This window comes from Lissotriton vulgaris, chromosome 8 (assembly GCF_964263255.1).
Source record: "Lissotriton vulgaris chromosome 8, aLisVul1.2, whole genome shotgun sequence".
In the NCBI taxonomy this organism is placed as follows: Eukaryota; Metazoa; Chordata; class Amphibia; order Caudata; family Salamandridae; genus Lissotriton; species Lissotriton vulgaris.
In genome coordinates, this window is record NC_141696.1 from 1,529,120,242 (window position 1) to 1,529,179,997 (window position 59,756).

At 38.1% G+C, this 59,756-nt stretch overlaps 16 non-coding genes across 16 annotated transcripts; all 16 read right to left on the bottom strand.

Annotated features, from left to right (window-relative positions):
- Positions 1–2,930: 2,930 nt before the first annotated feature.
- On the bottom strand, positions 2,931–3,003 carry TRNAF-GAA (transfer RNA phenylalanine (anticodon GAA)). Its single transcript has one exon. It is a non-coding gene; the product is annotated as a tRNA-Phe (tRNA).
- A 510-nt stretch (positions 3,004–3,513) lies between these two features.
- On the bottom strand, positions 3,514–3,586 carry TRNAF-GAA (transfer RNA phenylalanine (anticodon GAA)). Its single transcript has one exon. It is a non-coding gene; the product is annotated as a tRNA-Phe (tRNA).
- Positions 3,587–8,115: 4,529 nt separating this feature from the next.
- TRNAF-AAA (transfer RNA phenylalanine (anticodon AAA)) lies at positions 8,116–8,188 on the bottom strand. The gene has a single exon. It is a non-coding gene; the product is annotated as a tRNA-Phe (tRNA).
- Positions 8,189–20,321: 12,133 nt separating this feature from the next.
- TRNAF-GAA (transfer RNA phenylalanine (anticodon GAA)) lies at positions 20,322–20,394 on the bottom strand. Its single transcript has one exon. It is a non-coding gene; the product is annotated as a tRNA-Phe (tRNA).
- Positions 20,395–24,307: 3,913 nt separating this feature from the next.
- TRNAF-GAA (transfer RNA phenylalanine (anticodon GAA)) lies at positions 24,308–24,380 on the bottom strand. The gene has a single exon. It is a non-coding gene; the product is annotated as a tRNA-Phe (tRNA).
- Positions 24,381–29,544: 5,164 nt separating this feature from the next.
- Positions 29,545–29,617, bottom strand: TRNAF-AAA (transfer RNA phenylalanine (anticodon AAA)). Its single transcript has one exon. It is a non-coding gene; the product is annotated as a tRNA-Phe (tRNA).
- A 511-nt stretch (positions 29,618–30,128) lies between these two features.
- On the bottom strand, positions 30,129–30,201 carry TRNAF-AAA (transfer RNA phenylalanine (anticodon AAA)). The gene has a single exon. It is a non-coding gene; the product is annotated as a tRNA-Phe (tRNA).
- A 1,091-nt stretch (positions 30,202–31,292) lies between these two features.
- On the bottom strand, positions 31,293–31,365 carry TRNAF-AAA (transfer RNA phenylalanine (anticodon AAA)). The gene has a single exon. It is a non-coding gene; the product is annotated as a tRNA-Phe (tRNA).
- A 2,254-nt stretch (positions 31,366–33,619) lies between these two features.
- On the bottom strand, positions 33,620–33,692 carry TRNAF-GAA (transfer RNA phenylalanine (anticodon GAA)). Its single transcript has one exon. It is a non-coding gene; the product is annotated as a tRNA-Phe (tRNA).
- A 2,838-nt stretch (positions 33,693–36,530) lies between these two features.
- On the bottom strand, positions 36,531–36,603 carry TRNAF-GAA (transfer RNA phenylalanine (anticodon GAA)). The gene has a single exon. It is a non-coding gene; the product is annotated as a tRNA-Phe (tRNA).
- A 1,027-nt stretch (positions 36,604–37,630) lies between these two features.
- TRNAF-GAA (transfer RNA phenylalanine (anticodon GAA)) lies at positions 37,631–37,703 on the bottom strand. The gene has a single exon. It is a non-coding gene; the product is annotated as a tRNA-Phe (tRNA).
- A 2,191-nt stretch (positions 37,704–39,894) lies between these two features.
- On the bottom strand, positions 39,895–39,967 carry TRNAF-GAA (transfer RNA phenylalanine (anticodon GAA)). Its single transcript has one exon. It is a non-coding gene; the product is annotated as a tRNA-Phe (tRNA).
- Positions 39,968–42,798: 2,831 nt separating this feature from the next.
- On the bottom strand, positions 42,799–42,871 carry TRNAF-GAA (transfer RNA phenylalanine (anticodon GAA)). Its single transcript has one exon. It is a non-coding gene; the product is annotated as a tRNA-Phe (tRNA).
- A 5,679-nt stretch (positions 42,872–48,550) lies between these two features.
- TRNAS-GGA (transfer RNA serine (anticodon GGA)) lies at positions 48,551–48,623 on the bottom strand. Its single transcript has one exon. It is a non-coding gene; the product is annotated as a tRNA-Ser (tRNA).
- Positions 48,624–55,303: 6,680 nt separating this feature from the next.
- TRNAF-GAA (transfer RNA phenylalanine (anticodon GAA)) lies at positions 55,304–55,376 on the bottom strand. The gene has a single exon. It is a non-coding gene; the product is annotated as a tRNA-Phe (tRNA).
- Positions 55,377–58,145: 2,769 nt separating this feature from the next.
- TRNAV-GAC (transfer RNA valine (anticodon GAC)) lies at positions 58,146–58,218 on the bottom strand. The gene has a single exon. It is a non-coding gene; the product is annotated as a tRNA-Val (tRNA).
- Between the last annotated feature and the right edge of the window lie 1,538 nt (positions 58,219–59,756).

Genomic DNA, 59,756 nt, shown 5'->3' on the forward strand with positions numbered 1-59,756 from the left:
GCAAGGAACCTCTCAACTGTGCCGAAACCCGGGATTGAACCAAGGACCTTTAGATCTTCAGTCTAACGCTCTCCCAACTGAGCTATTGCGGCCTGCTTATAGCTGTGGTCTTCATACTTTAATTTAAACCATTTAACAAAATAGATGCAGGACCTGGATTTTTAACCTCATATGGTAGAGATATGTTTTAAGGAGTCCTGTATCATTCCGCAATTAACTGGTGCAATGGGCAAATAGCAGTTTTGGGATCCAGGTTAGGTAGTTGTTTTTTTAACTCTGAATGGACTAGCACTATATTACCCAGATATATTTGGCATGAGTAGGTAAGCAATGTCATCTGACTACTGACATCTGTATTCAAGGGGAGGTGGAAGGTAATGCAGACAAGAGTTTACTTTACAAAAAAGCATGAAATGGGAAATATTCATTGTCAAACCTGAAGGTAAGAGAGGTGGAAGCAAGTTTAGAAGGAGGACATAAAGCAAAGTCTATGTTAAATTGATTGTGTTGTAGATCAGTTGGAAAAAATTTGATGAATAGAGAAAAAGTACTACAGCTGATTCCAAGACCTATTTTGTTAGAAGCAAGGAACCTCTCAACTGTGCCGAAACCCGGGATTGAACCAGGGACCTTTAGATCTTCAGTTTAACGCTCTCCCAACTGAGCTATTTTGGCATTCTGATAGCTGGGGTCTTCATACTTTAATTTAAACCATTTAACAAAATAGATGCAGGACCTGGATTTTTAACCTCATATGGTAGATATATGTTTTAAGGAGTCCTGTATCATTCCCCAGTTAACTGGTGCAATGGGTAAATAGCATTTTTGGGATCCAGGTTAGGTAGTTGTTTTTTTAACTCTGAATGGACTAGCATTATATTACCCAGATATATTTGGCATGAGTAGGTAAGCAATGTCATCTGACTACTGACATCTGTGTTCAAGGGGAAGTGGAATGTGATGCAGACAAGAGTTTACTTTACAAAAAAGGACGAAATGGGAAACATTCATAGTCAAACCTGAAGGAAAGATAGGTGGAAGAAAGTTTAAAAGGAGGACAGAAAGCAAAGTCTATGTTGAATTGATCATTTTGTGGATCAGTTGATAAAAATGTTGATAGAGAAAAAAGTACTACAGCTGATTCCAAGACTTATTTTGTGAGAAGCAAGGAACCTCTCAACAGTGCCGAAACCCGGGATTAAACCAGGGACCTTTAGATCTTCAGTCTAACGCTCTCCCAACTGAGCTATTTCTGCCTCCTGCTAGCTGTAGTCTTCATACTTTAATTTAAACCATTTAACAAAATAGATGCAGGACCTGGATTTTTAACCTCATATGGTAGAGATATGTTTTAAGGAGTCATGTATCATTCCGCAATTAACTGGTGCAATGGGCAAATAGCATTTTTGGGATCCAGGTTAGGTAGTTGTTTTTTTTAACTCTGAATGGACTAGCACTATATTACCCAGATATATTTGGCATGAGTAGGTAAGCAATGTCATCTGACTACTGACATCTGTGTTCAAGGGAAAGTGGAAGGTAATTCAGACAAGAGTTTACTTTACAAAAAAGCATGAAATGGGAAATATTCATTGTCAAACCTGAAGGTAAGAGAGGTGGAAGCAAGTTTAGAAGGAGGACATAAAGCAAAGTCTATGTTAAATTGATTGTATTGTAGATCAGTTGGAAAAAATTTGATGAATAGAGAAAAAGTATACAGCTGATTCCAAGACCTATTTTGTTAGAAGCAAGGAACCTCTCAACTGTGCCGAAACCCGGGATTGAACGAGGGACCTTCAGATCTTCAGTCTAACGCTCTCCCAACTGAGCTATTTCGGCCTGCTTATAGCTGTGGTCTTCATACATTAATTTAAACCATTTAACAAAATAGATGCAGGACCTGGATTTTTAACCTCACATGGTAGAGATATGTTTTAAGGAGTCCTGTATCATTCCGCAATTAACTGGTGCAATGGGTAAATAGCATTTTTTGGATCCAGGTTAGGTAGTTGTTTTTTTAACTCTGAATGGACTAGCACTATATTACCCAGATATATTTGGCATGAGTAGGTAAGCAATGTCATCTGACTACTGACATCTGTGTTCAAGGGGAAGTGGAAGGTAATGCAGACAAGAGTTTACTTTACAAAAAAGCATGAAATGGGAAATATTCATTGTCAAACCTGAAGGTAAGAGAGGTGGAAGCAAGTTTAGAAGGAGGACATAAAGCAAAGTCTATGTTAAATTGATTGTGTTGTAGATCAGTTGGAAAAAATTTGATGAATAGAGAAAAAGTACTACAGCTGATTCCAAGACCTATTTTGTTAGAAGCAAGGAACCTCTCAACTGTGCCGAAACCCGGGATTGAACCAGGGACCTTTAGATCTTCAGTCTAACGGTCTCCCAACTGAGCTATGTCTGCCTGCTTATAGCTGTGGTCTTCATACTTTAATTTAAACCATTTAACAAAATAGATGCAGGACCTGGATTTTTAACCTCATATGGTAGAGATATGTTTTAAGGAGTCCTGTATCATTCCGCAATTAACTGGTGCAATGGGTAAATAACATTTTTGGGATCCAGGTTAGGTAGTTGTTTTTTTAACTCTGAATGGACTAGCACTATATTACCCAGATATATTTGGCATGAGTAGGTAAGCAATGTCATCTGACTACTGACATCTGTGTTCAAGGGGAAGTGGAATGTGATGCAGACAAGAGTTTACTTTACAAAAAAGGACGAAATGGGAAACATTCATTGTCAAACCTGAAGGCAAGATAGGTGGAAGAAAGTTTAAAAGGAGGACAGAAAGCAAAGTCTATGTTGAATTGATCATTTTGTAGATCAGTTGATAAAAATGTTTATAGAGAAAAAAGTACTACAGCTGATTCCAAGACCTATTTTGTTAGAAGCAAGGAACCTCTCAACTGTGCCGAAACCCGGGATTGAACCAGGGACCTTTAGATCTTCAGTCTAACGCTCTCCCAACTGAGCTATTTCGGCCTGCTTATAGCTGTGGTCTTCATACTTTAATTTAAACCATTTAACAAAATAGATGCAGGACCTGGATTTTTAACCTCATATGGTAGAGATATGTTTTAAGGAGTCCTGTATCATTCCGCAATTAACTGGTACAATGGGTAAATAGCATTTTTTGGATCCAGGTTAGGTAGTTGTTTTTTTAACTCTGAATGGACTAGCACTATATTACCCAGATATATTTGGCATGAGTAGGTAAGCAATGTCATCTGACTACTGACATCTGTGTTCAAGGGGAAGTGGAAGGTAATGCAGACAAGAGTTTACTTTACAAAAAAGCATGAAATGGGAAATATTCATTGTCAAACCTGAAGGTAAGAGAGGTGGAAGCAAGTTCAGAAGGAGTACATAAAGCAAAGTCTATGTTAAATTGATTGTGTTGTAGATCAGTTGGAAAAAATTTGATGAATAGAGAAAAAGTACTACAGCTGATTCCAAGACCTATTTTGTTAGAAGCAAGGAACCTCTCAACTGTGCCGAAACCCGGGATTGAACCAGGGACCTTTAGATCTTCAGTCTAACGCTCTCCCAACTGAGCTATTTCGGCCTTCTGATAGCTGGGGTCTTCATACTTTAATTTGAACCATTTAACAAAATAGATGCAGGACCTGGATTTTTAACCTCATATGGTAGAGATATGTTTTAAGGAGTCCTGTATCATTCCCCAGTTAACTGGTGCAATGGGTAAATAGCATTTTTGGGATCCAGGTTAGGTAGTTGTTTTTTTAACTCTGAATGGACTAGCACTATATTACCTAGATATATTTGGCATGAGTAGGTAAGCAATGTCATCTGACTACTGACATCTGTGTTCAAGGGGAAGTGGAATGTGATGCAGACAAGAGTTTACTTTACAAAAAAGGACAAAATGGGAAACATTCATTGTCAAACCTGAAGGCAAGATAGGTGGAAGAAAGTTTAAAAGGAGGACAGAAAGCAAAGTCTATGTTGAATTGATCATTTTGTAGATCAGTTGATAAAAATGTTGATAGAGAAAAAAGTACTACAGCTGATTCCAAGACCTATTTTGTTAGAAGCAAGGAACCTCTGAACTGTGCCGAAACCCGGGATTGAACCAGGGACCTTTATATCTTCAGTCTAACGCTCTCCCAACTGAGCTATTGCGGCCTGCTTATAGCTGTGGTCTTCATACTTTAATTTAAACCATTTAACAAAATAGATGCAGGACCTGGATTTTTAACCTCATATGGTAGAGATATGTTTTAAGGAGTCCTGTATCATTCCGCAATTAACTGGTGCAATGGGCAAATAGCAGTTTTGGGATCCAGGTTAGGTAGTTGTTTTTTTAACTCTGAATGGACTAGCACTATATTACCCAGATATATTTGGCATGAGTAGGTAAGCAATGTCATCTGACTACTGACATCTGTATTCAAGGGGAGGTGGAAGGTAATGCAGACAAGAGTTTACTTTACAAAAAAGCATGAATGGGAAATATTCATTGTCAAACCTGAAGGTAAGAGAGGTAGAAGCAAGTTTAGAAGGAGGACATAAAGCAAAGTCTATGTTAAATTGATTGTGTTGTAGATCAGTTGGAAAAAATTTGATGAATAGAGAAAAAGTACTACAGCTGATTCCAAGAACTATTTTGTTAGAAGCAAGGAACCTCTCAACTGTGCCGAAACCGGGGATTGAACCAGGGACCTTTAGATCTTCAGTCTAACGCTCGGCCAACTGAGCTATTTCGGCCTTCTGATAGCTGGGGTCTTCATACTTTAATTTGAACCATTTAACAAAATAGATGCAGGACCTGGATTTTTAACCTCATATGGTAGAGATATGTTTTAAGGAGTCCTGTATCATTCCCCAGTTAACTGGTGCAATGGGTAAATAGCATTTTTGGGATCCAGGTTAGGTAGTTGTTTTTTTAACTCTGAATGGACTAGCACTATATTACCTAGATATATTTGGCATGAGTAGGTAAGCAATGTCATCTGACTACTGACATCTGTGTTCAAGGGGAAGTGGAATGTGATGCAGACAAGAGTTTACTTTACAAAAAAGGACGAAATGGGAAACATTCATTGTCAAACCTGAAGGCAAGATAGGTGGAAGAAAGTTTAAAAGGAGGACAGAAAGCAAAGTCTATGTTGAATTGCTCATTTTGTAGATCAGTTGATAAAAATGTTGATAGAGAAAAAAGTACTACAGCTGATTCCAAGACCTATTTTGTTAGAAGCAAGGAACCTCTCAACTGTGCCGAAACCCGGGATTGAACCAGGGACCTTTAGATCTTCAGTCTAACGCTCTCCCAGCTTAGCTATTTTGGCCTGCTTATAGCTGTGGTCTTCATACTTTAATTTAAACCATTTAACAAAATAGATGCAGGACCTGGATTTTTAACCTCATATGGTAGAGATATGTTTTAAGGAGTCCTGTATCATTCCGCAATTAACTGATGCAATGGGTAAATAGCATTTTTGGGATCCAGGTTAGGTAGTTGTTTTTTTAACTCTGAATGGACTAGCACTATATTACCCAGATATATTTGGCATGAGTAGGTAAGCAATGTCATCTGACTACTGACATCTGTGTTCAAGGGAAAGTGGAAGGTAATGCAGACAAGAGTTTACTTTACAAAAAAGGACGAAATGGGAAATATTCATTGTCAAACCTGAAGGCAAGATAGGTGGAAGAAAGTTTAAAAGGAGGACAGAAAGCAAAGTCTATGTTGAATTGATCATTTTGTAGATCAGTTGATAAAAATGTTGATAGAGAAAAAAGTACTACAGCTGATTCCAAGATCTATTTTGTTAGAAGCAAGGAACCTCTCAACTGTGCCGAAACCCGGGATTGAACCAGGGACCTTTAGATCTTCAGTCTAACGCTCTCCCAACTTAGCTATTTCGGCCTGCTTATAACTGTGATCTTCATACTTTAATTTAAACCATTTAACAAAATAGATGCAGGACCTGGATTTTTAACCTCATATGGTGAGATATGTTTTAAGGAGTCCTGTATCATTCCGCAATTAACTGGTGCAATGGGTAAATAGCATTTTTGGGATCCAGATATATTTGGCATGAGTAGGTAAGCAATGTCATCTGACTACTGACATCTGTATTCAAGGGGAGGTGGAAGGTAATGCAGACAAGAGTTTACTTTACAAAAAAGCATGAAATGGGAAATATTCATTGTCAAACCTGAAGGTAAGAGAGGTGGAAGCAAGTTTAGAAGGAGGACATAAAGCAAAGTCTATGTTAAATTGATTGTGTTGTAGATCAGTTGGAAAAAATTTGATGAATAGAGAAAAAGTACTACAGCTGATTCCAAGACCTATTTTGTTAGAAGCAAGGAACCTCTCAACTGTGCCGAAACCCAGGATTGAACCAGGGACCTTTAGATCTTCAGTCTAACGCACTCCCAACTGAGCTATTTTGGCCTGCTTATAGCTGTGGTCTTCATACTTTAATTTAAACCATTTAACAAAATAGATGCAGGACCTGGATTTTTAACCTCATATGGTAGAGATATGTTTTAAGGAGTCCTGTATCATTCCGCAATTAACTGGTGCAATGGGTAAATACCATTTTTTGGATCGAGGTTAGGTAGTTGTTTTTTTAACTCTGAATGGACTAGCACTATATTACCCAGATATATTTGGCATGAGTAGGTAAGCAATGTCATCTGACTACTGACATCTGTGTTCAAGGGGAAGTGGAAGGTAATGCAGACAAGAGTTTACTTTACAAAAAAGCATGAAATGGGAAATATTCATTGTCAAACCTGAAGGTAAGAGAGGTGGAAGCAAGTTTAGAAGGAGGACATAAAGCAAAGTCTATGTTAAATTGATTGTGTTGTAGATCAGTTGGAAAAAATTTGATGAATAGAGAAAAAGAACTACAGCTGATCCCAAGACCTATTTTGTTAGAAGCAAGGAACCTCTCAACTGTGCCGAAACCCGGGATTGAACCAGGGACCTTTAGATCTTCAGTCTAACGCTCGGCCAACTGAGCTATTTCGGCCTTCTGATAGCTGGGTTCTTCATACTTTAATTTGAACCATTTAACAAAATAGATGCAGGACCTGGATTTTTAACCTCATATGGTAGAGATATGTTTTAAGGAGTCCTGTATCATTCCCCAGTTAACTGGTGCAATGGGTAAATAGCATTTTTGGGATCCAGGTTAGGTAGTTGTTTTTTTAACTCTGAATGGACTAGCACTATATTACCCAGATATATTTGGCATGAGTAGGTAAGCAATGTCATCTGACTACTGACATCTGTGTTCAAGGGGAAGTGGAATGTGATGCAGACAAGAGTTTACTTTACAAAAAAGTACAAAATGGAAAACATTCATAGTCAAACCTGAAGGCAAGATAGGTGGAAGAAAGTTTAAAAGGAGGACAGAAAGCAAAGTCTATGTTGAATTGATCATTTTGTAGATCAGTTGATAAAAATGTTGATAGAGAAAAAAGTACTACAGCTGATTCCAAGACCTATTTTGTTAGAAGCAAGGAACCTCTCAACTGTGCCGAAACCCGGGATTGAACCAGGGACCTTTAGATCTTCAGTCTAATGCTCTCCCAGCTTAGCTATTTTGGCCTGCTTATAGCTGTGGTCTTCATACTTTAATTTAAACCATTTAACAAAATAGATGCAGGACCTGGATTTTTAACCTCATATGGTGAGATATGTTTTAAGGAGTCCTGTATCATTCCGCAATTAACTGGTGCAATGGGTAAATAGCATTTTTGGGATCCAGGTTAGGTAGTTGTTTTTTTAACTCTGAATGGACTAGCACTATATTACCCAGATATATTTGGCATGAGTAGGTAAGCAATGTCATCTGACTACTGACATCTGTGTTCAAGGGGAAGTGGAAGGTAATGCAGACAAGAGTTTACTTTACAAAAAAGCATGAAATGGGAAATATTCATTGTCAAACCTGAAGGTAAGAGAGGTGGAAGCAAGTTTAGAAGGAGGACATAAATCAAAGTCTATGTTAAATTGATTGTGTTGTAGATCAGTTGGAAAAAATTTGATGAATTGAGAAAAAGTACTACAGCTGATTCCAAGACCTATTTTGTTAGAAGCAAGAAACCTCTCAACTGTGCCGAAACCCGGGATTGAATCAGGGACCTTTAGAGCTTTAGTCTAACGCTCTCCCAACTGAGCTATTTCGGCCTGCTTATAGCTGTGGTCTTCATACTTTAATTTAAACCATTTAACAAAATAGATGCAGGACCTGGATTTTTAACCTCATATGGTAGAGATATGTTTTAAGGAGTCCTGTATCATTCCCCAGTTAACTGGTGCAATGGGTAAATAGCATTTTTGGGATCCAGGTTAGGTAGTTGTTTTTTTAACTCGAAATGGACTAGCACTATATTACCTAGATATATTTGGCATGAGTAGGTAAGCAATGTCATCTGACTACTGACATCTGTGTTCAAGGGGAAGTGGAATGTGATGCAGACAAGAGTTTACTTTACAAAAAAGGATGAAATGGGAAACATTCATTGTCAAACCTGAAGGCAAGATAGGTGGAAGAAAGTTTAAAAGGAGGACAGAAAGCAAAGTCTATGTTGAATTGATCATTTTGTAGATCAGTTGATAAAAATGTTGATAGAGAAAAAAGTACTACAGCTGATTCCAAGACCTATTTTGCTAGAAGCAAGGAACCTCTGAACTGTGCCGAAACCCGGGATTGAACCAGGGACCTTTAGATCTTCAGTCTAACGCTCTCCCAACTGAGCTATTGCGGCCTGCTTATAGCTGTGGTCTTCATACTTTAATTTAAACCATTTAACAAAATAGATGCAGGACCTGGATTTTTAACCTCATATGGTAGAGATATGTTTTAAGGAGTCCTGTATCATTCCGCAATTAACTGGTGCAAGGGGAAAATAGCAGTTTTGGGATCCAGGTTAGGTAGTTGTTTTTTTTAACTCTGAATGGACTAGCACTATATTACCCAGATATATTTGGCATGAGTAGGTAAGCAATGTCATCTGACTACTGACATCTGTATTCAAGGGGAGGTGGAAGGTAATGCAGACAAGAGTTTACTTTACAAAAAAGCATGAATGGGAAATATTCATTGTCAAACCTGAAGGTAAGAGAGGTGGAAGCAAGTTTAGAAGGAGGACATAAAGCAAAGTCTATGTTAAATTGATTGTGTTGTAGATCAGTTGGAAAAAATTTGATGAATAGAGAAAAAGTACTACAGCTGATTCCAAGACCTATTTTGTTAGAAGCAAGGAACCTCTCAACTGTGCCAAAACCCAGGATTGAACCAGGGACCTTTAGATCTTCAGTCTAACGCTCTCCCAACTGAGCTATTTCGGCCTTCTCATAGCTGGGGTCTTCATACTTTAATTTAAACCATTTAACAAAATAGATGCAGGACCTGGATTTTTAACCTCATATGGTAGAGATATGTTTTACGGAGGCCTGTATCATTCTCCAGTTAACTGGTGCAATGGGTAAATAGCATTTTTGGGATCCAGGTTAGGTCGTTGTTTTTTTAACTCTGAATGGACCAACACTATATTACCTAGATATATTTGGCATGAGTAGGTAAGCAATGTCATCTGACTACTGACATCTGTGTTCAAGGGGAAGTGGAATGTGATGCAGACAAGAGTTTACTTTACAAAAAAGGACGAAATGGGAAACATTCATTGTCAAACCTGAAGGCAAGATAGGTGGAAGAAAGTTTAAAAGGAGGACAGAAAGCAAAGTCTATGTTGAATTGATCATTTTGTAGATCAGTTGATAAAAATGTTGATAGAGAAAAAAGTACTACAGCTGATTCCAAGACCTATTTTGTTAGAAGCAAGGAACCTCTCAACTGTGCCGAAACCAGGGATGGAACCAGGGACCTTTAGATCTTCAGTCTAACGCTCTCCCAACTGAGCTATTGCGGCCTGCTTATAGCTGTGGTCTTCATACTTTAATTTAAACTATTTAACAAAATAGATGCAGGACCTGGATTTTTAACCTCATATGGTAGAGATATGTTTTAAGGAGTCCTGTATCATTCCGCAATTAACTGGTACAATGGGTAAATAGCATTTTTTGGATCCAGGTTAGGTAGTTGTTTTTTTAACTCTGAATGGACTAGCACTATATTACCCAGATATATTTGGCATGAGTAGGTAAGCAATGTCATCTGACTACTGACATCTGTGTTCAAGGGGAAGTGGAAGGTAATGCAGACAAGAGTTTACTTTACAAAAAAGCATGAAATGGGAAATATTCATTGTCAAACCTGAAGGTAAGAGAGGTGGAAGCAAGTTTAGAAGGAGTACATAAAGCAAAGTCTATGTTAAATTGATTGTGTTGTAGATCAGTTGGAATAAATTTGATGAATAGAGAAAAAGTACTACAGCTGATTCCAAGACCTATTTTGTTAGAAGCAAGGAACCTCTCAACTGTGCTGAAACCCGGGATTGAACCAGGGACCTTTAGATCTTCAGTCTAACGCTCTCCCAACTGAGCTATTTCGGCCTTCTGATAGCTGGGGTCTTCATACTTTAATTTGAACCATTTAACAAAATAGATGCAGGACCTGGATTTTTAACCTCATATGGTAGAGATATGATTTAAGGAGTCCTGTATCATTCCCCAGTTAACTGGTGCAATGGGTAAATAGCATTTTTGGGATCCAGGTTAGGTAGTTGTTTTTTTAACTCTGAATGGACTAGCACTATATTACCCAGATATATTTGGCATGAGTAGGTAAGCAATGTCATCTGACTACTGACATCTGTGTTCAAGGGGAAGTGGAATGTGATGCAGACAAGAGTTTACTTTACAAAAAAGGACGAAATGGAAAACATTCATAGTCAAACCTGAAGGCAAGATAGGTGGAAGAAAGTTTAAAAGGAGGACAGAAAGCAAAGTCTATGTTGAATTGATCATTTTGTAGATCAGTTGATAAAAATGTTAATAGAGAAAAAAGTACTACAGCTGATTCCAAGACCTATTTTGTTAGAAGCAAGGAACCTCTCAACTGTGACAAAACCCGGGATTGAACCAGGGACCTTTAGATCTTCAGTCTAACGCTCTCCCAACTGAGCTATTTCGGCCTTCTGATAGCTGGGGTCTTCATACTTTAATTTGAACCATTTAACAAAATAGATGCAGGACCTGGATTTTTAACCTCATATGGTAGAGATATGTTTTAAGGAGTCCTGTATCATTCCCCAGTTAACTGGTGCAATGGGTAAATAGCATTTTTGGGATCCAGGTTAGGTAGTTGTTTTTTTAACTCTGAATGGACTAGCACTATATTACCCAGATATATTTTGCATGAGTAGGTAAGCAATGTCATCTGACTACTGACATCTGTGTTCAAGGGGAAGTGGAATGTGATGCAGACAAGAGTTTACTTTACAAAAAAGGACGAAATGGAAAACATTCATAGTCAAACCTGAAGGCAAGATAGGTGGAAGAAAGTTTAAAAGGAGGACAGAAAGCAAAGTCTATGTTGAATTGATCATTTTGTAGATCAGTTGATAAAAATGTTGATAGAGAAAAAAGTACTACAGCTGATTCCAAGACCTATTTTGTTAGAAGCAAGGAACCTCTCAACTGTGCCGAAACCCGGGATTGAACCAGGGACCTTTAGATCTTCAGTCTAACGCTCTCCCAACTTAACTATTTCGGCCTGCTTACAGCTGTGGTCTTCATACTTTAATTTAAACCATTTAACAAAATAGATGCAGGACCTGGATTTTTAACCTCATATGGTAGAGATATGTTTTAAGGAGTCCTGTATCATTCCGCAATTAACTGGTGCAATGGGCAAATAGCAGTTTTGGGATCCAGGTTAGGTAGTTGTTTTTTTAACTCTGAATGGACTAGCACTATATTACCCAGATATATTTGGCATGAGTAGGTAAGCAATGTCATCTGACTACTGACATCTGTATTCAAGGGGAGGTGGAAGGTAATGCAGACAAGAGTTTACTTTACAAAAAAGCATGAAATGGGAAATATTAATTGTCAAACTTGAAGGTAAGAGAGGTGGAAGCAAGTTTAGAAGGAGGACATAAAGCAAAGTCTATGTTAAATTGATTGTGTTGTAGATCAGTTGGAAAAAATTTGATGAATAGAGAAAAAGTACTACAGCTGATTCCAAGACCTATTTTGTTAGAAGCAAGGAACCTCTCAACTGTGCCGAAACCCGGGATTGAACCAGGGACCTTTAGATCTTCAGTCTAACGCTCTCCCAACTGAGCTATTTCAGCCTGCTTATAGCTGTGGTCTTCATACTTTAATTTGAACCATTTAACAAAATAGATGCAGAACCTGGATTTTTAACCTCATATGGTAGAGATATGTTTTAAGGAGTCCTGTATCATTCCCCAGTTAACTGGTGCAATGGGTAAATAGCATTTTTGGGATCCAGGTTAGGTAGTTGTTTTTTTTAACTCTGAATGGACTAGCACTATATTACCTAGATATATTTGGCATGAGTAGGTAAGCAATGTCATCTGACTACTGACATCTGTGTTCAAGGGGAAGTGGAATGTGATGCAGACAAGAGTTTACTTTACAAAAAAGGACGAAATGGGAAACATTCATTGTCAAACCTGAAGGCAAGATAGGTGGAAGAAAGTTTAAAAGGAGGACAGAAAGCAAAGTCTATGTTGAATTGATCATTTTGTAGATCAGTTGATAAAAATGTTGATAGAGAAAAAAGTACTACAGCTGATTCCAAGACCTATTTTGTTAGAAGCAAGGACCCTCTCAACTGTGCCGAAACCCGGGATGGAACCAGGGACCTTTAGATCTAAAGTCTAACGCTCTCCCAACTGAGCTATTGCGGCCTGCTTATAGCTCTGGTCTTCATACTCTAATTTAAACCATTTAACAAAATAGATGCAGGACCTGGATTTTTAACCTCATATGGTAGAGATATGTTTTAAGGAGTCCTGTATCATTCCGCAATTAACTGGTGCAATGGGCAAATTGAAGTTTTGGGATCCAGGTTAGGTAGTTGTTTTTCTAACTCTGAATGGACTAGCACTATATTACCCAGATATATTTGGCATGAGTAGGTAAGCAATGTCATCTGACTACTGACATCTGTATTCAAGGGGAGGTGGAAGGTAATGCAGACAAGAGTTTACTTTACAAAAAAGCATGAAATGGGAAATATTCATTGTCAAACCTGAAGGTAAGAGAGGTGGAAGCAAGTTTAGAAGGAGGACATAAAGCAAAGTCTATGTTAAATTGATTGTGTTGTAGATCAGTTGGAAAAAATTTGATGAATAGAGAAAAAGTATACAGCTGATTCCAAGACCTATTTTGTTAGAAGCAAGGAACCTCTCAACTGTGCCGAATCCCGGGATTGAACCAGGGACCTTTAGATCTTCAGTCTAACGCTCTCCCAACTGAGCTATTTCGGCCTGCTTATAGCTGAGGTCTTCATACTTTAATTTAAACCATTTAACAAAATAGATGCAGGACCTGGATTTTTAACCTCATATGGTAGAGATATGTTTTAAGGAGTCCTGTATCATTCCGCAATTAACTGGTACAATGGGTAAATAGCATTTTTTGGATCCAGGTTAGGTAGTTGTTTTTTTAACTCTGAATGGACTAGCACTATATTACCCAGATATATTTGGCATGAGTAGGTAAGCAATGTCATCTGACTACTGACATCTGTGTTCAAGGGGAAGTGGAAGGTAATGCAGACAAGAGTTTACTTTACAAAAAAGCATGAAATGGGAAATATTCATTGTCAAACCTGAAGGTAAGAGAGGTGGAAGCAAGTTTAGAAGGAGGACATAAAGCAAAGTCTATGTTAAATTGATTGTGTTGTAGATCAGTTGGAAAAAATTTGATGAATAGAGAAAAAGTACTACAGCTGATTCCAAGACCTATTTTGTTAGAAGCAAGGAACCTCTCAACTGTGCCGAAACCCGGGATCGAACCAGGGACCTTTAGATCTTCAGTCTAACGCTCTCCCAACTGAGCTAATTTGGCCTTCTGATAGCGGGGGTCTTCATACTTTAATTTGAACCATTTAACAAAATAGATGCAGGACCTGGATTTTTAACCTCATATGGTAGAGATATGTTTTAAAGAGTCCTGTATCATTCCCCAGTTAACTGGTGCAATGGGTAAATAGCATTTTTGGGATCCAGGTTAGGTAGTTGTTTTTTTAACTCTGAATGGACTAGCATTATATTACCCAGATATATTTGGCATGAGTAGGTAAGCAATGTCATCTGACTACTGACATCTGTGTTCAAGGGGAAGTGGAATGTGATGCAGACAAGAGTTTACTTTACAAAAAAGGACGAAATGGGAAACATTCATAGTCAAACCTGAATGAAAGATAGGTGGAAGAAAGTTTAAAAGGAGGACAGAAAGCAAAGTCTATGTTGAATTGATCATTTTGTGGATCAGTTGATAAAAATGTTGATAGAGAAAAAAGTACTACAGCTGATTCCAAGACTTATTTTGTGAGAAGCAAGGAACCTCTCAACAGTGCCGAAACCCGGGATTAAACCAGGGACCTTTAGATCTTCAGTCTAACGCTCTCCCAACTGAGCTATTTCTGCCCCCTGCTAGCTGTAGTCTTCATACTTTAATTTAAACCATTTAACAAAATAGATGCAGGACCTGGATTTTTAACCTCATATGGTGAGATATGTTTTAAGGAGTCCTGTATCATTCCGCAATTAACTGGTGCAATGGGCAAATAGCATTTTTGGGATCCAGGTTAGGTAGTTGTTTTTTTAACTCTGAATGGACTAGCACTATATTACCCAGATATATTTGGCATGAGTAGGTAAGCAATGTCATCTGACTACTGACATCTGTGTTCAAGGGGAAGTGGAAGGTAATGCAGACAAGAGTTTACTTTACAAAAAAGCATGAAATGGGAAATATTCATTGTCAAACCTGAAGGTAAGAGAGGTGGAAGCAAGTTTAGAAGGAGGACATAAAGCAAAGTCTATGTTAAATTGATTGTGTTGTAGATCAGTTGAAAAAATTTGATGAATAGAGAAAAAGTACTACAGCAGATTCCAAGACCTATTTTGTTAGAAGCAAGGAACCTCTCAACTGTGCCGAAACCCGGGATTGAACCAGGGACCTTCAGTCTAACGCTCTCCCAACTGAGCTATTTCGGCCTGCTTATAGCTGTGGTCTTCATACTTTAATTTAAACCATTTAACAAAATAGATGCAGGACCTCGATTTTTAACCTCACATGGTAGATATATGTTTTAAGGAGTCCTGTATCATTCCGCAATTAACTGGTGCAATGGGTAAATAGCATTTTTTGGATCCAGGTTAGGTAGTTGTTTTTTTAACTCTGAATGGACTAGCACTATATTACCCAGATATATTTGGCATGAGTAGGTAAGCAATGTCATCTGACTACTGACATCTGTGTTCAAGGGGAAGTGGAAGGTAATGCAGACAAGAGTTTACTTTACAAAAAAGCATGAAATGGGAAATATTAATTGTCAAACCTGAAGGTAAGAGAGGTGGAAGCAAGTTTAGAAGGAGGACATAAAGCAAAGTCTATGTTAAATTGATTGTGTTGTAGATCAGTTGGAAAAAATTTGATGAATAGAGAAAAAGAACTACAGCTGATCCCAAGACCTATTTTGTTAGAAGCAAGGAACCTCTCAACTGTGCCGAAACCCAGGATTGAACCAGGGACCTTTAGATCTTCAGTCTAACGCTCTCCCAACTGAGCTATTTCAGCCTGCTTATAGCTGTGGTCTTCATACTTTAATTTAAACCATTTAACAAAATAGATGCAGGACCTGGATTTGTAACCTCATATGGTAGAGATATGTTTTAAGGAGTCCTGTATCATTCCCCAGTTAACTGGTGCAATGGGTAAATAGCATTTTTGGGATCCAGGTTAGGTAGTTGTTTTTTTAACTCTGAATGGACTAGCACTATATTACCCAGATATATTTGGCATGAGTAGGTAAGCAATGTCATCTGACTACTGACATCTGTGTTCAAGGGGAAGTGGAAGGTAATGCAGACAAGAGTTTACTTTACAAAAAAGCATGAAATGGGAAATATTCATTGTCAAACCTGAAGGTAAGAGAGGTGGAAGCAAGTTTAGAAGGAGGACATAAAGCAAAGTCTATGTTAAATTGATTGTGTTGTAGATCAGTTGAAAAAATTTGATGAATAGAGAAAAAGTACTACAGCAGATTCCAAGACCTATTTTGTTAGAAGCAAGGAACCTCTCAACTGTGCCGAAACCCGGGATTGAACCAGGAACCTTCAGATCTTCAGTCTAACGCTCTCCCAACTGAGCTATTTCAGCCTGCTTATAGCTGTGGTCTTCATACTTTAATTTAAACCATTTAACAAAATAGATGCAGGACCTCGATTTTTAACCTCACATGGTTGATATATGTTTTAAGGAGTCCTGTATCATTCCGCAATTAACTGGTGCAATGGGTAAATAGCATTTTTTGGATCCAGGTTAGGTAGTTGTTTTTTTAACTCTGAATGGACTAGCACTATATTACCCAGATATATTTGGCATGAGTAGGTAAGCAATGTCATCTGACTACTGACATCTGTGTTCAAGGGGAAGTGGAAGGTAATGCAGACAAGAGTTTACTTTACAAAAAAGCATGAAATGGGAAATATTCATTGTCAAACCTGAAGGTAAGAGAGGTGGAAGCAAGTTTAGAAGGAGGACATAAAGCAAAGTCTATGTTAAATTGATTGTGTTGTAGATCAGTTGGAAAAAATTTGATGAATAGAGAAAAAGTACTACAGCTGATTCCAAGACCTATTTTGTTAGAAGCAAGGAACCTCTCAACTGTGCCGAAACCCGGGATTTATCCAGGGACCTTTAGATCTTCAGTCTAACGCTCTCCCAACTGAGCTATTTTGGCCTTCTGATAGCGGGGGTCTTCATACTTTAATTTGAACCATTTAACAAAATAGATGCAGGACCTGGATTTTTAACCTCATATGGTAGAGATATGTTTTAAAGAGTCCTGTATCATTCCCCAGTTAACTGGTGCAATGGGTAAATAGCATTTTTGGGATCCAGGTTAGGTAGTTGTTTTTTTAACTCTGAATGGACTAGCATTATATTACCCAGATATATTTGGCATGAGTAGGTAAGCAATGTCATCTGACTACTGACATCTGTGTTCAAGGGGAAGTGGAATGTGATGCAGACAAGAGTTTACTTTACAAAAAAGGACGAAATGGGAAACATTCATAGTCAAACCTGAATGAAAGATAGGTGGAAGAAAGTTTAAAAGGAGGACAGAAAGCAAAGTCTATGTTGAATTGATCATTTTGTGGATCAGTTGATAAAAATGTTGATAGAGAAAAAAGTACTACAGCTGATTCCAAGACTTATTTTGTGAGAAGCAAGGAACCTCTCAACAGTGCCGAAACCCGGGATTAAACCAGGGACCTTTAGATCTTCAGTCTAACGCTCTCCCAACTGAGCTATTTCTGCCTCCTGCTAGCTGTAGTCTTCATACTTTAATTTAAACCATTTAACAAAATAGATGCAGGACCTGGATTTTTAACCTCATATGGTAGAGATATGTTTTAAGGAGTCATGTATCATTCCGCAATTAACTGGTGCAATGGGCAAATAGCATTTTTGGGATCCAGGTTAGGTAGTTGTTTTTTTAACTCTGAATGGACTAGCACTATATTACCCAGATATATTTGGCATGAGTAGGTAAGCAATGTCATCTGACTACTGACATCTGTGTTCAAGGGGAAGTGGAAGGTAATGCAGACAAGAGTTTACTTTACAAAAAAGCATGAAATGGGAAATATTCATTGTCAAACCTGAAGGTAAGAGAGGTGGAAGCAAGTTTAGAAGGAGGACATAAAGCAAAGTCTATGTTAAATTGATTGTGTTGTAGATCAGTTGAAAAAATTTGATGAATAGAGAAAAAGTACTACAGCAGATTCCAAGACCTATTTTGTTAGAAGCAAGGAACCTCTCAACTGTGCCGAAACCCGGGATTGAACCAGGGACCTTCAGTCTAACGCTCTCCCAACTGAGCTATTTCGGCCTGCTTATAGCTGTGGTCTTCATACTTTAATTTAAACCATTTAACAAAATAGATGCAGGACCTCGATTTTTAACCTCACATGGTAGATATATGTTTTAAGGAGTCCTGTATCATTCCGCAATTAACTGGTGCAATGGGTAAATAGCATTTTTTGGATCCAGGTTAGGTAGTTGTTTTTTTAACTCAGAATGGACTAGCACTATATTACCCAGATATATTTGGCATGAGTAGGTAAGCAATGTCATCTGACTACTGACATCTGTGTTCAAGGGGAAGTGGAAGGTAATGCAGACAAGAGTTTACTTTACAAAAAAGCATGAAATGGGAAATATTCATTGTCAAACCTGAAGGTAAGAGAGGTGGAAGCAAGTTTAGAAGGAGGACATAAAGCAAAGTCTATGTTAAATTGATTGTGTTGTAGATCAGTTGGAAAAAATTTGATGAATAGAGAAAAAGAACTACAGCTGATCCCAAGACCTATTTTGTTAGAAGCAAGGAACCTCTCAACTGTGCCGAAACCCAGGATTGAACCAGGGACCTTTAGATCTTCAGTCTAACGCTCTCCCAACTGAGCTATTTCGGCCTGCTTATAGCTGTGGTCTTCATACTTTAATTTAAACCATTTAACAAAATAGATGCAGGACCTGGATTTGTAACCTAATATGGTAGAGATATGTTTTAAGGAGTCCTGTATCATTCCCCAGTTAACTGGTGCAATGGGTAAATAGCATTTTTGGGATCCAGGTTAGGTAGTTGTTTTTTTAACTCTGAATGGACTAGCACTATATTACCCAGATATATTTGGCATGAGTAGGTAAGCAATGTCATCTGACTACTGACATCTGTGTTCAAGGGGAAGTGGAAGGTAATGCAGACAAGAGTTTACTTTACAAAAAAGCATGAAATGGGAAATATTCATTGTCAAACCTGAAGGTAAGAGAGGTGGAAGCAAGTTTAGAAGGAGGACATAAAGCAAAGTCTATGTTAAATTGATTGTGTTGTAGATCAGTTGAAAAAATTTGATGAATAGAGAAAAAGTACTACAGCAGATTCCAAGACCTATTTTGTTAGAAGCAAGGAACCTCTCAACTGTGCCGAAACCCGGGATTGAACCAGGGACCTTCAGATCTTCAGTCTAACTCTCTCCCAACTGAGCTATTTCAGCCTGCTTATAGCTGTGGTCTTCATACTTTAATTTAAACCATTTAACAAAATAGATGCAGGACCTCGATTTTTAACCTCACATGGTAGATATATGTTTTAAGGAGTCCTGTATCATTCCGCAATTAACTGGTGCAATGGGTAAATAGCATTTTTTGGATCCAGGTTAGGTAGTTGTTTTTTTAACTCTGAATGGACTAGCACTATATTACCCAGATATATTTGGCATGAGTAGGTAAGCAATGTCATCTGACTACTGACATCTGTGTTCAAGGGGAAGTGGAAGGTAATGCAGACAAGAGTTTACTTTACAAAAAAGCATGAAATGGGAAATATTCATTGTCAAACCTGAAGGTAAGAGAGGTGGAAGCAAGTTTAGAAGGAGGACATAAAGCAAAGTCTATGTTAAATTGATTGTGTTGTAGATCAGTTGGAAAAAATTTGATGAATAGAGAAAAAGAACTACAGCTGATCCCAAGACCTATTTTGTTAGAAGCAAGGAACCTCTCAACTGTGCCGAAACCCAGGATTGAACCAGGAACCTTTAGATCTTCAGTCTAACGCTCTCCCAACTGAGCTATTTCGGCCTGCTTATAGCTGTGGTCTTCATACTTTAATTTAAACCATTTAACAAAATAGATGCAGGACCTGGATTTGTAACCTCATATGGTAGAGATATGTTTTAAGGAGTCCTGTATCATTCCCCAGTTAACTGGTGCAATGGGTAAATAGCATTTTTGGGATCCAGGTTAGGTAGTTGTTTTTTTAACTCTGAATGGACTAGCACTATATTACCCAGATATATTTGGCATGAGTAGGTAAGCAATGTCATCTGACTACTGACATCTGTGTTCAAGGGGAAGTGGAATGTGATGCAGACAAGAGTTTACTTTACAAAAAAGGACGAAATGGAAAACATTCATAGTCAAACCTGAAGGCAAGATAGGTGGAAGAAAGTTTAAAAGGAGGACAGAAAGCAAAGTCTATATTGAATTGATCATTTTGTAGATCAGTTGATAAAAATGTTGATAGAGAAAAAAGTACTACAGCTGATTCCAAGACCTATTTTGTTAGAAGCAAGGAACCTCTCAACTGTGCCGAAACCCGGGATTGAACCAGGGACCTTTAGATCTTCAGTCTAACGCTCTCCCAACTGAGCTATTTCGGCCTTCTGATAGCTGGGGTCTTCATACTTTAATTTGAACCATTTAACAAAATAGATGCAGGACCTGGATTTTTAACCTCATATGGTAGAGATATGTTTTAAGGAGTCCTGTATCATTCCCCAGTTAACTGGTGCAATGGGTAAATAGTATTTTTGGGATCCAGGTTAGGTAGTTGTTTTTTTAACTCTGAATGGACTAGCACTATATTACCCAGATATATTTGGCATGAGTAGGTAAGCAATGTCATCTGACTACTGACATCTGTGTTCAAGGGGAAGTGGAATGTGATGCAGACAAGAGTTTACTTTACAAAAAAGGACGAAATGGAAAACATTCATAGTCAAACCTGAAGGCAAGATAGGTGGAAGAAAGTTTAAAAGGAGGACAGAAAGCAAAGTCTATGTTGAATTGATCATTTTGTAGATCAGTTGATAAAAATGTTGATTGAGAAAAAAGTACTACAGCTGATTCCAAGATCTATTTTGTTAGAAGCAAGGAACCTCTCAACTGTGCCGAAACCCGGGATTTTTAGATCTTCAGTCTAACGCTCTCCCAACTTAGCTATTTCGGCCTGCTTATAGCTGTGGTCTTCATACTTTAATTTAAACCATTTAACAAAATAGATGCAGGACCTGGATTTTTAACCTCATATGGTGAGATATGTTTTAAGGAGTCCTGTATCATTCCGCAATTAACTGGTGCAATGGGTAAATAGCATTTTTGGGATCCAGATATATTTGGCATGAGTAGGTAAGCAATGTCATCTGACTACTGACATCTGTATTCAAGGGGAGGTGGAAGGTAATGCAGACAAGAGTTTACTTTACAAAAAAGCATGAAATGGGAAATATTCATTGTCAAACCTGAAGGTAAGAGAGGTGGAAGCAAGTTTAGAAGGAGGACATAAAGCAAAGTCTATGTTAAATTGATTGTGTTGTAGATCAGTTGGAAAAAATTTGATGAATAGAGAAAAAGTACTACAGCTGATTCCAAGACCTATTTTGTTAGAAGCAAGGAACCTCTCAACTGTGCCGAAACCCGGGACCTTTAGATCTTCAGTCTAACGCTCTCCCAACTGAGCTATTTCAGCCTGCTTATAGCTGTTGTCTTCATACTTTAATTTAAACCATTTAACAAAATAGATGCAGGACCTGGATTTTTAACCTCATATGGTAGAGATATGTTTTAAGGAGTCCTGTATCATTCCGCAATTAACTGGTGCAATGGGTAAATAGCATTTTTTGGATCCAGGTTAGGTAGTTGTTTTTTTAACTCTGAATGGACTAGCACTATATTACCCAGATATATTTGGCATGAGTAGGTAAGCAATGTCATCTGACTACTGACATCTGTGTTCAAGGGGAAGTGGAATGTGATGCAGACAAGAGTTTACTTTACAAAAAAGGACAAAATGGAAAACATTCATAGTCAAACCTGAAGGCAAGATAGGTGGAAGAAAGTTTAAAAGGAGGACAGAAAGCAAAGTCTATGTTGAATTGATCATTTTGTAGATCAGTTGATAAAAATGTTGATAGAGAAAAAAGTACTACAGCTGATTCCAAGACCTATTTTGTTAGAAGCAAGGAACCTCTCAACTGTGCCGAAAACCGGGATTGAACCAGGGACCTTTAGATCTTCAGTCTAACGCTCTCCCAGCTTAGCTATTTTGGCCTGCTTATAGCTGTGGTCTTCATACTTTAATTTAAACAATTTAACAAAATAGATGCAGGACCTGGATTTTTAACCTCATATGGTGAGATATGTTTTAAGGAGTCCTGTATCATTCCGCAATTAACTGGTGCAATGGGTAAATAGCATTTTTGGGATCCAGGTTAGGTAGTTGTTTTTTTAACTCTGAATGGACTAGCACTATATTACCCAGATATATTTGGCATGAGTAGGTAAGCAATGTCATCTGACTACTGACATCTGTGTTCAAGGGGAAGTGGAAGGTAATGCAGACAAGAGTTTACTTTACAAAAAAGCATGAAATGGGAAATATTCATTGTCAAACCTGAAGGTAAGAGAGGTGGAAGCAAGTTTAGAAGGAGGACATAAATCAAAGTCTATGTTAAATTGATTGTGTTGTAGATCAGTTGGAAAAAATTTGATGAATAGAGAAAAAGTACTACAGCTGATTCCAAGACCTATTTTGTTAGAAGCAAGGAACCTCTCAACTGTGCCGAAACCCGGGATTGAATCAGGGACCTTTAGATCTTCAGTCTAACGCTCTCCCAACTGAGCTATTGCGGCCTGCTTATAGCTGTGGTCTTCATACTTTAATTTAAACTATTTAACAAAATAGATGCAGGACCTGGATTTTTAACCTCATATGGTAGAGATATGTTTCAAGGAGTCCTGTATCATTCCGCAATGAACTGGTGCAATGGGCAAATAGCAGTTTTGGGATCCAGGTTAGGTAGTTGTTTTTTTAACTCTGAATGGACTAGCACTATATTACCCAGATATATTTGGCATGAGTAGGTAAGCAATGTCATCTGACTACTGACATCTGTATTCAAGGGGAGGTGGAAGGTAATGCAGACAAGAGTTTACTTTACAAAAAAGCATGAATGGGAAATATTCATTGTCAAACCTGAAGGTAAGAGAGGTGGAAGCAAGTTTAGAAGGAGGACATAAAGCAAAGTCTATGTTAAATTGATTGTGTTGTAGATCAGTTGGAAAAAATTTGATGAATAGAGAAAAACTACTACAGCTGATTCCAAGACCTATTTTGTTAGAAGCAAGGAACCTCTCAACTGTGCCGAAACCCAGGAACCTTTAGATCTTCAGTCTAACGCTCTCCCAACTGAGCTATTTCGGCCTGCTTATAGCTGGGGTCTTCATACTTTAATTTAAACCATTTAACAAAATAGATGCAGGACCTGGATTTTTAACCTCATATGGTAGAGATATGTTTTAAGGAGGCCTGTATCATTCCCCAGTTAACTGGTGCAATGGGTAAATAGCATTTTTGGGATCCAGGTTAGGTAGTTGTTTTTTTAACTCTGAATGGACTAGCACTATATTACCTAGATATATTTGGCATGAGTAGGTAAGCAATGTCATCTGACTACTGACATCTGTGTTCAAGGGGAAGTGGAATGTGATGCAGACAAGAGTTTACTTTACAAATTAGGACGAAATGGGAAACATTCATTGTCAAACCTGAAGGCAAGATAGGTGGAAGAAAGTTTAAAAGGAGGACAGAAAGCAAAGTCTATGTTGAATTGATCATTTTGTAGATCAGTTGATAAAAATGTTGATAGAGAAAAAAGTACTATAGCTGATTCCAAGACCTATTTTGTTAGAAGCAAGGAACCTCTCAACTGTGCCGAAACCCGGGATGGAACCAGGGACCTTTAGATCTTCAGTCTAACGCTCTCCCAACTGAGCTATTGCGGCCTGCTTATAGCTGTGGTCTTCATACTTTAATTTAAACTATTTAACAAAATAGATGCAGGACCTGGATTTTTAACCTCATATGGTAGAGATATGTTTTAAGGAGTCCTGTATCATTCCGCAATTAACTGGTACAATGGGTAAATAGCATTTTTTGGATCCAGGTTAGGTAGTTGTTTTTTTAACTCTGAATGGACTAGCACTATATTACCCAGATATATTTGGCATGAGTAGGTAAGCAATGTCATCTGACTACTGACATCTGTGTTCAAGGGGAAGTGGAAGGTAATGCAGACAAGAGTTTACTTTACAAAAAAGCATGAAATGGGAAATATTCATTGTCAAACCTGAAGGTAAGAGAGGTGGAAGCAAGTTTAGAAGGAGTACATAAAGCAAAGTCTATGTTAAATTGATTGTGTTGTAGATCAGTTGGAATAAATTTGATGAATAGAGAAAAAGTACTACAGCTGATTCCAAGACCTATTTTGTTAGAAGCAAGGAACCTCTCAACTGTGCCGAAACCCGGAATTGAACCAGGGACCTTTAGATCTTCAGTCTAACGCTCTCCCAACTGAGCTATTTCGGCCTTCTGATAGCTGGGGTCTTCATACTTTGATTTGAACCATTTAACAAAATAGATGCAGGACCTGGATTTTTAACCTCATATGGTAGAGATATGTTTTAAGGAGTCCTGTATCATTCCCCAGTTAACTGGTGCAATGGGTAAATAGCATTTTTGGGATCCAGGTTAGGTAGTTGTTTTTTTAACTCTGAATGGACTAGCACTATATTACCCAGATATATTTGGCATGAGTAGGTAAGCAATGTCATCTGACTACTGACATCTGTGTTCAAGGGGAAGTGGAATGTGATGCAGACAAGAGTTTACTTTACAAAAAAGGACGAAATGGAAAACATTCATAGTCAAACCTGAAGGCAAGATAGGTGGAAGAAAGTTTAAAAGGAGGACAGAAAGCAAAGTCTATGTTGAATTGATCATTTTGTAGATCAGTTGATAAAAATGTTAATAGAGAAAAAAGTACTACAGCTGATTCCAAGACCTATTTTGTTAGAAGCAAGGAACCTCTCAACTGTGACGAAACCTGGGATTGAACCAGGGACCTTTAGATCTTCAGTCTAACGCTCTCCCAACTGAGCTATTTCGGCCTTCTGATAGCTGGGGTCTTCATACTTTAATTTGAACCATTTAACAAAATAGATGCAGGACCTGGATTTTTAACCTCATATGGTAGAGATATGTTTTAAGGAGTCCTGTATCATTCCCCAGTTAACTGGTGCAATGGGTAAATAGCATTTTTGGGATCCAGGTTAGGTAGTTGTTTTTTTAACTCTGAATGGGCTAGCACTATATTACCCAGATATATTTGGCATGAGTAGGTAAGCAATGTCATCTGACTACTGACATCTGTGTTCAAGGGGAAGTGGAATGTGATGCAGACAAGAGTTTACTTTACAAAAAAGGACGAAATGGAAAACATTTATAGTCAAACCTGAAGGCAAGATAGGTGGAAGAAAGTTTAAAAGGAGGACAGAAAGCAAAGTCTATGTTGAATTGATCATTTTGTAGATCAGTTGATAAAAATGTTGATAGAGAAAAAAGTACTACAGCTGATTCCTAGACCTATTTTGTTAGAAGCAAGGAACCTCTCAACTGTGCCGAAACCCGGGATTGACCCAGGGACCTTTAGATCTTCAGTCTAACGCTCTCCCAACTTAGCTATTTCGGCCTGCTTACAGCTGTGGTCTTCATACTTTAATTTAAACCATTTAACAAAATAGATGCAGGACCTGGATTTTTAACCTCATATGGTGAGATATGTTTTAAGGAGTCCTGTATCATTCCGCAATTAACTGGTGCAATGGGTAAATAGCATTTTTGGGATCCAGGTTAGGTAGTTGTTTTTTTAACTCTGAATGGACTAGCACTATATTACCCAGATATATTTGGCATGAGTAGGTAAGCAATGTCATCTGACTACTGACATCTGTGTTCAAGGGGAAGTGGAAGGTAATGCAGACAAGAGTTTACTTTACAAAAAAGCATGAAATGGAAAATATTCATTGTCAAACCTGAAGGTAAGAGAGGTGGAAGCAAGTTTAGAAGGAGGATATAAAGCAAAGTCTATGTTAAATTGATTGTGTTGTAGATCAGTTGGAAAAAATTTGATGAATAGAGAAAAAGTACTACAGCTGATTCCAAGACCTATTTTGTTAGAAGCAAGGAACCTCTCAACTGTGCCGAAACCCGGGATTGAACCAGCGACCTTTAGATCTTCAGTCTAACGCTCTCCAAACTGAGCTATTTCGGCCTTCTCATAGCTGTGGTCTTCATACTTTAATTTGAACCATTTAACAAAATAGATGCAGGACCTGGATTTTTAACCTCATATGGTAGAGATATGTTTTAAGGAGTCCTGTATCATTCCCCAGTTAACTGGTGCAATGGGTAAATAGCATTTTTGGGATCCAGGTTAGGTAGTTATTTTTTTAACTCTGAATGGACTAGCACTATATTACCTAGATATATTTGGCATGAGTAGGTAAGCAATGTCATCTGACTACTGACATCTGTGTTCAAGGGGAAGTGGAATGTGATGCAGACAAGAGTTTACTTTACAAAAAAGGACGAAATGGGAAACATTCATTGTCAAACCTGAAGGCAAGATAGGTGGAAGAAAGTTTAAAAGGAGGACAGAAAGCAAAGTCTATGTTGAATTAATCATTTTGTAGATCAGTTGATAAAAATGTTGATAGAGAAAAAAGTACTACAGCTGATTCCAAGACCTATTTTGTTAGAAGCAAGGAACCTCTCAACTGTGCCGAAACCCGGGATTGAACCAGGGACCTTTAGATCTTCAGTCTAACGCTCTCCCAACTGAGCTATTGCGGCCTGCTTATAGCTGTGGTCTTCATACTTTAATTTAAACCATTTAACAAAATAGATGCAGGACCTGGATTTTTAACCTCATATGGTAGAGATATGTTTTAAGGAGTCCTGTATCATTCCGCAATTAACTGGTGCAATGGGCAAATAGCATTTTTGGGATCCAGGTTAGGTAGTTGTTTTTTTAACTCTGAATGTACTAGCACTATATTACCCAGATATATTTGGCATGAGTAGGTAAGCAATGTCATCTGACTACTGACATCTGTGTTCAAGGGGAAGTGGAAGGTAATGCAGACAAGAGTTTACTTTACAAAAAAGCATGACATGGGAAACATTCATAGTAAAACCTGAAGGCAAGAGAGGTGGAAGCAAGTCTAGAAGGAGGACAGAAAGCAAAGTCTATGTTGAATTGATCATTTTGTAGATCAGTTGATAAAAATGTTAATAGAGAAAAAAGTACTACAGCTGATTCCAAGACCTATTTTGTTAGAAGCAAGGAACCTCTCAACTGTGCCGAAACCCAGGATTGAACCAGGGACCTTTAGATCTTCAGTCTAACACTCTCCCAACTGAGATATTGCGGCCTGCTTATAGCTGTGGTCTTCATACTTTAATTTAAACCATTTAACAAAATAGATGCAGGACCTGGATTTTTAACCTCATATGGTAGAGATATGTTTTAAGGAGTCCTGTATCATTCCGCAATTAACTGGTGCAATGGGCAAATAGCATTTTTGGGATCCAGGTTAGGTAGTTGTTTTTTTAACTCTGAATGGACTAGCACCATATTACCCAGATATATTTGGCATGAGTAGGTAAGCAATGTCATCTGACTACTGACATCTGTGTTCAAGGGGAAGTGGAAGGTAATGCAGACAAGAGTTTACTTTACAAAAAAGCATGAAATGGGAAATATTCATTGTCAAACCTGAAGGTAAGAGAGGTGGAAGCAAGTTTAGAAGGAGGACATAAAGCAAAGTCTATGTTAAATTGATTGTGTTGTAGATCAGTTGGAAAAAATTTGATGAATACAGAAAAAGGACTACAGCTGATTCCAAGCCCTATTTTGTTAGAAGCAAGGAACCTCTCAACTGTGCCGAAACCCAGGATTGAACCAGGGACCTTTAGATCTTCAGTCTAACGCTCTCCCAACTGAGCTATTTCGGCCTTCTGATAGCTGGGGTCTTCATACTTTAATTTGAACCATTTAACAAAATAGATGCAGGACCTGGATTTTTAACCTCATATGGTAGAGATATGTTTTAAGGAGTCCTGTATCATTCCCCAGTTAACTGGTGCAATGGGTAAATAGCATTTTTGGGATCCAGGTTAGGTAGTTGTTTTTTTAACTCTGAATGGACTAGCACTATATTACCCAGATATATTTGGCATGAGTAGGTAAGCAATGTCATCTGACTACTGACATCTGTGTTCAAGGGGAAGTGGAATGTGATGCAGACAAGAGTTTACTTTACAAAAAAGGACGAAATGGAAAACATTCATAGTCAAACCTGAAGGCAAGATAGGTGGAAGAAAGTTTAAAAGGAGGACAGAAAGCAAAGTCTATGTTGAATTGATCATTTTGTAGATCAGTTGATAAAAATGTTAATAGAGAAAAAAGTACTACAGCTGATTCCAAGACCTATTTTGTTAGAAGCAAGGAACCTCTCAACTGTGACGAAACCTGGGATTGAAACAGGGACATTTAGATCTTCAGTCTAACGCTCTCCCAACTTAGCTATTTCGGCCTTCTGATAGCTGGGGTCTTCATACTTTAATTTGAACCATTTAACAAAATAGATGCAGGACCTGGATTTTTAACCTCATATGGTAGAGATATGTTTTAAGGAGTCCTGTATCATTCCCCAGTTAACTGGTGCAATGGGTAAATAGCATTTTTGGGATCCAGGTTAGGTAGTTGTTTTTTTAACTCTGAATGGACTAGCACTATATTACCCAGATATATTTGGCATGAGTAGGTAAGCAATGTCATCTGACTACTGACATCTGTGTTCAAGGGGAAGTGGAATGTGATGCAGACAAGAGTTTACTTTACAAAAAAGGACGAAATGGAAAACATTTATAGTCAAACCTGAAGGCAAGAGAGGTGGAAGCAAGTCTAGAAGGAGGACAGAAAGCAAAGTCTATGTTAAATTGATTGTGTTGTAGATCAGTTGGAAAAAATTTGATGACTACAGAAAAAGGACTACAGCTGATTCCAAGACCTATTTTGTTAGAAGCAAAGAACCTCTCAACAGTGCCGAAACCCTGGATTGAACCAGGGACCTTTAGATCTTCAGTCTAACACTCTCCCAAATGAGCTATTTCGGCCTGCTGATATCTGTGGTCTTCATACTTTAATTTGAACCATTTAACAAAATAGATGCAGGACCTGGATTTTTAACCTCATATGGTAGAGATATGTTTTAAGGAGTCCTGTATCATTCCCCAGTTAACTGGTGCAATGGGTAAACAGCATTTTTGGGATCCAGGTTAGGTAGTTGTTATTTTTAACTCTGAATGGGCTAGCACTATATTACCCAGATATATTATGCATGAGTAGGTAAGCAATGTCAGCTGACTACTGACATCTGTGTTCAAGGGGAAGTGGAAGGTAATGCAGACAAGAGTTTACTTTACAAAAAAGCATGAAATGGGAAATATTCATTGTCAAACCTGAAGGTAAGAGAGGTGGAAGCAAGTTTAGAAGGAGGACATAAAGCAAAGTCTATGTTAAATTGATTGTGTTGTAGATCAGTTGGAAAACATTTGATGAATAGAGAAAAAGTACTACAGCTGATTCCAAGACCTATTTTGTTTGAAGCAAGGAACCTCTCAACTGTGCCGAAACCCGGGATTGAACCAGGGACCTTTAGATCTTTAGTCTAACGCTCTCCCAACTGAGCTATTTTGGCCTGCTTATAGCTGTGGTATTCATACTTTAATTTAAACCATTTAACAAAATAGATGCAGGACCTGGATTTTTAACCTCATATGGTAGAGATATGTTTTAAGGAGTCCTGTATCATTCCGCAATTAACTGGTGCAATGGGTAAATAGCATTTTTGGGATCCAGGTTAGGTAGTTGTTTTTTTTAACTCTGAATGGACTAGCACTATATTACCCAGATATATTTGGCATGAGTAGGTAAGCAATGTCATCTGACTACTGACATCTGTGTTCAAGGGGAAGTGGAAGGTAATGCAGACAAGAGTTTAATTTACAAAAAAGCATGAAATGGGAAATATTCATTGTCAAACCTGAAGGTAAGAGAGGTGGAAGCAAGTTTAGAAGGAGGACATAAAGCAAAGTCTATGTTAAATTGATTGTGTTGTAGATCAGTTGGAAAAAATTTGATGAATACAGAAAAAGGACTACAGCTTATTCCAAGCCCTATTTTGTTAGAAGCAAGGAACCTCTCAACTGTGCCGAAACCCAGGATTGAACCAGGGACCTTTAGATCTTTAGTCTAACGCTCTCCCAACTGAGCTATTTCGGCCTTCTGATAGCTGGGGTCTTCATACTTTAATTTGAACCATTTAACAAAATAGATGCAGGACCTGGATTTTTAACCTCATATGGTAGAGATATGTTTTAAGGAGTCCTGTATCATTCCCCAGTTAACTGGTGCAATGGGTAAATAGCATTTTTGGGATCCAGGTTAGGTAGTTGTTTTTTTAACTCTGAATGGACTAGCACTATATTACCCAGATATATTTGGCATGAGTAGGTAAGCAATGTCATCTGACTACTGACATCTGTGTTCAAGGGGAAGTGGAATGTGATGCAGACAAGAGTTTACTTTACAAAAAAGGACGAAATGGAAAACATTCATAGTCAAACCTGAAGGCAAGATAGGTGGAAGAAAGTTTAAAAGGAGGACAGAAAGCAAAGTCTATGTTGAATTGATCATTTTGTAGATCAGTTGATAAAAATGTTGATAGAGAAAAAAGTACTACAGCTGATTCCAAGACCTATTTTGTTAGAAGCAAGGAACCTCTCAAGTGTGCCGACAACCGGGATTGAACCAGGGACCTTTAGATCTTCAGTCTAACGCTCTCCCAACTTAGCTATTGCGGCCTGCTTATAGCTGTGGTCTTCATACTTTAATTTAAACCATTTAACAAAATAGATGCAGGACCTGGATTTTTAACCTCATATGGTAGAGATATGTTTTAAGGAGTCCTGCATCATTCCGCAATTAACTGGTGCAATGGGCAAATAGCATTTTTGGGATCCAGGTTAGGTAGTTTTTTTTTTAACTCTGAATGGACTAGCACTATATTACCCAGATATATTTGGCATGAGTAGGTAAGCAATGTCATCTGACTACTGACATCTGTGTTCAAGGGGAAGTGGAAGGTAATGCAGACAAGAGTTTACTTTACAAAAAAGCATGAAATGGGAAATATTCATTGTCAAACCTGAAGGTAAGAGAGGTGGAAGCAAGTTTAGAAGGAGGATATAAAGCAAAGTCTATGTTAAATTGATTGTGTTGTAGATCAGTTGGAAAAAATTTGATGAATAGAGAAAAAGTACTACAGCTGATTCCAAGACCTATTTTGTTAGAAGCAAGGAACCTCTCAACTGTGCCGAAACCCGGGATTGAACCAGGGACCTTTAGATCTTTAGTCTAACGCTCTCCAAACTGAGCTATTTCGGCCTTCTCATAGCTGTGGTCTTCATACTTTAATTTGAACCATTTAACAAAATAGATGCAGAACCTGGATTTTTAACCTCATATGGTAGAGATATGTTTTAAGGAGTCCTGTATCATTCCCCAGTTAACTGTTTCAATGGGTAAATAGCATTTTTGGGATCCAGGTTAGGTAGTTATTTTTTTAACTCTGAATGGACTAGCACTATATTACCTAGATATATTTGGCATGAGTAGGTAAGCAATGTCATCTGACTACTGACATCTGTGTTCAAGGGGAAGTGGAATGTGATGCAGACAAGAGTTTACTTTACAAAAAACGACGAAATGGGAAACATTCATTGTCAAACCTGAAGGCAAGATAGGTGGAAGGAGGTTTAAAAAGAGGACAGAAAGCAAAGTCTATGTTGAATTGATCATTTTGTAGATCAGTTGATAAAAATGTTGATAGAGAAAAAAGTACTACAGCTGATTCCAAGACCTATTTTGTTAGAAGCAAGGAACCTCTCAACTGTGCCGAAACCCGGGATTGAACCAGGGACCTTTAGATCTTCAGACTAACGCTCTCCCAACTGAGCTATTGCGGCCTGCTTATAGCTGTGGTCTTCATACTTTAATTTAAACCATTTAGCAAAATAGATGCAGGACCTGGATTTTTAACCTCATATGGTAGAGATATGTTTTAAGGAGTCCTGTATCATTCCGCAATTAACTGGTGCAATGGGAAAATAGCAGTTTTGGGATCCAGGTTAGGTAGTTGTTTTTTTAACTCTGAATGGACTAGCACTATATTACCCAGATATATTTGGCATGAGTAGGTAAGCAATGTCATCTGACTACTGACATCTGTATTCAAGGGGAGGTGGAAGGTAATGCAGACAAGAGTTTACTTTACAAAAAAGCATGAAATGGGAAATATTCATTGTCAAACCTGAAGGTAAGAGAGGTGGAAGCAAGTTTAGAAGGAGGACATAAAGCAAAGTCTATGTTAAATTGATTGTGTTGTAGATCAGTTGGAAAAAATTTGATGAATAGAGAAAAAGTACTACAGCTGATTCCAAGACCTATTTTGTTAGAAGCAAGGAACCTCTCAACTGTGCCGAAACCCGGGATTGAACCAGGGACCTTTAGATCTTCAGTCTAACGCTCTCCCAACTGAGCTATTTCAGCCTGCTTATAGCTGTGGTCTTCATACTTTAATTTAAACCATTTAACAAAATAGATGCAGGACCTGGATTTTTAACCTCATATGGTAGAGATATGTTTTAAGGAGTCCTGTATCATTCCCCAGTTAACTGGTGCAATGGGTAAATAGCATTTTTGGGATCCAGGTTAGGTAGTTGTTTTTTTAACTCTGAATGGACTAGAACTATATTACCTAGATATATTTGGCATGAGTAGGTAAGCAATGTCATCTGACTACTGACATCTGTGTTCAAGGGGAAGTGGAATGTGATGCAGACAAGAGTTTACTTTACAAAAAAGGACGAAATGGGAAACATTCATTGTCAAACCTGAAGGCAAGATAGGTGGAAGAAAGTTTAAAAGGAGGACAGAAAGCAAAGTCTATGTTGAATTGATCATTTTGTAGATCAGTTGATAAAAATGTTGATAGAGAAAAAAGTACTACAGCTGATTCCAAGACCTATTTTGTTAGAAGCAAGGAACCTCTCAACTGTGCCGAAACCCGGGATGGAACCAGGGACCTTTAGATCTAAAGTCTAACGCTCTCCCAACTGAGCTATTGCAGCCTGCTTATAGCTGTGGTCTTCATACTCTAATTTAAACCATTTAACAAAATAGATGCAGGACCTGGATTTTTAACCTCATATGGTAGAGATATGTTTTAAGGAGTCCTGTATCATTCCGCAATTAACTGGTGCAATGGGCAAATTGCAGTTTTGGGATCCAGGTTAGGTAGTTGTTTTTCTAACTCTGAATGGACTAGCACTATATTACCCAGATATATTTGGCATGAGTAGGTAAGCAATGTCATCTGACTACTGACATCTGTATTCAAGGGGAGGTGGAAGGTAATGCAGACAAGAGTTTACTTTACAAAAAAGCATGAAATGGGAAATATTCATTGTCAAACCTGAAGGTAAGAGAGGTGGAAGCAAGTTTAGAAGGAGGACATAAAGCAAAGTCTATGTTAAATTGATTGTGTTGTAGATCAGTTGGAAAAAATTTGATGAATAGAGAAAAAGTATACAGCTGATTCCAAGACCTATTTTGTTAGAAGCAAGGAACCTCTCAACTGTGCCGAAACCCGGGATTGAACCAGGGACCTTTAGATCTTCAGTCTAACGCTCTCCCAACTGAGCTATTTCGGCCTGCTTATAGCTGAGGTCTTCATACTTTAATTTAAACCATTTAACAAAATAGATGCAGGACCTGGATTTTTAACCTCATATGGTAGAGATATGTTTTAAGGAGTCCTGTATCATTCCGCAATTAACTGGTACAATGGGTAAATAGCATTTTTTGGATCCAGGTTAGGTAGTTGTTTTTTTAACTCTGAATGGACTAGCACTATATTACCCAGATATATTTGGCATGAGTAGGTAAGCAATGTCATCTGACTACTGACATCTGTGTTCAAGGGGAAGTGGAAGGTAATGCAGACAAGAGTTTACTTTACCAAAAAGCATGAAATGGGAAATATTCATTGTCAAACCTGAAGGTAAGAGAGGTGGAAGCAGGTTTAGAAGGAGGACATAAAGCAAAGTCTATGTTAAATTGATTGTGTTGTAGATCAGTTGGAAAAAATTTGATGAATAGAGAAAAAGTACTACAGCTGATTCCAAGACCTATTTTGTTAGAAGCAAGGAACCTCTCAACTGTGCCGAAACCCGGGATTGAACCAGGGACCTTTAGATCTTCAGTCTAACGCTCTCCCAACTGAGCTATTTTGGCCTTCTAATAGTGGGGGTCTTCATACTTTAATTTGAACCATTTAACAAAATAGATGCAGGACCTGGATTTTTAACCTCATATGGTAGAGATATGTTTTAAAGAGTCCTGTATATTCCCCAGTTAACTGGTGCAATGGGTAAATAGCATTTTTGGGATCCAGGTTAGGTAGTTGTTTTTTTAACTCTGAATGGACTAGCATTATATTACCCAGATATATTTGGCATGAGTAGGTAAGCAATGTCATCTGACTACTGACATCTGTGTTCAAGGGGAAGTGGAATGTGATGCAGACAAGAGTTTACTTTACAAAAAAGGACGAAATGGGAAACATTCATAGTCAAACCTGAATGAAAGATAGGTGGAAGAAAGTTTAAAAGGAGGACAGAAAGCAAAGTCTATGTTGAATTGATCATTTTGTGGATCAGTTGATAAAAATGTTGATAGAGAAAAAAGTACTACAGCTGATTCCAAGACTTATTTTGTGAGAAGCAAGGAACCTCTCAACAGTGCCGAAACCCGGGATTAAACCAGGGACCTTTAGATCTTCAGTCTAACGCTCTCCCAACTGAGCTATTTCTGCCTCCTGCTAGCTGTAGTCTTCATACTTTAATTTAAACCATTTAACAAAATAGATAAAGGACCTGGATTTTTAACCTCATATGGTAGAGATATGTTTTAAGGAGTCATGTATCATTCCGCAATTAACTGGTGCAATGGGCAAATAGCATTTTTGGGATCCAGGTTAGGTAGTTGTTTTTTTAACTCTGAATGGACTAGCACTATATTACCCAGATATATTCGGCATGAGTAGGTAAGCAATGTCATCTGACTACTGACATCTGTGTTCAAGGGGAAGTGGAAGGTAATGCAGACAAGAGTTTACTTTACAAAAAAGCATGAAATGGGAAATATTCATTGTCAAACCTGAAGGTAAGAGAGGTGGAAGCAAGTTTAGAAGGAGGACATAAAGCAAAGTCTATGTTAAATTGATTGTGTTGTAGATCAGTTGAAAAAATTTGATGAATAGAGAAAAAGTACTACAGCAGATTCCAAGACCTATTTTGTTAGAAGCAAGGAACCTCTCAACTGTGCCGAAACCCGGGATTGAACCAGGGACCTTCAGATCTTCAGTCTAACGCTCTCCCAACTGAGCTATTTCGGCCTGCTTATAGCTGTGGTCTTCATACTTTAATTTAAACCATTTAACAAAATAGATGCAGGACCTCGATTTTTAACCTCACATGGTAGATATATGTTTTAAGGAGTCCTGTATCATTCCGCAATTAACTGGTGCAATGGGTAAATAGCATTTTTTGGATCCAGGTTAGGTAGTTGTTTTTTTAACTCTGAATGGACTAGCACTATATTACCCAGATATATTTGGCATGAGTAGGTAAGCAATGTCATCTGACTACTGACATCTGTGTTCAAGGGGAAGTGGAAGGTAATGCAGACAAGAGTTTACTTTACAAAAAAGCATGAAATGGGAAATATTCATTGTCAAACCTGAAGGTAAGAGAGGTGGAAGCAAGTTTAGAAGGAGGACATAAAGCAAAGTCTATGTTAAATTGATTGTGTTGTAGATCAGTTGGAAAAAATTTGATGAATAGAGAAAAAAAACTACAGCTGATCCCAAGATCTATTTTGTTAGAAGCAAGGAACCTCTCAACTGTGCCGAAACCCGATATTGAACCAGGGACCTTCAGATCTTCAGTCTAACGCTCTCCCAACTGAGCTATTTCAGCCTGCTTATAGCTGTGGTCTTCATACTTTAATTTAAACCATTTAACAAAATAGATGCAGGACCTCGATTTTTAACCTCACATGGTAGATATATGTTTTAAGGAGTCCTGTATCATTCCGCAATTAACTGGTGCAATGGGTAAATAGCATTTTTTGGATCCAGGTTAGGTAGTTGTTTTTTTAACTCTGAATGGACTAGCACTATATTACCCAGATATATTTGGCATGAGTAGGTAAGCAATGTCATCTGACTACTGACATCTGTGTTCATGGGGAAGTGGAAGGTAATGCAGACAAGAGTTTACTTTACAAAAAAGCATGAAATGGGAAATATTCATTGTCAAACCTGAAGGTAAGAGAGGTGGAAGCAAGTTTAGAAGGAGGACATAAAGCAAAGTCTATGTTAAATTGATTGTGTTGTAGATCAGTTGGAAAAAATTTGATGAATAGAGAAAAAGAACTACAGCTGATCCCAAGACCTATTTTGTTAGAAGCAAGGAACCTCTCAACTGTGCCGAAACCCGGGATTGAACCAGGGACCTTTAGATCTTCAGTCTAACGCTCTCCCAACTGAGCTATTTCGGCCTTCTGATAGCTGGGGTCTTCATACTTTAATTTGAACCATTTAACAAAATAGATGCAGGACCTGGATTTTTAACCTCATATGGTAGAGATATGTTTTAAGGAGTCCTGTATCATTCCCCAGTTAACTGGTGCAATGGGTAAATAGCATTTTTGGGATCCAGGTTAGGTAGTTGTTTTTTTAACTCTGAATGGACTAGCACTATATTACCCAGATATATTTGGCATGAGTAGGTAAGCAATGTCATCTGACTACTGACATCTGTGTTCAAGGGGAAGTGGAATGTGATGCAGACAAGAGTTTACTTTACAAAAAAGGACGAAATGGAAAACATTCATAGTCAAACCTGAAGGCAAGATAGGTGGAAGAAAGTTTAAAAGGAGGACAGAAAGCAAAGTCTATGTTGAATTGATCATTTTGTAGATCAGTTGATAAAAATGTTGATTGAGAAAAAAGTACTACAGCTGATTCCAAGATCTATTTTGTTAGAAGCAAGGAACCTCTCAACTGTGCAGAAACCCGGGATTTTTAGATCTTCAGTCTAACGCTCTCCCAACTTAGCTATTTTGGCCTGCTTATAGCTGTGGTCTTCATACTTTAATTTAAACCATTTAACAAAATAGATGCAGGACCTGGATTTTTAACCTCATATGGTGAGATATGTTTTAAGGAGTCCTGTATCATTCCGCAATTAACTGGTGCAATGGGTAAATAGCATTTTTGGGATCCAGATATATTTGGCATGAGTAGGTAAGCAATGTCATCTGACTACTGACATCTGTATTCAAGGGGAGGTGGAAGGTAATGCAGACAAGAGTTTACTTTACAAAAAAGCATGAAATGGGAAATATTCATTGTCAAACCTGAAGGTAAGAGAGGTGGAAGCAAGTTTAGAAGGAGGACATAAAGCAAAGTCTATGTTAAATTGATTGTGTTGTAGATCAGTTGGAAAAAATTTGATGAATAGAGAAAAAGTACTACAGCTGATTCCAAGACCTATTTTGTTAGAAGCAAGGAACCTTCCAACTGTGCCGAAACCCGGGATTGAACCAGGGACCTTTAGATCTTCAGTCTAACGCTCTCCCAACTGAGCTATTTCGGCCTGCTTATAGCTGTGGTCTTCATACTTTAATTTAAACCATTTAACAAAATAGATGCAGGACCTGGATTTTTAACCTCATATGGTAGAGATATGTTTTAAGGAGTCCTGTATCATTCCGCAATTAACTGGTGCAATGGGTAAATAGCATTTTTTGGATCCAGGTTAGGTAGTTGTTTTTTTAACTCTGAATGGACTAGCACTATATTACCCAGATATATTTGGCATGAGTAGGTAAGCAATGTCATCTGACTACTGACATCTGTGTTCAAGGGGAAGTGGAAGGTAATGCAGACAAGAGTTTACTTTACAAAAAAGCATGACATGGGAAATATTCATTGTCAAACCTGAAGGTAAGAGAGGTGGAAGCAAGTTTAGAAGGAGGACATAAAGCAAAGTCTATGTTAAATTGATTGTGTTGTAGATCAGTTGGAAAAAATTTGATGAATAGAGAAAAAAAACTACAGCTGATCCCAAGATCTATTTTGTTAGAAGCAAGGAACCTCTCAACTGTGCCGAAACCCGGGATTGAACCAGGGACCTTTAGATCTTCAATCTAACGCTCGCCCAACTGAGCTATTTCGGCCTTCTGATATCTGGGGTCTTCATACTTTAATTTGAACCATTTAACAAAATAGATGCAGGACCTGGATTTTTAACCTCACATGGTAGAGATATGTTTTAAGGAGTCCTGTATCATTCCCCAGTTAACTGGTGCAATGGGTAAATAGCATTTTTGGGATCCAGGTTAGGTAGTTGTTTTTTTAACTCTGAATGGACTAGCACTATATTACCCAGATATATTTGGCATGAGTAGGTAAGCAATGTCATCTGACTACTGACATCTGTGTTCAAGGGGAAGTGGAATGTGATGCAGACAAGAGTTTACTTTACAAAAAAGGACAAAATGGAAAACATTCATAGTCAAACCTGAAGGCAAGATAGGTGGAAGAAAGTTTAAAAGGAGGACAGAAAGCAAAGTCTATGTTGAATTGATCATTTTGTAGATCAGTTGATAAAAATGTTGATAGAGAAAAAAGTACTACAGCTGATTCCAAGACCTATTTTGTTAGAAGCAAGGAACCTCTCAACTGTGCCGAAACCCGGGATTGAACCAGGGACCTTTAGATCTTCAGTCTAACGCTCACCCAACTGAGCTATTTCGGCCTGCTTATTGCTGTGGTCTTCATACTTTAATTTAAACCATTTAACAAAATAGATGCAGGACCTGGATTTTTAACCTCATATGGTAGAGATATGTTTTAAGGAGTCCTGTATCATTCCCCAGTTAACTGGTGCAATGGGTAAATAGCATTTTTGGGATCCAGGTTAGGTAGTTGTTTTTTTAACTCTGAATGGACTAGCACTATATTACCCAGATATATTTGGCATGAGTAGGTAAGCAATGTCATCTGACTACTGACATCTGTGTTCAAGGGGAAGTGGAATGTGATGCAGACAAGAGTTTACTTTACAAAAAAGGACGAAATGGGAAACATTCATAGTCAAACCTGAAGGCAAGATAGGTGGAAGAAAGTTTAAAAGGAGGACAGAAAGCAAAGTCTATGTTGAATTGATCATTTTGTAGATCAGTTGATAAAAATGTTGATTGAGAAAAAAGTACTACAGCTGATTCCAAGATCTATTTTGTTAGAAGCAAGGAACCTCTCAACTGTGCCGAAACCCGGGATTTTTAGATCTTCAGTCTAACGTTCTCCCAACTTAGCTATTTCGGCCTGCTTATAGCTGTGGTCTTCATACTTTAATTTAAACCATTTAACAAAATAGATGCAGGACCTGGATTTTTAACCTCATATGGTGAGATATGTTTTAAGGAGTCCTGTATCATTCCGCAATTAACTGGTGCAATGGGTAAATAGCATTTTTGGGATCCAGATATATTTGGCATGAGTAGGTAAGCAATGTCATCTGACTACTGACATCTGTATTCAAGGGGAGGTGGAAGGTAATGCAGACAAGAGTTTACTTTACAAAAAAGCATGAAATGGGAAATATTCATTGTCAAACCTGAAGGTAAGAGAGGTGGAAGCAAGTTTAGAAGGAGGACATAAAGCAAAGTCTATGTTAAATTGATTGTGTTGTAGATCAGTTGGAAAAAATTTGATGAATAGAGAAAAAGTACTACAGCTGATTCCAAGACCTATTTTGTTAGAAGCAAGGAACCTCTCAACTGTGCTGAAACCCGGGATTGAACCAGGGACCTTTAGATCTTCAGTCTAACGCTCTCCCAACTGAGCTATTTCAGCCTGCTTATAGCTGTGGTCTTCATACTTTAATTTAAACCATTTAACAAAATAGATGCAGGACCTGGATTTTTAACCTCATATGGTAGAGATATGTTTTAAGGAGTCCTGTATCATTCCGCAATTAACTGGTGCAATGGGTAAATAGCATTTTTTGGATCCAGGTTAGGTAGTTGTTTTTTTAACTCTGAATGGACTAGCACTATATTACCCAGATATATTTGGCATGAATAGGTAAGCAATGTCATCTGACTACTGACATCTGTGTTCAAGGGGAAGTGGAATGTGATGCAGACGAGTTTACTTTACAAAAAAGGACAAAATGGAAAACATTCATAGTCAAACCTGAAGGCAAGATAGGTGGAAGAAAGTTTAAAAGGAGGACAGAAAGCAAAGTCTATGTTGAATTGATCATTTTGTAGATCAGTTGATAAAAATGTTGATAGAGAAAAAAGTACTACAGCTGATTCCAAGACCTATTTTGTTAGAAGCAAGGAACCTCTCAACTGTGCCGAAACCCGGGATTGAACCAGGGACCTTTAGATCTTCAGTCTAACGCTCTCCCAGCTTAGCTATTTTGGCCTGCTTATAGCTGTGGTCTTCAAACTTTTATTTAAACCATTTAACAAAATAGATGCAGGACCTGGATTTTTAACCTCATATGGTGAGATATGTTTTAAGGAGTCCTGTATCATTCCGCAATTAACTGGTGCAATGGGTAAATAGCATTTTTGGGATCCAGGTTAGGTAGTTGTTTTTTTAACTCTGAATGGACTAGCACTATATTACCCAGATATATTTGGCATGAGTAGGTAAGCAATGTCATCTGACTACTGACATCTGTGTTCAAGGGGAAGTGGAAGGTAATGCAGACGAGAGTTTACTTTACTAAAAAGCATGAAATGGGAAATATTCATTGTCAAACCTGAAGGTAAGAGAGGTGGAAGCAAGTTTAGAAGGAGGACAAAAATCAAAGTCTATGTTAAATTGATTGTGTTGTAGATCAGTTGGAAAAAATTTGATGAATAGAGAAAAAGTACTACAGCTGATTCCAAGACCTATTTTGTTAGAAGCAAGGAACCTCTCAACTGTGCCGAAACCCGGGATTGAATCAGGGACCTTTAGAGCTTCAGTCTAACGCTCTCCCAACTGAGCTATTTCGGCCTCCTTACAGCTGTGGTCTTCATACTTTAATTTAAACCATTTAACAAAATAGATGCAGGACCTGGATTTTTAACCTCATATGGTAGAGATATGTTTTAAGGAGTCCTGTATCATTCCCCAGTTAACTGGTGCAATGGGTAAATAGCATTTTTGGGATCCAGGTTAGGTAGTTGTTTTTTTAACTCGAAATGGACTAGCACTATATTACCTAGATATATTTGGCATGAGTAGGTAAGCAATGTCATCTGACTACTGACATCTGTGTTCAAGGGGAAGTGGAATGTGATGCAGACAAGAGTTTACTTTACAAAAAAGGACAAAATGGGAAACATTCATTGTCAAACCTGAAGGCAAGATAGGTGGAAGAAAGTTTAAAAGGAGGACAGAAAGCAAAGTCTATGTTGAATTGATCATTTTGTAGATCAGTTGATAAAAATGTTGATAGAGAAAAAAGTACTACAGCTGATTCCATGACCTATTTTGTTAGAAGCAAGGAACCTCTGAACTGTGCCGAAACCCGGGATTGAACCAGGGACCTTTAGATCTTCAGTCTAACGCTCTCCCAACTGAGCTATTGCGGCCTGCTTATAGCTGTGGTCTTCATACTTTAATTTAAACTATTTAACAAAATAGATGCAGGACCTGGATTTTTAACCTCATATGGTAGAGATATGTTTTAAGGAGTCCTGTATCATTCCGCAATTAACTGGTGCAATGGGCAAATAGCAGTTTTGGGATCCAGGTTAGGTAGTTGTTTTTTTAACTCTGAATGGACTAGCACTATATTACCCAGATATATTTGGCATGAGTAGGTAAGCAATGTCATCTGACTACTGACATCTGTGTTCAAGGGGAAGTGGAATGTGATGCAGACAAGAGTTTACTTTACAAAAAAGGACAAAATGGAAAACATTCATAGTCAAACCTGAAGGCAAGATAGGTGGAAGAAAGTTTAAAAGGAGGACAGAAAGCAAAGTCTATGTTGAATTGATCATTTTGTAGATCAGTTGATAAAAATGTTGATAGAGAAAAAAGTACTACAGCTGATTCCAAGACCTATTTTGTTAGAAGCAAGGAACCTCTCAACTGTGCCGAAACCCGGGATTGAACCAGGGACCTTTAGATCTTCAGTCTAACGCTCACCCAACTGAGCTATTTCGGCCTGCTTATTGCTGTGGTCTTCATACTTTAATTTAAACCATTTAACAAAATAGATGCAGGACCTGGATTTTTAACCTCATATGGTAGAGATATGTTTTAAGGAGTCCTGTATCATTCCCCAGTTAACTGGTGCAATGGGTAAATAGCATTTTTGGGATCCAGGTTAGGTAGTTGTTTTTTTAACTCTGAATGGACTAGCACTATATTACCCAGATATATTTGGCATGAGTAGGTAAGCAATGTCATCTGACTACTGACATCTGTGTTCAAGGGGAAGTGGAATGTGATGCAGACAAGAGTTTACTTTACAAAAAAGGACGAAATGGAAAACATTCATAGTCAAACCTGAAGGCAAGATAGGTGGAAGAAAGTTTAAAAGGAGGACAGAAAGCAAAGTCTATGTTGAATTAATCATTTTGTAGATCAGTTGATAAAAATGTTGATAGAGAAAAAAGTACTACAGCTGATTCCAAAACCTATTTTGTTAGAAGCAAGGAACCTCTCAACTGTGCCGAAACCCGGGATTGAACCAGGGACCTTTAGATCTTCAGTCTAACGCTCTCCCAACTGAGCTATTTCGGCCTTCTGATAGCTGGGGTCTTCATACTTTAATTTGAACCATTTAACAAAATAGATGCAGGACCTGGATTTTTAACCTCATATGGTAGAGATATGTTTTAAGGAGTCCTGTATCATTCCCCAGTTAACTGGTGCAATGGGTAAATAGCATTTTTGGGATCCAGGTTAGGTAGTTGTTTTTTTAACTCTGAATGGACTAGCACTATATTACCCAGATATATTTGGCATGAGTAGGTAAGCAATGTCATCTGACTACTGACATCTGTGTTCAAGGGGAAGTGGAATGTGATGCAGACAAGAGTTTACTTTACAAAAAAGGACGAAATGGGAAACATTCATAGTCAAACCTGAAGGCAAGATAGGTGGAAGAAAGTTTAAAAGGAGGACAGAAAGCAAAGTCTATGTTGAATTGATCATTTTGTAGATCAGTTGATAAAAATGTTGATTGAGAAAAAAGTACTACAGCTGATTCCAAGATCTATTTTGTTAGAAGCAAGGAACCTCTCAACTGTGCCGAAACCCGGGATTTTTAGATCTTCAGTCTAACGCTCTCCCAACTTAGCTATTTCGGCCTGCTTATAGCTGTGGTCTTCATACTTTAATTTAAACCATTTAACAAAATAGATGCAGGACCTGGATTTTTAACCTCATATGGTGAGATATGTTTTAAGGAGTCCTGTATCATTCCGCAATTAACTGGTGCAATGGGTAAATAGCATTTTTGGGATCCAGATATATTTGGCATGAGTAGGTAAGCAATGTCATCTGACTACTGACATCTGTATTCAAGGGGAGGTGGAAGGTAATGCAGACAAGAGTTTACTTTACAAAAAAGCATGAAATGGGAAATATTCATTGTCAAACCTGAAGGTAAGAGAGGTGGAAGCAAGTTTAGAAGGAGGACATAAAGCAAAGTCTATGTTAAATTGATTGTGTTGTAGATCAGTTGGAAAAAATTTGATGAATAGAGAAAAAGTACTACAGCTGATTCCAAGACCTATTTTGTTAGAAGCAAGGAACCTCTCAACTGTGCCGAAACCCGGGATTGAACCAGGGACCTTTAGATCTTCAGTCTAACGCTCTCCCAACTGAGCTATTTCAGCCTGCTTATAGCTGTGGTCTTCATACTTTAATTTAAACCATTTAACAAAATAGATGCAGGACCTGGATTTTTAACCTCATATGGTAGAGATATGTTTTAAGGAGTCCTGTATCATTCCGCAATTAACTGGTGCAATGGGTAAATAGCATTTTTTGGATCCAGGTTAGGTAGTTGTTTTTTTAACTCTGAATGGACTAGCACTATATTACCCAGATATATTTGGCATGAATAGGTAAGCAATGTCATCTGAGTACTGACATCTGTGTTCAAGGGGAAGTGGAATGTGATGCAGACGAGTTTACTTTACAAAAAAGGACAAAATGGAAAACATTCATAGTCAAACCTGAAGGCAAGATAGGTGGAAGAAAGTTTAAAAGGAGGACAGAAAGCAAAGTCTATGTTGAATTGATCATTTTGTAGATCAGTTGATAAAAATGTTGATAGAGAAAAAAGTACTACAGCTGATTCCAAGACCTATTTTGTTAGAAGCAAGGAACCTCTCAACTGTGCCGAAACCCGGGATTGAACCAGGGACCTTTGGATCTTCAGTCTAACGCTCTCCCAGCTTAGCTATTTTGGCCTGCTTATAGCTGTGGTCTTCAAACTTTTATTTAAACCATTTAACAAAATAGATGCAGGACCTGGATTTTTAACCTCATATGGTGAGATATGTTTTAAGGAGTCCTGTATCATTCCGCAATTAACTGGTGCAATGGGTAAATAGCATTTTTGGGATCCAGGTTAGGTAGTTGTTTTTTTAACTCTGAATGGACTAGCACTATATTACCCAGATATATTTGGCATGAGTAGGTAAGCAATGTCATCTGACTACTGACATCTGTGTTCAAGGGGAAGTGGAAGGTAATGCAGACGAGAGTTTACTTTACTAAAAAGCATGAAATGGGAAATATTCATTGTCAAACCTGAAGGTAAGAGAGGTGGAAGCAAGTTTAGAAGGAGGACAAAAATCAAAGTCTATGTTAAATTGATTGTGTTGTAGATCAGTTGGAAAAAATTTGATGAATAGAGAAAAAGTACTACAGCTGATTCCAAGACCTATTTTGTTAGAAGCAAGGAACCTCTCAACTGTGCCGAAACCCGGGATTGAATCAGGGACCTTTAGAGCTTCAGTCTAACGCTCTCCCAACTGAGCTATTTCGGCCTCCTTACAGCTGTGGTCTTCATACTTTAATTTAAACCATTTAACAAAATAGATGCAGGACCTGGATTTTTAACCTCATATGGTAGAGATATGTTTTAAGGAGTCCTGTATCATTCCCCAGTTAACTGGTGCAATGGGTAAATAGCATTTTTGGGATCCAGGTTAGGTAGTTGTTTTTTTAACTCGAAATGGACTAGCACTATATTACCTAGATATATTTGGCATGAGTAGGTAAGCAATGTCATCTGACTACTGACATCTGTGTTCAAGGGGAAGTGGAATGTGATGCAGACAAGAGTTTACTTTACAAAAAAGGACAAAATGGGAAACATTCATTGTCAAACCTGAAGGCAAGATAGGTGGAAGAAAGTTTAAAAGGAGGACAGAAAGCAAAGTCTATGTTGAATTGATCATTTTGTAGATCAGTTGATAAAAATGTTGATAGAGAAAAAAGTACTACAGCTGATTCCATGACCTATTTTGTTAGAAGCAAGGAACCTCTGAACTGTGCCGAAACCCGGGATTGAACCAGGGACCTTTAGATCTTCAGTCTAACGCTCTCCCAACTGAGCTATTGCGGCCTGCTTATAGCTGTGGTCTTCATACTTTAATTTAAACTATTTAACAAAATAGATGCAGGACCTGGATTTTTAACCTCATATGGTAGAGATATGTTTTAAGGAGTCCTGTATCATTCCGCAATTAACTGGTGCAATGGGCAAATAGCAGTTTTGGGATCCAGGTTAGGTAGTTGTTTTTTTAACTCTGAATGGACTAGCACTATATTACCCAGATATATTTGGCATGAGTAGGTAAGCAATGTCATCTGACTACTGACATCTGTATTCAAGGGGAGGTGGAAGGTAATGCAGACAAGAGTTTACTTTACAAAAAAGCATGAATGGGAAATATTCATTGTCAAACCTGAAGGTAAGAGAGGTGGAAGCAAGTTTAGAAGGAGGACATAAAGCAAAGTCTATGTTAAATTGATTGTGTTGTAGATCAGTTGGAAAAAATTTGATGAATAGAGAAAAAGTACTACAGCTGATTCCAAGACCTATTTTGTTAGAAGCAAGGAACATCTCAACTGTGCCGAAACCCGGGATTGAACCAGGGACCTTTAGATCTTCAGTCTGACGCTCTCCCAACTGAGCTATTTCGGCCTGCTTATAGCTGTGGTCTTCATACTTTAATTTAAACTATTTAACAAAATAGATGCAGGACCTGGATTTTTAACCTCATATGGTAGAGATATGTTTTAAGGAGTCCTGTATCATTCCCCAGTTAACTGGTGCAATGGGTAAATAGCATTTTTGGGATCCAGGTTAGGTAGTTGTTTTTTTAACTCTGAATGGACTAGCACTATATTACCCAGATATATTTGGCATGAGTAGGTAAGCAATGTCATCTGACTACTGACATCTGTGTTCAAGGGGAAGTGGAATGTGATGCAGACAAGAGTTTACTTTACAAAAAAGGACGAAATGGAAAACATTCATAGTCAAACCTGAAGGCAAGATAGGTGGAAGAAAGTTTAAAAGGAGGACAGAAAGCAAAGTCTATGTTGAATTGATCATTTTGTAGATCAGTTGATAAAAATGTTGATAGAGAAAAAAGTACTACAGCTGATTCCAAGACCTATTTTGTTAGAAGCAAGGAACCTCTCAACTGTGCCGACAACCGGGATTGAACCAGGGACCTTTAGATCTTCAGTCTAACGCTCTCCCAACTTAGCTATTGCGGCCTGCTTATAGCTGTGGTCTTCATACTTTAATTTAAACCATTTAACAAAATAGATGCAGGACCTGGATTTTTAACCTCATATGGTAGAGATATGTTTTAAGGAGTCCTGTATCATTCCGCAATTAACTGGTGCAATGGGCAAATAGCATTTTTGGGATCCAGGTTAGGTAGTTGTTTTTTTAACTCTGAATGGACTAGCACTATATTACCCAGATATATTTGGCATGAGTAGGTAAGCAATGTCATCTGACTACTGACATCTGTGTTCAAGGGGAAGTGGAAGGTAAAGCAGACAAGAGTTTACTTTACAATAAAGCATGAAATGGGAACTATTCATTGTCAAACCTGAAGGTAAGAGAGGTGGAAGCAAGTTTAGAAGGAGGACATAAAGCAAAGTCTATGTTAAATTGATTGTGTTGTAGATCAGTTGGAAAAAATTTGATGAATAGAGAAAAAGTACTACAGCTGATTCCAAGACCTATTTTGTTAGAAGCTAGGAACCTCTCAACTGTGCCGAAACCCGGGATTGAACCAGGGACCTTTAGATCTTCAGTCTGACGCTCTCCCAACTGAGCTATTTCGGCCTGCTTATAGCTGTGGTCTTCATACTTTAATTTAAACCATTTAACAAAATAGATGCAGGACCTGGATTTTTAACCTCATATGGTAGAGATATGTTTTAAGGAGTCCTGTATCATTCCGCAATTAACTGGTGCAATGGGTAAATAGCATTTTTGGGATCCAGGTTAGGTAGTTGTTTTTTTAACTCTGAATGGACTAGCACTATATTACCCAGATATATTTGGCATGAGTAGGTAAGCAATGTCATCTGACTACTGACATCTGTGTTCAAGGGGAAGTGGAAGGTAATGCAGACAAGAGTTTACTTTACAAAAAAGCATGAAATGGGAAATATTCATTGTCAAACCTGAAGGTAAGAGAGGTGGAAGCAAGTTTAGAAGGAGGATATAAAGCAAAGTCTGTGTTAAATTGATTGTGTTGTAGATCAGTTGGAAAAAATTTGATGAATAGAGAAAAAGTACTACAGCTGATTCCAAGACCTATTTTGTTAGAAGCAAGGAACCTCTCACCTGTGCCGAAACCCGGGATTGAACCAGGGACCTTTAGATCTTCAGTCTAACGCTCTCCAAACTGAGCTATTTCGGCCTTCTCATAGCTGTGGTCTTCATACTTTAATTTGAACCATTTAGCAAAATAGATGCAGGACCTGGATTTTTAACCTCATATGGTAGAGATATGTTTTAAGGAGTCCTGTATCATTCCCCAGTTAACTGGTGCAATGGGTAAATAGCATTTTTGGGATCCAGGTTAGGTAGTTATTTTTTTAACTCTGAATGGACTAGCACTATATTACCTAGATATATTTGGCATGAGTAGGTAAGCAATGTCATCTGACTACTGACATCTGTGTTCAAGGGGAAGTGGAATGTGATGCAGACAAGAGTTTACTTTACAAAAAAGGACGAAATGGGAAACATTCATTGTCAAACCTGAAGGCAAGATAGGTGGAAGAAAGTTTAAAAGGAGGACAGAAAGCAAAGTCTATGTTGAATTGATCATTTTGTAGATCAGTTGATAAAAATGTTGATAGAGAAAAAAGTACTACAGCTGATTCCAAGACCTATTTTGTTAGAAGCAAGGAACCTCTCAACTGTGCCGAAACCCAGGATTGAACCAGGGACCTTTAGATCTCCAGTCTAACGCTCTCCCAACTGAGCTATTGCGGCCTGCTTATAGCTGTGGTCTTCATACTTTAACTTAAACCATTGAACAAAATAGATGCAGGACCTGGATTTTTAACCTCATATGGTAGAGATATGTTTTAAGGAGTCCTGTATCATTCCGCAATTAACTGGTGCAATGGGCAAATAGCATTTTTGGGATCCAGGTTAGGTAGTTGTTTTTTTAACTCTGAATGTACTAGCACTATATTACCCAGATATATTTGGCATGAGTAGGTAAGCAATGTCATCTGACTACTGACATCTGTGTTCAAGGGGAAGTGGAAGGTAATGCAGACAAGAGTTTACTTTACAAAAAAGCATGACATGGGAAACATTCATAGTAAAACCTGAAGGCAAGAGAGGTGGAAGCAAGTCTAGAAGGAGGACAGAAAGCAAAGTCTATGTTAAATTGATTGTGTTGTAGATCAGTTGGAAAAAATTTGATGAATACAGAAAAAGGACTACAGCTGATTCCGAGACCTATTTTGTTAGAAGCAAAGAACTTCTCAACAGTGCCGAAACCCTGGATTGAACCAGGGACCTTTAGATCTTCAGTCTAACACTCTCCCAAATGAGCTATTTCGGCCTGCTGATATCTGTGGTCTTCATACTTTAATTTGAACCATTTAACAAAATAGATGCAGGACCTGGATTTTTAACCTCATATGGTAGAGATATGTTTTAAGGAGTCCTGTATCATTCCCCAGTTAACTGTTGCAATGGGTGAACAGCATTTTTGGGATCCAGGTTAGGTAGTTGTTATTTTTAACTCTGAATGGGCTAGCACTATATTACCCAGATATATTATGCATGAGTAGGTAAGCAATGTCAGCTGACTACTGACATCTGTGTTCAAGGGGAAGTGGAAGGTAATGCAGACAAGAGTTTACTTTAATAAAAAAGCATGAAATGGGAAATATTCATTGTCAAACCTGAAGGTAAGAGAGGTGGAAGCAAGTCTAGAAGGAGGACAGAAAGCAAAGTCTATGTTAAATTGATTGTGTTGTAGATCAGTTGGAAAAAATTTGATGAATAGAGAAAAAGTACTACAGCTGATTCCAAGACCTATTTTGTTAGAAGCAAGGAACCTCTCGACTGTGCCGAAACCCGGGATTGAACCAGGGACCTTTAGATCTTCAGTCTAACGTTCTCCCAACTGAGCTATTTCGGCCTTCTGATAGCTGGGGTCTTCATACTTTAATTTGAACCATTTAACAAAATAGATGCAGGACCTGGATTTTTAACCTCATATGGTAGAGATATGTTTTAAGGAGTCCTGTATCATTCCCCAGTTAACTGGTGCAATGGGTAAATAGCATTTTTGGGATCCAGGTTAGGTAGTTGTTTTTTTAACTCTGAATGGACTAGCACTATATTACCCAGATATATTTGGCATGAGTAGGTAAGCAATGTCATCTGACTACTGACATCTGTGTTCAAGGGGAAGTGGAATGTGATGCAGACAAGAGTTTACTTTACAAAAAAGGACGAAATGGGAAACATTCATAGTCAAACCTGAAGGCAAGATAGGTGGAAGAAAGTTTAAAAGGAGGACAGAAAGCAAAGTCTATGTTGAATTGATCATTTTGTAGATCAGTTGATAAAAATGTTGATAGAGAAAAAAGTACTACAGCTGATTCCAAGACCTATTTTGTTAGAAGCAAGGAACCTCACAACTGTGCCGAAACCCGGGATTGAACCAGGGACCTTTAGATCTTCAGTCTAACGTTCTCCCAACTTAGCTTTTTCGGCCTGCTTATAGCTGTGGTCTTCATACTTTAATTTAAACCATTTAACAAAATAGATGCAGGACCTGGATTTTTAACCTCATATGGTAGAGATATGTTTTAAGGAGTCCTATATCATTCCGCAATTAACTGGTGCAATGGGTAAATAGCATTTTTGGGATCCACGTTAGGTAGTTGTTTTTTTAACTCTGAATGGACTAGCACTATATTACCTAGATATATTTGGCATGAGTAGGTAAGCAATGTCATCTGACTACTGACATCTGTGTTGAAGGGGAAGTGGAATGTGATGCAGACAAGAGTTTACTTTACAAAAAAGGACGAAATGGGAAACATTCATTGTCAAACCTGAAGGCAAGATAGGTGGAAGAAAGTTTAAAAGGAGGACAGAAAGCAAAGTCTATGTTGAATTGATCATTTTGTAGATCAGTTGATAAAAATGTTAATAGAGAAAAAAGTACTACAGCTGATTCCAAGACCTATTTTGTTAGAAGCAAGGAACCTCTCAACTGTGCCGAAACCCAGGATTGAACCAGGGACCTTTAGATCTTCAGTCTAACACTCTCCCAACTGAGATATTGCGGCCTGCTTATAGCTGTCGTCTTCATACTTTAATTTAAACCATTTAACAAAATAGATGCAGGACCTGGATTTTTAACCTCATATGGTAGAGATATGTTTTAAGGAGTCCTGTATCATTCCGCAATTAACTGGTGCAATGGGCAAATAGCATTTTTGGGATCCAGGTTAGGTAGTTGTTTTTTTAACTCTGAATGGACTAGCACTATATTACCCAGATATATTTGGCATGAGTAGGTAAGCAATGTCATCTGACTACTGACATCTGTGTTCAAGGGGAAGTGGAAGGTAATGCAGCCAAGAGTTTACTTTACAAAAAAGCATGAAATGGGAAATATTCATTGTCAAACCTGAAGGTAAGAGAGGTGGAAGCAAATTTAGAAGGAGGACATAAAGCAAAGTCTATGTTAAATTGATTGTGTTGTAGATCAGTTGGAAAAAATTTGATGAATACAGAAAAAGGACTACAGCTGATTCCAAGCCCTATTTTGTTAGAAGCAAGGAACCTCTCAACTGTGCCGAAACCCAGGATTGAACCAGGGACCTTTAGATCTTCAGTCTAACGCTCTCCCAACTGAGCTATTTCGGCCTTCTGATAGCTGGGGTCTTCATACTTTAATTTGAACCATTTAACAAAATAGATGCAGGACCTGGATTTTTAACCTCATATGGTAGAGATATGTTTTAAGGAGTCCTGTATCATTCCCCAGTTAACTGGTGCAATGGGTAAATAGCATTTTTGGGATCCAGGTTAGGTAGTTGTTTTTTTAACTCTGAATGGACTAGCACTATATTACCCAGATATATTTGGCATGAGTAGGTAAGCAATGTCATCTGACTACTGAGATCTGTGTTCAAGGGGAAGTGGAATGTGATGCAGACAAGAGTTTACTTTACAAAAAAGGACGAAATGGAAAACATTCATAGTCAAACCTGAAGGCAAGATAGGTGGAAGAAAGTTTAAAAGGAGGACAGAAAGCAAAGTCTATGTTGAATTGATCATTTTGTAGATCAGTTGATAAAAATGTTGATAGAGAAAAAAGTACTACAGCTGATGCCAAGACCTATTTTGTTAGAAGCAAGGAACCTCTCAACTGTGCCGACAACCGGGATTGAACCAGGGACCTTTAGATCTTCAGTCTAACGCTCTCCCAACTTAGCTATTTCAGCCTGCTTATAGCTGTGGTCTTCATACTTTAATTTAAACCATTTAACAAGGTAATGCAGACAAGAGTTTACTTTACAAAAAAGCATGAAATGGGAAATATTCATTGTCAAACCTGAAGGTAAGAGAGGTGGAAGCAAGTTTAGAAGGAGGACAGAAAGCAAAGTCTATGTTAAATTGATTGTGTTGTAGATCAGTTGGAAAAAATTTGATGAATAGAGAAAAAGAACTACAGCTGATTCCAAGACCTATTTTGTTAGAAGCAAGGAACCTCTCAACTGTGCCGAAACCCAGGATTGAACCAGGGACCTTTAGATCTTCAGTCTAACGCTCTCCCAACTGAGCTATTTCGGCCTTCTGATAGCTGGGGTCTTCATACTTTAATTTGAACCATTTAACAAAATAGATGCAGGACCTGGATTTTTAACTCATATGGTAGAGATATGTTTTAAGGAGTCCTGTATCATTCCACAGTTAACTGGTGCAATGGGTAAATAGCATTTTTGGGATCCAGGTTAGGTAGTTGTCTTTTTTAACTCTGAATGGACTAGCACTATATTACCTAGATATATTTGGCATGAGTAGGTAAGCAATGTCATCTGACTACTGACATCTGTGTTCAAGTGGAAGTGGAATGTGATGCAGACAAGAGTTTACTTTACAAAAAAGGACGAAATGGGAAACATTCATTGTCAAACCTGAAGGCAAGATAGGTGGAATAAAGTTTAAAAGGAGGACAGAAAGCAAAGTCTATGTTGAATTGATCATTTTGTAGATCAGTTGATAAAAATGTTGATAGAGAAAAAAGTACTACAGCTGATTCCAAGACCTATTTTGTTAGAAGCAAGGAACCTCTCAACTGTGCCGAAACCCGGGATTGAACCAGGGACCTTTAGATCTTCAGTCTAACGCTCTCCCAACAGAGCTATTGCAGCCTGCTTATAGCTGTGGTCTTCATACTTTAATTTAAACCATTTAACAAAATAGATGCAGGACATGGATTTTTAACCTCATATGGTAGAGATATGTTTTAAGGAGTCCTGTATCATTCCGCAATTAACTGGTGCAATGGGCAAATAGCATTCTTGGGATCCAGGTTAGGTAGTTGTTTTTTTAACTCTGAATGGACTAGCACTATATTACCCAGATATATTTGGCATGAGTAGGTAAGCAATGTCATCTGACTACTGACATCTGTGTTCAAGGGGAAGTGGAAGGTAATGCAGACAAGAGTTTACTTTACAAAAAAGCATGAAATGGGAAATATTAATTGTCAAACCTGAAGGTAAGAGAGGTGGAAGCAAGTTTAGAAGGAGGACATAAAGCAAAGTCTATGTTAAATTGATTGTGTTGTAGATCAGTTGGAAAAAATTTGATGAATAGAGAAAAAGAACTACAGCTGATTCCAAGACCTATTTTGTTAGAAGCAAGGAACCTCTCAACTGTGCCGAAACCCAGGATTGAACCAGGGACCTTTAGATCTTCAGTCTAACGCTCTCCCAACTGAGCTATTTCGGCCTTCTGATAGCTGGGGTCTTCATACTTTAATTTGAACCATTTAACAAAATAGATGCAGGACCTGGATTTTTAACTCATATGGTAGAGATATGTTTTAAGGAGTCCTGTATCATTCCCCAGTTAACTGGTGCAATGGGTAAATAGCATTTTTGGGATCCAGGTTAGGTAGTTGTTTTTTTAACTCTGAATGGACTAGCACTATATTACCTAGATATATTTGGCATGAGTAGGTAAGCAATGTCATCTGACTACTGACATCTGTGTTCAAGTGGAAGTGGAATGTGATGCAGACAAGAGTTTACTTTACAAAAAAGGACGAAATGGGAAACATTCATTGTCAAACCTGAAGGCAAGATAGGTGGAATACAGTTTAAAAGGAGGACAGAAAGCAAAGTCTATGTTGAATTGATCATTTTGTAGATCAGTTGATAAAAATGTTGATAGAGAAAAAAGTACTACAGCTGATTCCAAGACCCATTTTGTTAGAAGCAAGGAACCTCTCAACTGTGCCGAAACCCGGGATTGAACCAGGGACCTTTAGATCTTCAGTCTAACGCTCTCCCAACTGAGCTATTGCAGCCTGCTTATAGCTGTGGTGTTCATACTTTAATTTAAACCATTTAACAAAATAGATGCAGGACATGGATTTTTAACCTCATATGGTAGAGATATGTTTTAAGGAGTCCTGTATCATTCCGCAATTAACTGGTGCAATGGGCAAATAGCATTCTTGGGATCCAGGTTAGGTAGTTGTTTTTTTAACTCTGAATGGACTAGCACTATATTACCCAGATATATTTGGCATGAGTAGGTAAGCAATGTCATCTGACTACTGACATCTGTGTTCAAGGGGAAGTGGAAGGTAATGCAGACAAGAGTTTACTTTACAAAAAAGCATGAAATGGGAAATATTCATTGTCAAACCTGAAGGTAAGAGAGGTGGAAGCAAGTTTAGAAGGAGGACATAAAGCAAAGTCTATGTTAAATTGATTGTGTTGTAGATCAGTTGGAAAAAATTTGATGAATAGAGAAAAAGAACTACAGCTGATCCCAAGACCTATTTTGTTAGAAACAAGGAACCTCTCAACTGTGCCGAAACCCGGGATTGAACCAGGGACCTTCAGATCTTCAGTCTAACGCTCTCCCAACTGAGCTATTTCAGCCTGCTTATAGCTGTGGTCTTCATACTTTAATTTAAACAATTTAACAAAATAGATGCAGGACCTCGATTTTTAACCTCACATGGTAGATATATGTTTTAAGGAGTCCTGTATCATTCCGCAATTAACTGGTGCAATGGGTAAATAGCATTTTTTGGATCCAGGTTAGGTAGTTGTTTTTTTAACTCTGAATGGACTAGCACTATATTACCCAGATATATTTGGCATGAGTAGGTAAGCAATGTCATCTGACTACTGACATCTGTGTTCAAGGGGAAGTGGAAGGTAATGCAGACAAGAGTTTACTTTACAAAAAAGCATGAAATGGGAAATATTCATTGTCAAACCTGAAGGTAAGAGAGGTGGAAGCAAGTTTAGAAGGAGGACATAAAGCAAAGTCTATGTTAAATTGATTGTGTTGTAGATCAGTTGGAAAAAATTTGATGAATAGAGAAAAAGAACTACAGCTGATCCCAAGACCTAATTTGTTAGAAGCAAGGAACCTCTCAACTGTGCCGAAACCCGGGATTGAACCAGGGACCTTTAGATCTTCAGTCTAACGCTCTCCCAACTGAGCTATTTCGGCCTTCTGATAGCTGGGGTCTTCATACTTTAATTTGAACCATTTAACAAAATAGATGCAGGACCTGGATTTTTAACCTCATATGGTAGAGATATGTTTTAAGGAGTCCTGTATCATTCCCCAGTTAACTGGTGCAATGGGTAAATAGCATTTTTGGGATCCAGGTTAGGTAGTTGTTTTTTTAACTCTGAATGGACTAGCACTATATTACCCAGATATATTTGGCATGAGTAGGTAAGCAATGTCATCTGACTACTGACATCTGTGTTCAAGGGGAAGTGGAATGTGATGCAGACAAGAGTTTACTTTACAAAAAAGGACGAAATGGAAAACATTCATAGTCAAACCTGAAGGCAAGATAGGTGGAAGAAAGTTTAAAAGGAGGACAGAAAGCAAAGTCTATGTTGAATTGATCATTTTGTAGATCAGTTGATAAAAATGTTGATTGAGAAAAAAGTACTACAGCTGATTCCAAGATCTATTTTGTTAGAAGCAAGGAACCTCTCAACTGTGCAGAAACCCGGGATTTTTAGATCTTCAGTCTAACGCTCTCCCAACTTAGCTATTTTGGCCTGCTTATAGCTGTGGTCTTCATACTTTAATTTAAACCATTTAACAAAATAGATGCAGGACCTGGATTTTTAACCTCATATGGTGAGATATGTTTTAAGGAGTCCTGTATCATTCTGCAATTAACTGGTGCAATGGGTAAATAGCATTTTTGGGATCCAGATATATTTGGCATGAGTAGGTAAGCAATGTCATCTGACTACTGACATCTGTATTCAAGGGGAGGTGGAAGGTAATGCAGACAAGAGTTTACTTTACAAAAAAGCATGAAATGGGAAATATTCATTGTCAAACCTGAAGGTAAGAGAGGTGGAAGCAAGTTTAGAAGGAGGACATAAAGCAAAGTCTATGTTAAATTGATTGTGTTGTAGATCAGTTGGAAAAAATTTGATGAATAGAGAAAAAGTACTACAGCTGATTCCAAGACCTATTTTGTTAGAAGCAAGGAACCTCTCAACTGTGCCGAAACCCGGGATTGAACCAGGGACCTTTAGATCTTCAGTCTAACGCTCTCCCAACTGAGCTATTTCAGCCTGCTTATAGCTGTGGTCTTCATACTTTAATTTAAACCATTTAACAAAATAGATGCAGGACCTGGATTTTTAACCTCATATGGTAGAGATATGTTTTAAGGAGTCCTGTATCATTCCGCAATTAACTGGTGCAATGGGTAAATAGCATTTTTTTGATCCAGGTTAGGTAGTTGTTTTTTTAACTCTGAATGGACTAGCACTATATTACCCAGATATATTTGGCATGAATAGGTAAGCAATGTCATCTGACTACTGACATCTGTGTTCAAGGGGAAGTGGAATGTGATGCAGACGAGTTTACTTTACAAAAAAGGACAAAATGGAAAACATTCATAGTCAAACCTGAAGGCAAGATAGGTGGAAGAAAGTTTAAAAGGAGGACAGAAAGCAAAGTCTATGTTGAATTGATCATTTTGTAGATCAGTTGATAAAAATGTTGATAGAGAAAAAAGTACTACAGCTGATTCCAAGACCTATTTTGTTAGAAGCAAGGAACCTCTCAACTGTGCCGAAACCCGGGATTGAACAAGGGACCTTTAGATCTTCAGTCTAACGCTCTCCCAGCTTAGCTATTTTGGCCTGCTTATAGCTGTGGTCTTCAAACTTTTATTTAAACCATTTAACAAAATAGATGCAGGACCTGGATTTTTAACCTCATATGGTGAGATATGTTTTAAGGAGTCCTGTATCATTCCGCAATTAACTGGTGCAATGGGTAAATAGCATTTTTGGGATCCAGGTTAGGTAGTTGTTTTTTTAACTCTGAATGGACTAGCACTATATTACCCAGATATATTTGGCATGAGTAGGTAAGCAATGTCATCTGACTACTGACATCTGTGTTCAAGGGGAAGTGGAAGGTAATGCAGACGAGAGTTTACTTTACTAAAAAGCATGAAATGGGAAATATTCATTGTCAAACCTGAAGGTAAGAGAGGTGGAAGCAAGTTTAGAAGGAGGACATAAATCAAAGTCTATGTTAAATTGATTGTGTTGTAGATCAGTTGGAAAAAATTTGATGAATAGAGAAAAAGTACTACAGCTGATTCCAAGACCTATTTTGTTAGAAGCAAGGAACCTCTCAACTGTGCCGAAACCCGGGATTGAATCAGGGACCTTTAGAGCTTCAGTCTAACGCTCTCCCAACTGAGATATTTCGGCCTCCTTACAGCTGTGGTCTTCATACTTTAATTTAAACCATTTAACAAAATAGATGCAGGACCTGGATTTTTAACCTCATATGGTAGAGATATGTTTTAAGGAGTCCTGTATCATTCCCCAGTTAACTGGTGCAATGGGTAAATAGCATTTTTGGGATCCAGGTTAGGTAGTTGTTTTTTTAACTCAAAATGGACTAGCACTATATTACCTAGATATATTTGGCATGAGTAGGTAAGCAATGTCATCTGACTACTGACATCTGTGTTCAAGGGGAAGTGGAATGTGATGCAGACAAGAGTTTACTTTACAAAAAAGGACGAAATGGGAAACATTCATTGTCAAACCTGAAGGCAAGATAGGTGGAAGAAAGTTTAAAAGGAGGACAGAAAGCAAAGTCTATGTTGAATTGATCATTTTGTAGATCAGTTGATAAAAATGTTGATAGAGAAAAAAGTACTACAGCTGATTCCATGACCTATTTTGTTAGAAGCAAGGAACCTCTGAACTGTGCCGAAACCCGGGATTGAACCAGGGACCTTTAGATCGTCAGTCTAACGCTCTCCCAACTGAGCTATTGCGGCCTGCTTATAGCTGTGGTCTTCATACTTTAATTTAAACTATTTAACAAAATAGATGCAGGACCTGGATTTTTAACCTCATATGGTAGAGATATGTTTTAAGGAGTCCTGTATCATTCCGCAATTAACTGGTGCAATGGGCAAATAGCAGTTTTGGGATCCAGGTTAGGTAGTTGTTTTTTTAACTCTGAATGGACTAGCACTATATTACCCAGATATATTTGGCATGAGTAGGTAAGCAATGTCATCTGACTACTGACATCTGTATTCAAGGGGAGGTGGAAGGTAATGCAGACAAGAGTTTACTTTACAAAAAAGCATGAATGGGAAATATTCATTGTCAAACCTGAAGGTAAGAGAGGTGGAAGCAAGTTTAGAAGGAGGACATAAAGCAAAGTCTATGTTAAATTGATTGTGTTGTAGATCAGTTGGAAAAAATTTGATGAATAGAGAAAAAGTACTACAGCTGATTCCAAGACCTATTTTGTTAGAAGCAAGGAACATCTCAACTGTGCCGAAACCCGGGATTGAACCAGGGACCTTTAGATCTTCAGTCTGACGCTCTCCCAACTGAGCTATTTCGGCCTGCTTATAGCTGTGGTCTTCATACTTTAATTTAAACTATTTAACAAAATAGATGCAGGACCTGGATTTTTAACCTCATATGGTAGAGATATGTTTTAAGGAGTCCTGTATCATTCCCCAGTTAACTGGTGCAATGGGTAAATAGCATTTTTGGGATCCAGGTTAGGTAGTTGTTTTTTTAACTCTGAATGGACTAGCACTATATTACCCAGATATATTTGGCATGAGTAGGTAAGCAATGTCATCTGACTACTGACATCTGTGTTCAAGGGGAAGTGGAATGTGATGCAGACAAGAGTTTACTTTACAAAAAAGGACGAAATGGAAAACATTCATAGTCAAACCTGAAGGCAAGATAGGTGGAAGAAAGTTTAAAAGGAGGACAGAAAGCAAAGTCTATGTTGAATTGATCATTTTGTAGATCAGTTGATAAAAATGTTGATAGAGAAAAAAGTACTACAGCTGATTCCAAGACCTATTTTGTTAGAAGCAAGGAACCTCTCAACTGTGCCGACAACCGGGATTGAACCAGGGACCTTTAGATCTTCAGTCTAACGCTCTCCCAACTTAGCTATTGCGGCCTGCTTATAGCTGTGGTCTTCATACTTTAATTTAAACCATTTAACAAAATAGATGCAGGACCTGGATTTTTAACCTCATATGGTAGAGATATGTTTTAAGGAGTCCTGTATCATTCCACAATTAACTGGTGCAATGGGCAAATAGCATTTTTGGGATCCAGGTTAGGTAGTTGTTTTTTTAACTCTGAATGGACTAGCACTATATTACCCAGATATATTTGGCATGAGTAGGTAAGCAATGTCATCTGACTACTGACATCTGTGTTCAAGGGGAAGTGGAAGGTAAAGCAGACAAGAGTTTACTTTACAATAAAGCATGAAATGGGAACTATTCATTGTCAAACCTGAAGGTAAGAGAGGTGGAAGCAAGTTTAG